Source organism: Cynocephalus volans, chromosome 10 (assembly GCF_027409185.1).
Source record: "Cynocephalus volans isolate mCynVol1 chromosome 10, mCynVol1.pri, whole genome shotgun sequence".
Lineage (NCBI taxonomy): Eukaryota > Metazoa > Chordata > Mammalia > Dermoptera > Cynocephalidae > Cynocephalus > Cynocephalus volans.
In genome coordinates this window covers 392767-462616 of record NC_084469.1, presented here as the reverse complement: position 1 = coordinate 462616, position 69850 = coordinate 392767, and the positions used below count along the sequence as shown (strand labels likewise).

Genomic DNA, 69850 nt, shown 5'->3' with positions numbered 1-69850 from the left:
GCTGCTGCAAAAGTGGCTCAACACAACAGTAGCCAGAGCCACCATGCAGGCAGCCCACCAGACACTCAACTGCAGTGACACAAGGAGAGTCACCAGCAAAGACCAGAAAAAGAGGAGGACATTTCTCTCCTCAAAGCCCACTCCAGCATAATAGAAGCAACTGCTCTACCACGCCTCTGCTTTTCTTTCTTTCTTTCTTTTTTTTTTTTAAGATGACCGGTAAGGGGATCTTAACCCTTGACTTGGTGTTGTCAGCACCACGCTCAGCCCATGAGCGAACCGGCCATCCCTACATATAGGATCCGAACCCATGGCCTTGGTGTTATCAGCACCGCACTCTCCAGAGTGAGCCACGGGCCAGCCCCTTGCTTTTATTTCTGATCTTAGTAATTTCTGTCTTCTCTCTTTTTTTCTTGGTCAGTCTAGATAAAGGTTTGCAAACTTTGTTATTCTTTTCAAAGAATCATAAATAAATAAACAAACAAACAAACATACATTATATGGAAACAATAAAATAAAAGAATAAATTTGTCCTCTTGACTTGATGTTCCTAGACTCCAGCTGCCTGAAACTAGTGGATCTCCTGGACTGTCTTTCCAGCACCACCCTGTTTGCAAGAAGCTTAAAGGTAGCTGGTCTGATTCCATTGCTTGCCCAGGGCCTAGTGGTAGGCGTGGTGGCCTCAGGCCCACAGTTTTTGTAATCAACAGGACTCTCTGATGTGGGAACATGAAACGGGTGGAATGTTCACCTAATATAGTGACTTTTGACAGGCAACTGGGATCCAAAGGGGGCCAGACAGAGAACAAGGTAATATCTGTGGGCATATTCACCCTGGAAAGGAATTTCAGGTAGGTCAAACCCCACCTGTGTTCTCCAAAATTAGGCAGAAGGAAAATCTGGGGGAGACCGTTTGCTCAGAGTTGAAGATGCTAGAAATGGGGAGGGACTCCATCAGAGTGATGGTAAAAGAACAGGCATCCCCTTGCCCGGTTTCTAAAGCCTTCAAAGAGACCAGTGACTTCATTTATGTCCACTGCTTTATTAAAGATAGTCTCATAAGAGGAGAAGGAAACATGTCCCCAGGCCAACAGAGAATGTGTGTACGTGTGTGTATGAGAAAGAGACGTGTGAGGTCCCTGATCTGTGCTCTGAGGGGGAGGTCAGTCAGATGGGGCCTGGCCCAACCAATAAGGCAGATGAGGGTCCTTGTCCTGGGGGACTCACTGCTCCTGGGTGCCCCAGGAGATGTAGTCTGGCCGTGTGGCTGCATGGTACTCATCAATGAGTTGCTGCACAATCTCCCTGGACGTGTCCATCTCATTAAAGTTGTCCTTGAACATGTCCTCCTTGCGGAAGTGCTCCAGGAATGCCTCCCGCTTCCTCAGCTTGTCGTACTGACGACAGGTCCTTTCAAAGAGCTTGGGGTAAACAGAAAGCAAGGGCGACAAAGAATTTTGAGAAACAATGTGGCCCAGAGAGCCAGGAAATCAAGGCTGGGCTGTACTACAGCAAAAAAGCTGGAAGCAGGGGCAACTGGGATGGAGAGAGGTGAGTCACAATCAGGAATCCAATTAGGGGAAAAGACGTGCAAACTACAAGACTCACCGAGGAGATGCTGGTGTGGTTGGCCATCATCAGACCGCTAACACGGTGGGCTGAGGGCAGGTAGGGAGACTTCCTGGACAGGGCCACCTGGATGCTGGCTGGGCCCCAGGGGATGAAATTGGCCAACTTCCGTTCCCGGATCCACTGCAGGCTCTTGTGGACCTGGGGTGGGCACAGGAGTGGTGATGGTAGCCTCTCCTCTAGCCCTGCAGGTTAAGGGGGTAGAACTGAGGGGCCTCACCCACCTGGGTGGGGTCCACCTCTCCCTGGATGATGTTGAGGTTGGCAATGTAGCAGTGGTTGGTCTGGCGGTCCCGGCCTGTGGACACCATCACGTTCTTGGGCTGTAGCAGCCGCCTCATGACATCTAGGACCGTGGTCTTCCTTACGCTAGCCACCTGATGGGACAGTGGGTCACAGGGACCAGGCCAGCACTCAGGGCACAGTCCATTGATTCATGGACAGAGAACAGCGGTCAACACATGTTCCCGTCAGACTCGGGGTAGGAGGGTCTCTGTGGGGAATGTCTTTAGATTCAGGTCTGTACTGAGTCTCTGCCACAGGATTACGGTCTTCGCCCTCCTCCGCTCAGCAAACTCGTGCCCTTGTGCAGTAGCAAAACCCAACTCCATACAACCCAAGCCCTGCAGGAGCCAAAGGCAGAGGGAAGACAGGAAGATGGGAAGACAGAGAGCATGTCAGCAAGAAAGCTGTAGATCTGTGCCTGAGCGCAGAGCCTCTGGGAGCTGCAGAGGGCAGCTCCTGGGGTAGTGGGGGGAAGAGAGAGACTAGGTTGGGGCCTGCCAGGTCCAGGGCCAGCCTGGCCTGGGCCACTGAGGGTTGCTCTTACTGACTGGTCCGTGGTGAGGGGGGTGTAGCCGGTCATGAGGAAGTGGAGCCGGGGTGTGGGAATGAGCGAGGCAATGAGGCCGATGAGGTCGTTGTTCATGTATCCAGGGTAGCGCAGGGTGGTCGTGCTGGCCGACATGATGGTGGACACCTGGGGGCCGGGGTGTCACTTCATAGGCTTTGGCCTGGATGAGCCTCCCTTCCCCAGATGGCCCTCCAGCAAGGAGGGTGTCCAGTCCAAAGGAGTCCAGGAGTGGGTAGTGGGTGCTCACCAGCTGGTTGATCTGGGAGAAGGACGGGTTCTGGATGTGCAGGCGGTCTGTGGCGATCCGGTTCAGGGCTGTGTTGTCCAGCACCACCTGGGGGGACAAAAGAGGGTGGCAGATTTATGGGAACAGTGAAAATAGGAAACCCGCCTGAACTTAGGCTCTGAAGCTTAATTTCCTTTGAGCCTCATGGCCAGAGAGTCCCATCTAAAAGGGACTTGCACAGGCCTCTGGCAAAGGAGGGCTCAGAATGGGCTTTTTAAATGCATGAAGATGAATAAGTCGACAGGGACACTGGGAGTGGGGAAAGGTAGCATCCAGGACTCACCACACAGTCTGCGTTCTGGGTCAGCCTCTTGAGCGTGAGGAGTGAGTTGTAAGGTTGTACCACCACGTCGCTCATCTCATCCTGGTTGGGAAACACTGAGTACGTCTGCACCAGCTTCTTGGGGTACCTGGTGGGGGTTGGGAGAAAAAGATCAGGGCAACAGACTGGAGCTTGGTGAACATGAGGTTCCCCAACACCTGTCTGGAAAGCAGCTAAATCTGGAAGGGGAAATTGGGTGGGTCACAGGATCAGTAGAGAAGGGAAACTTGACTTTTGGAACTCTGTAACCCCCAAGGGAGAAGGGCAGAGAGACATCTTAGGATCTAGAGTTCCAGCTCCTAATCTGGCCACACTCCCTGGACCTTCGTACCTGGCCCAGATCCTAGGCTCCAATTCCCACCACTAGGAGTGTGATTGGGTTCTCAGTTGTTGTAACTTCACTTTCTTCACTATAGGAGAGACTAGAAGGGCTCTTTCCTACTCCAGCACATAGGGATGTTTATCTGCAGGGCCTCCCAGTCACTTGGGAAACCAAGTTGGAGGACATGTCTCCTCCTAGTCCCCCAAACACAGACTTACCTGTCATTCAGCCGTTCTAAGAGATAGGAGCCCAGGCCAGAGCCTGTCCCCCCAGCGATGGAGTGACACAGCACAAAGCCCTGCATGGAGAATGGGCAACAGTGTCCAGGTATCTAGTAGCAGAATTTCAAACTGGACTCACCCCCCACAATTTCTTTTTTTTTAAAAGATGACTGGTAAGGGGATCTTAACCCTTGACTTGGTGTTGTCAACACCATGCTCTCCCAAGTGAGCTAACCAACCATCCCTATTAGGGATCGGAACCCGCAGCCTTGGTGTTATCAGCGCCACACTCTACCAAGTGAGCCAAAGGCTGGCCCTTCACCCCACAATTTCTTGGACTCCTATCTTACTGAGCCCTTCCTTCCCCTGCGGTCCTTTTACATGTACAGCTTAGGAGACTCTGCCTTGTCTCCAGCAAGGCCCAGTAGCTTCTGTACAGTGCAAAGGGTACATGGGTGGGTCTTGTGCTGAATAGATAGCTTCTAACGGGTGTTGCCAAGACTTCCCTATGTCAGCTCCCACCAGCATTCCTGGGACACTTACCTCTAGACTGTCACTACCATCTGCCTCCCGATCTATGATGTCAAAAATGTCTTCGTGGATCTTCTCTCCCTGTACAGACAGACATGGGGGGTGGTCAGAGTGGGATAGGACCATGTGATGAGGGTCCTGACCTCAGAATAGCCACCCTTGATTCTCCTTATAGCACCTGAAAGTACTTTTTTGTAGCATAGGTGCCCTGCCTTTTATTTTTAAAAGATGACCGGTAAGGGGATTTTAACCCTTGACTTGGTGTTGTCAGCACCACACTCTCCCAGTGAGCTAACCGGCCATCCCTATACAGGGATCCGAACCCTTGGCCTTGGTGTCGTCAGCACCACTCTCTCCCGAGTGAGCCATGGGCCGGCCCCTGCCCTGCTTTTAATCTACATTGAGAGGCAGTACAGCACAGTGGTTAAAAGCAAGCACTCTATACCCAGACTACCTGGGTTCATACATTAGCTGCAGCCCATTTAGCTGAGTGCCTCTGGGCACGTTACTTGATTTCTCTATGCCTGTTTCCGCTTCTGTACAATGAAGGTAATAATAGAGGTCCACAGACCCTTATCTAAAATCCTTGGAGCCAGTTATGTTTTGTAATTCAAAATATTTCAGATTTTAGAAAGATAATATGGTACATATATGTATATTAAATAAAACCCCAGAGGAGATCTGAGGTGCATTAATCAAATACATTAATATTTCTGTAATGAAAGGTATGAGTAATAACAATAAAATGGACAGAAACTCTAAAATAGTCTGTCTCCATTGAGATTTGGTTTTGCTGCTCTTTTGGCTTCAGAGCTTTTTGGATTCTGGAAAGGCAGATAAGAGGCTGTGAACCTGTAGTACCTCCGAGGTTTAAATAAGTTAACACATGTAAAGCACTTAGAATAGCCTGGCACACAGCACCAGCTAGTGCAGGTTCTTAATATTATGTAGTTAACTCCCTGCAGCCATGTCTCTCTCCTTCCAGCTCTCATACATCCTGATCTGGTTTCATCTCTCTGAGAAGTCACAGGGCCTGCGGCCACACAGGGACTTGTGGGCCCTGCCAGGGAATAGCAAATGACCTGGGAGAATCCACTGGCCCAGTTGTTGCCAGCTCCTCCTCCATGCTCAGACAGGTAGATGTTCTCTGGGTTGTACAGCTTGGCATATGGGGAGTTGAGGATGGAGTGGATCACCCGGGGCTCCAGGTCCAGCAACACGGCCCGGGGGATGTAGTGCTCATCGTCCGCCTATCAAGGGGAGTCCGGGAAGGGGCCCAATCGGCTAGGACCTGCCCAGTCCTCAGTCCTCCCAACACTGGCTCCTGCCGGCCCTCCCTCCTCAAGCCAGCCGCCTGGCCCTTTTGCCCAGCGGATTTCCCAGTACCAGGCCGCTGCCCTTCCCTTCAGGGACCCCGGGCCACGGCCGGCCCTGGACAAGTCGCTGGGGGCACCTGGTAGAAAAAGACGTCCTTGCGGTCAGTGCCCTCGGTGGCGAATTCCTCCACGATGCCCTCGGGGCTGATACCATGTTCGGCGCACAGTTGTTTCCAGAACTCGAACCCAACTGGGAGAGAGGGGGAGACACCTGAGTCTACTTGAGTCCTAAGGCCTGAGGAGCCCAGCTGTAGGCTCAGAGGCTGTCACACTCAAGGGTGGACCCAAGACACCTGGGTCTCTGAGCCATCACAGCCCAGGGCTGAGGCACAGCTCTCGGTCTGGGTCATCATACGCAGTAGGGCAGGAGACTCATGGAAGGGAAAGAGGGACTAGTGGATGCCGAGCTCTTGGGTAGGACCGGGAAGAGGCAGACCCAGAGACCGGAGGGGCTCAGGGCTCGCTTGCTCACTCTGGTTGCCGCACTGGCCCAGCTGCAGCGTGATGATCTCCCCGGGCATTGCTCTTCAGACGTGGGCACGCCAGCCCCGGCCCTGCGGGAGTCACGACTGAGACGGAGGCCTGGCAGCCGGGCGCGCAGGACGTGGGGAGCGCGCGCTCTCTCCGTCATTTGACGCGCGTGCTCGGTTTGCGCGTGTGCTGTGTCGGCCTCCACTAGGCCAACAGGCCAGGGAGCCCAACCTGGGAATCATTTTATCCCACAGCAGTGGCGGCTGGAATTCAGCACAGGCGCAGAATGAGGCCACGCCCCATCCTGGCCACCGCTCAGCGCCTGCGTGGTGAGACGGCGGGGGCCGCAGGGTCGCAACCTGTGGGGGCGGGGAGGGGCGGGGCTAGGGAGGGAGAGAGGGGCGGGGCTGGGGAGGGAGGGGCGGGGCTGGGGAGGGAGGGGCGGGGCGGGGGAGGGAGGGGCGGGGCTGGGGAGGGAGGTGCGGGGGCGAGGTCGATGAGCTGGACCAGGTGTACGGGGTCACCTGAGCGGCTCTGCTAGGTTGAGGGCCTGGATTTAAGCCAACTTTATTCTTTTAAATTTCTATTTTTGTTTATTGCGTTACAATATGAGTATACATAAAATTTACGGCTTTAACCATTTGTTGTAAGTATACAGTTGCATGATTTTACATGCGGTGGCATTGTTCTGTACCATCTCCACCATCCATCTCCAGAACTGTTTCACCTTTCCAAAGTGAAACTCTGTGCCCATTAAACAGTGACTTCCCATTCCCTCCTCCCCCAGCCCCTGGCAATGAGCATTCTATTTTCTGTCTCTATGAATCTGACTGCTCTAGATCCCTTACATAGGCAGCATCATCATAAAGTATTTGTCCTTTTGTGTCTGGCTTCTTTCACTTAGCATACTGTCTTCAGGATTCCTCCATTTTGTTTATCAATTCATCCCTTAATGGACACGGGTTGCTTCCACCTTCTGGCTATTGTGGATGATGCTGCTTTGAACATGGGTGTGCAATTATCTGTTTGAGTCCCTGCTTTCAATTCTTTTGGATAGATACCCAGAAGTAGTAGACATGGTAATTCTGTTTTGTTTTGGTTTGGTTTTTTTCCCTGGCAGGCTGGTGTGGGGATGCAAATCCTTAAACCCTTGAGGTTGGGATTATTAGCACCACACTCTAACCAAGTGAGCTAACTGGCCAGCCCGGGTTGTTTGTTTGTTTTTTTTTTTCCAGCTGACAGGTTTGGTGATCTGAACCCTTGACCTTGGTATTATAACACCATGCTCTAACCAACTGAGCTAACTGGCCAGCCCTCTAATTTTCTGAGGAATCTCCATACTGTTTAACACAGCAGCTGCACCATTTTACATTCCCACCAGCAATGGACAAGGGTTCTGTTCCATAAAATTTATAGGTTTGGACTGAGCTCCTGCACTAGGCCCAACAGACCAAACTAAAATGGAGTCACTCATGCTAAAACCAAATTGTTTATCTGACTTTCTCAGGAATCAGGAGAGTTAGTAGCCAGATCTCTAAATATACCAGTTTTAGCCATCAAGGTAAGGAAATTCCCTCTGCTTTAGCCTTTTCAAGAAAAGTAACTTTGAAACAACCAATCTGTCTTTTGTCTTCTGTTTCTACTTCTTCCATCCCTTTTCTGTCTATAAATTCAACCTCCTGTGCTCAGCTCATTGGAACACTCATTCTACTTTATAGAACGAGGTGTTGCCCAGTTCTAGAATAACAAATACAGTAAAAGCCAATTAAGAACTCTAAACTTGGGCTAGCTGGTTAACTCAGTTGGTTAGAGTGTGGTGCTGATAACACTACATTCCAGGCTTCGATCCCTGTACCAACTAGTCACACACACACACACACACACACACACACACACACACACACACACACACACACAATCTTTAATCTGAATTTGTTGTTCTGATTTCATCTCCACCAACACTTGTTACTTTCTGGTGTTTTGCTTTTTGTTTTTAAACAGATGACCAGTAAGGAGATCTTAACCCTTGGCTTGGTGTTATCAGCACCACACTCTCCCAAGTGAGCCACAGGCTGGCCCCCCAGATGTTCATTTTTAACATTTCTGTGGATGCTGAATGGGGCTTTGCAGTTGAAATTTCCAGTTATGATCACAACTGAAATTGATTGACTTTTCTTTTGTTACTGACCTTTTTTGGGATTCTTTCTCTGTGAATTGCTTGTTCATACTCTTTGCCCATATATTTATTTATATATATATATGTATATATATTTTGTTGTTGTTGTTGTGTATAGGGATCCGAACCTTTGACTTTAGTGTTATCAGCACCATGCTCTCCCAAGTTAGCTAACCAGCCAGATCCCTTTGCCCATTTTTCTATTGGGTTCTCTTAGACATTTGAAGATACTCTACAGATTTATTCTTTGTTATATGGGTTGCAAATTTCCTCTCAGTCTATGGCTTGTCTTTACACTCTGTATATGATGTCTTTTGTCATAGAGAAGATTTTAATTTTAATGTAAAGTTTACCGTCTTTTCCTTTATGTTTTGCACGTTTTGTACCTTGTTAAACCTTTCCCTAGCCCAGTGTCATACAGCTATCATTCTGTGTTTTCTTCCAAAAGCTCCATATTAATTTTGCTTAAAGACCCCGTAGGTCTTTAGTTCATCTGGAATTTATTTGGAGACCTGCTGAGAGATAGGGATCTATTACAGATTTTCCATAGGATGGCCAATTGTCTCCGAACCAATTATTTAAGAGTCGGTGCAGCCTTCCCCACCCCCTGGAACATTGCAAGCCGGCTCTGGCCTCTCTTCCGCTCCACTGGTCTGTCCCTCTGTCCCTGTCTGGCAGGCTTTCCCTGGGAACCGCTGCAGAGGCGCTGGCAAAAGCACCACCGCCAAGAGTCAAGCTCAGACGAGATTTTTGGTTTTCTTCTCTCTTTCATTTTCTCTCTCCCCCCCACCCCGCGCCTTATTTTTATTTATTTATTTTTTAAGAGAACTCGGCCACCATCCAGCTCCCGCAGCCCAGTCCTCCGGGCTTCCTTGGAAGGCTCTGGCTCGCCCCACACCCGCCCCCGCCGCGGCCCCCGCAGCCCCTCTCCCCTCACCCCACCGGACCTCCCAATTCACTTCCCCCGCCTCTGGCCAGGACAAGCTCGAGCGTCCCCCAAGAGGACCCCGCAGGCTCGCCCTTTCAGGGAGGGTCTGGCTGCACCTCTTGAGGTTTAAGGGTGGGGGCAGCTCCTTCGTTAGGCTTGAGCCTCCCTTCCCCCAGCACAACCGTTCCTCAAGAGCTGGCTGTGTTCAGAGGCTTTGCCAGAACCTTCTCAGAGTCTGCCCAGGTGAAGAGAAGGCTTCAGGGATCAGAGTAAACTTGCCTCCCCGCCATGTTTTACTCGCCGCTCCGTTTACTTCCTTTCAAATAAGCTTTAAGCAGTTTATGAGCACTTGGGAAACAGGTGATGTTTCATCTTTTCTTGTGATTAATAACAGTGCTTTGCTCCAACTTCTGGTGTCCCAGAAGTGGGAAAACTTTCTTCAAATCCCAGTTTATAGGCAAGCAGGTTAGGACATGTGAATTTATCAGAGTTGGAGAAGTTGCACTGTAAGTTTCCTCTAAAGAAGCCATCTCTGACCAGCTGCAGGCTCCTCTCTGCCCTCCTAGTCTTGTAGAAATGGGTTGGAGACTGAGATGCTTATGTACATTTGCAGAGCTGACTGTAAATCCTCCCAGGTATTAGCACGCTGTGCTTTCCATGTCTGCTGAGAATGGACCAACTGACATTAGTTAAATGAGGTGATGCATGAGCACCTTAGCACAGTGCCTGCCTCATAGAAAGCACTCGACACATGTTAGCCAGTGTTACTATCATCACTAGATGCAATCGGAACTGAAGTATTCCTTGGCTGCTGCTGCAGATGAAATATTTTATTCAGGGTAAAAGCAAAATGAGTTGTTGCTTTAAATTATTATTATTATTATTTTTAAAGAGGCTAGCCAGTTAGCTCAATTGGTTGGAACTTGGTGCTGATAATGCCAAGGGCCAGGGTTTGATCCCTGTACCATCCAGCTGCCAAAAAACAAAACAAAACAAAGAAAACCAAGTGCTTATCCCACAGATTCGGTTTCAGATCTAACTATCATTGAGGTTGAACAGAAGGCCCAGGTTTGTGGATTTCAGATACAAGGTCTTAAGGTCATTTACCCATAGCTTGATTGTTGAATGTTGACTTTAATTTGCTTGGCTCCAAGATCCTTGATCCAGGTTATGATAATGTAGTGGGATGTGTGTTCTTTTGTCTGAGGCCTTGCTCTGCCTCTCATAATAAATGCAGCATTTGTAAACTAACAAGTTTGTTAAATGTCCAGAGCCTTTATTAGACATCCCAGGTTGAATAAAACATATTTCTGGATGCACCTTCATTTCTGGCCTTTCCTGAATGCTTGGTGCAGTATGTCAGGAGCACAGGTATCTTGTGGAGGTGAGCAGGCAGAGGTGTGAGATAGGGAAATGAGGCTATGCCTCGATGCATGTCATGCAAAAGCAGCTAGTTTGGGTCCAGCCATGGCTCATTTCGGAGAGCGTGGTGCTGACAACACCAAGTCAAGGGTTAAGATTCCCTTACCGGTCATCTTTAAAAAAAAAAAAAAAAAGGCAGCTAATCAGAGCTGCTTCTAGTCATGAGACTGGGATCCTATGACCCCAAGGAATTTAACTTCAAAATAAAGGGAAGGAAAAATTAAAACAATGAAGTCATAGTACTGAAGCTCTTTATGTGAAGGGAGTTGTGCTAAATTCACATTTTGGTTATGAAATAGAGCAAAACAGGCTGTTTCATTCCGTATTGTTTTCTCAGGGAATAGGAAAAAGGAAATAAAGCTCAAAGTAATCCTGTTTGTGGATCATTTTCTCATTCTTTCATTCTTTCATTATGCGCCTATGTTATACACTGCACACTGCTTTGAGCTGGGGTAGTAGAGACAGCTAACCAAAACCTCATGCTCCTGTGCAGGCCTCGTGGTCATGCGGAAAGGTTAGCGCTGAGTGCAGAATAGGGGGCTTAGCTTTTGGTGGTGGGGGTCGATGGGGGGAGTTGTTCAGGGAGCGGCCAGAGAATTTGGGAAGACTCTTTGGAGGAGGTAGCACCTGGCGCAAGTCTGGAAGGTCTGGTAGGAATTGGTCAGGTGGAGAAAATGGAAGGAGGTACAAATCAGTAAAAAGAAAACACTCAGAAAAAAATGAGTAGGGGGAATAAACAGTTGATGATACATAAAAAAATATGAAAAAGATGCTTAGTCTCACTAGTAATCAGAAAAATACAAATTAAGGCAAAAAACTGGATGAGCACAGATTTAAACGATTGATAATATCTAGTATTGATGAGGATGTTGAGAAATGGTTGCTTTTTATATACTTTTTTTGAGGTGGCTGGCCAGTATGGAGATCTGAACCCTCGACCTTGGTGTTATCAGTATATACTATTTTTATGCACTGTTAGTGGTAGTGTAAACGGATACCTTCTTGAGGATAAACTGGCAGTTCTCTTGATATGTAAAATAGACAAAACCTTTGACCCAGCAATTCCACTTTGAGGAATCTATCCTACACAAATGCTAGGATAGGTGTGCAAAGATATATGTACAGAAGTGTTTGCTGCAGCAGTGTTTATAATGGTGAAAAACAACCTAGATGTCCATGTGTCCATCAATAGAGGTATGGTTAAATAAATGACGTAAATCCCTATGAAGGAATACAAAGGAGCCATTTGTGAGAAAAATAAGGTAGCACTGTCATTGGCATAGAAAGGTGGCCAACACATGACAAGTGGCAAAAACAAGTTACAGAGCATTATGCATGCTTTCATGGCTTATGACAAAACCAAAACTAAAATACTTTTGAGTGCATATGGAAGAGAAAAAGTGTGTGTTTGTGTGTGTGTGTGTGTGTGTGTTGGGAGAGGTAATGGTGTGTAAGAAGCAGCATGTGCACAGGCCAAGATGTTGGAGATAGCATGTTGAGTTTAGAGTGAACACGGAAAGTTTCACGTAGTGAACTGAAGAAGGTGGCAGGGACCAGACCCGGATATGCCCTTTGGAGTAAGAAGCCACAGAAGGATCCTGAGCAGGGCTGGGACAGAATCAGATTTGCATTTTGGAAAGATCTGGCATCAGTGAGACAGGCATGCTGGAATGGAGCAAGAGGACAAGACAAGAGGTAAGGTTACCAACCAGGTCCTTACATGAATCCAGGCATGACATGAGGAGGGCCCTTCCCAAGGACAGAGAAGAGGGTACAGATTCTAGAGATACTGAGTGGAGAGACTCTGCAATGTTCAAGATGATGGAACACATCATGGGGGTGAGGGAGAGGGAAGAGTCTGAGCTGACACATTTCAGTCTTGGGGCATTGAATGAAGGAAGGGCCATTTACCGAGACAGAAGGAATTCAGGAGGAGCACATTGGCACAGGTGGAGTTGGAGAGGCCCAAGGGATATCCAGACGGAGCGAGGGGTCCTAGAGCTACCCCTATCTTGAGGAGAAGTAAGGTCTAGGTGGAGAGCCTGCTGTACCTGGGTGGTGGTAAAAATCACAGGCATTGTTTTGGTGGCTGACTAGTACAGGGAACTGAACCCTTAGACCTTAGTGTTACAAGGCCGTGCTCTAACCAATTGAGCTAACCAGCCAGTCCCCACAGGCATTGCTAAAATACAAAAGTACATTCCCTTACCACCCAGGTGCCAAAAAAAAGAAAAAGAAAGAAAAAAAGAAAAATAACAATAAATTTAGGTTAAAAAATCTGAATTGGCTTTTATTTGCGATTCTAGAATTGGGCAATACCTCATTCTATAAAATAGAATGAGTGTTCTGATAAGCTGAGCAGGGGAGGTTGGTTTTATAGGCAGAAAAGGGCCAAGGAAAGCAGAAGCAGAGAACAAAAAGCAAATTGGTTGTTTCAAAGTTACTTTCCTTACAGGGTTAAAAGGGAGGGGACTTCTGTATCATGCCGGGTCAGGTAAATTGGGCCCCTTTCGATTGGTTGCTGTGAATATCCAGTTTTTTGTTTTGTTTGTTTGTTTGTCTTTTTAAACTGGCCTGTTTTAGAATTCACTTTGCTTATGTGGCACCCAGCATCAGTGACTCCATTCTGGTTTGGTCTGGTCTGCTGGTGCCTAGTGCAGGAGGCTAGTCCAAAAGAGTGGCCTCCTATAAATTTTATTTAACAGCATGAATAGGGTCTCCCAGGGAGAATGCATGGTGTGGGATTGTTCTAGATTGGAAAAAACCTGGAATAAAACCTGATATGATAGAACACTTAAGAAGTAGGAACAAAAGTTGTACGGCAAAGAAAAACAAAGGAGCAAGCAATAAAGTAGAAGAAAAACTAGTGTGTACCAGTAAGATCTGATCGCCTGCCCTCTTCATTTTGGGCAGAGCCCTGATTTTGTTCTGCGTTCCACCCTCCCTCCAAGTGGTTCAACAGTAAATCCTGATTAATACAAGCCAATAGTGCTTATCAACAATTTCCTTGCCAGGGACTGATTTAGGAAGGGACATATGATGCAATTCAGGCCAATGAGATGTGAGGAAAGACTTCTGGGGGCTTCTGGGGATGGTGTCGCTGGTTAAAAATAAAGAGACTATATGGGAAGAGACACTCTTCTTCATCTACATGTTGTCATGTTTGGATATGGCGCTGGAATTGCTTGTATTGGGGTTCTCCAGAAAAACGGAACCAATAGGATATAGATATATGCAGATACATATACATATATACATATATATATACACATATATACATATATGTATACATGTATATACATATATATGTATATATGAGGAGATTTATAGGGCCGAGCCCGTGGCACACTCGGGAGAGTGCGGCGCTGGGAGTGCAGTGACGCTCCTGCCGCGGGTTCCTATCCTATATAGGAATGGCCGGTGTGCTCACTGGCTGAGTGCCAGTCACGAAAAAACAAAATAACAAAAACAAAAAAACAAAAAAACAAAAAAAGAGGAGATTTATAACCTGGTTATGGAAGCCAAGAAATCCCATGATATGGTGCTGACAACACCAAGTCAAGGGTTAAGATCCCCTTACTGGTCATCTTTTAAAAAGTAAAAAAGGGGGAAAAAAAAAGGTCCCTGGGTGCCTGGTGACACTACTGAGCCTTCAGATTAATCAGGCTTGGAGTTGCTCCATATCTCTTAAGATGTGAGATGTATTTTAACCTTTGGTTTAAGCTATTTGACCTGTTTTGTTTTTTTTTTTACTCCCAGCTGAAGTCATAGCCATAGGGAAGGATACGGCCAGAGCCTAAGAAAGAGAAAATTCCAAGGAGAATATGCTTTGGCATCTGAGGCTGCAGGGAGATGAGTAATATGGAGATGGAAAAAGGTACTACTTCAAATTTGGGGACCATTGGTGTCTTTGGTGAGAATAGTGGCCCTGGGCCATGGAGTAAAAACCAGGTTGCAAAAGGTTACTTACCCATATACACAGTTGACACTAACAAATATTTGAGGAATCATAAAAGTGAGAAATTAGTGGAAGATACGGATGTAGTCAGGAAGTACAGACTCTTAAAAAATAATTTAATTTAATTTAATATATTTTGGCAGCTGGCTGGTACAGGGACCCAAACCCTTGACCTTGGTTTTACAAAGCGGTACTTTAACCAACTGAGCTAACTGGCCAGCCCCTATTTTTATTATTATTATTATTATTGATTGATTTTTTTTTCTTTTTCTTTTTTAAAGATGACTGGTAAGGGAATCTAAACCCTTGACTTGGTGTTATCAGCACTAGGCTCTCCCAAGTGAGCTGACCAGCTAGTCCTGAGATTGTCCCGCGCTACCGTCTCGCCAGCAAGAACGACGCAGCACACAAAGGATCCTTCTGCAGATCAGCTTTAATGCATCTTGAGAGGGAGAGCATAAGCTTGCCAAAAATGGAGACCCCGAGCGAGGGAACCCGCGCCCTTTATATAGAGACTGCTCCTCGCCTAGGACGTGCTCCTACCTTATTGGTGGCTGCCTAATCGGCCCAGGCGTGTTACCGCCCTCCACCGGAAATCAGCGCCATCTTGTAATGGCGATTTCGGGCCGCTCCTCACATCTCCCCCTTTTTTATCATTTAAAGCGGCTGGTACAAGCTCGGCGGTCGCGGACAAATTAGCCAGTGTTCCTGTCCTAGGTCGTCCCTCCACAGACTTTGACCTTACCCGTCATAGGTTGACCCTATCGCCACCGGGCACCATGTCTTAGGTTGGTTCAAGTCTGGGGGAAGTTGCCCGTCTCTGGACACACTGGAGCCTGTTGTTACACATAGACCTGTTTGAGCAAGGGCGAACTCCTCTGAACAAGCTTCAGGGAGGCCAGCCAACAGGAAGGGGGAAAGGGAGTCAGAGCAGGCTAATCCTTAAGCATGGACAGCCAAACGTCAGGGTTGGCCCCCTGTTCCAGGGCTAGAAATGCCTGGGCGATGACTACCCTTTCTCTCTGGGTCTGGGCTTTTAATCTGCAGACCAACCATAGTAGGAGCACAATTCCCCCACATAAGAACATGCCAACCCCAATCACTCCTGCCCACTCCTTGAAGTGGGACACGGCCGTTTTAATCCATGAGGACAGTCCGGCTGCGAAGGAGACATCCACTCTTGTTGAATTCACGGACACAATGGCCATGCGCAGCTGGTTTATCAGGTTGTCAAATTCTCTCGTCCAACCTGTTGAAAGATGCTGGGATAATTGTTTAGACAAATTTGCAGCTTTGGTATAATTTTCATATTGGATACTGGTAACACATAACCCTGAATATTTCCATTGACACCCCAATTGAGCAATTTGCCATAAAACGTCCATTTGTTCTTCCACAAGATCCACCCGCTGGTTAACCACCATTAATCCTCCCTTCAGCTGAGCGTTTAGCGCAGTCTGTGTTTCTAGGGCCTGTGTTACCGCAGAGGACAAATTATTTAACGTGGTGGCAGTCTGCACCGTGGTAGTCAAGGAGACGGCAGCAGCTGTGGCTGCACCCGCCGCCAGGGATACGGCGGCGACTATTGCCGCAGTGAGACCAAAATCCCTCCTCTGCCTGAACAAGACCATAGTATTGGGAGCTTCTACTGGGACAGGAATCCATCTAGGCATTCGAGCAACTATGGCCAAATTGAACAGCGTAGCATTCCAGCACTGTGCATAAAAGCAAGTATAGTTATCACAAGCAATCTGACTCCTCTCATCACTAATATTAGTTAAAATAAACATGAAAGGAGGATAAAGGCAAACTGGGAAGGCAGCTTGAACCTTTTTCCTCACTTTATCAGAGAGGAATGAGAAGGGATTAGAAGACTGCACGTAAGGAGGAGGCGCCAAAGGCGCAGGCCGTGCAGGGGCCACTGGGGGCGGCCGGCATTTCCACTCCCCGAGTGGTCTCCGCCGCCTGTCGGGATGATATCTCTCCTCCTCGTACCTGGCAGCTTCCTCCTCCAAATCGGATTCCTCACTAGGGCTGAGGGGATCGGAGTCGGACTCATCCAGATTTAAATCTTCTAATTCTTGTTTTAAGGCCCCCAACTCTTGCATAGGGTAGAGGCCTCCTTCTTTCCCTTCCAACTTTTGTCTGGGTTTTGAAATCCCTCCTTTACCGGCAGATGTGCCGGGAGTGTCACTTTGTTGTTTTAGAATCTCTCCCTCGTCCGTAGACTTACCGGGACGGCCCTTTTTCTTATGGGAGACGTCTCTCCTCCTGCGGGTACCCATCCTCTCACTCCGTTCAGTTTCTGACATGCTGTCTTGGACCTCCTCTAATGTATTTTGCCCTACTATCACTACCGGTTTACAGCCCTCATCTTCTAAGCAATTTTTAATAAACTTCCAAATGGTCTTGGTGCCCTGACGGAGGTCTCCCTCCGCGTACTTGCGGTCAAGGTCTCTGCCTAGTTTGTTCCAAGAGCTCAAAGTCAAGGAGCCGGAACAAGCAAACCACGGCGCTACACGATCTACCTCTTTTAGCTCACAAAGGTCTCTGGTGCAGCTGCTTATCTACGTCAGTCTGACCACACCAACGGGCGATTTCAAAACCTTTTAAACCAACCGGATTAACCCCAGACCAAGAACAGGCATACCTCTCCGAACTTACCCTCCTGCAGTTCTGAATCCTCCCTGTCTCCAGGGGGTCTCCGAAGGTGCTGACGATGACACAAGTTTCCCGGGTTTCGGCACCAAATGTCCCGCGCTACCGTCTCGCCAGCAAGAACGACGCGGCACACAAAGGATCCTTCTGCAGATCAGCTTTAATGCATCTTGAGAGGGAGAGCATAAGCTTGCCAAAAATGGAGACCCCGAGCGAGGGAACCCGCGCCCTTTATATAGAGACTGCTCCTCGCCTAGGACGTGCTCCTACCTTATTGGTGGCTGCCTAATCGGCCCAGGCGTGTTACCGCCCTCCACCGGAAATCAGCGCCATCTTGTAATGGCGATTTCGGGCCGCTCCTCACATGAGATGTCTTTTTAACACTAAAATTTTTGATGATGACTAAACGTATATACAGATATATATGATGAAGAATTGAAAATGGAATGGCGAAACCTAGTATTCTACCTGGACTTATACTTCAAGATAAAATAGAAATCTAAGCAGTGAGTTATGCATGTGATTGACTTCCCAACCAGTCTGGATGTGGCAGTATCAGATTCCTCACACTACCTTGGGAAGATAAGAAAAAACTAATAAATATTTTAACAGAGGAGGACACAGTTTATTCTTTGTAAAATAATAACCCCTACCAGGTTTTAAACATTACAGCATCAAAATATATTTATTGTAGTAAATATAGAAAATACAGATAAGCAGAAAAATAAAATAACAACTTGCAAAGATTGATATTGACCTTTTAGGAATTCATAACCCTGTTTCTTTCAGTACTTAAAGACTTAGATAGTGTTAGCTGGTGCTTGAGTTAATTGTAAGCCACAATGAGCAGACTGTGGTTTAATAGCATCTTAGGGTGACTATTGAGTTCCTGGCAATACAATCAATAAGGTTTTATTTCTGGTTTTATTTGAAAGAAAATCTTACGATGGATTCATTTTAGGTGTGTCTGGGTTTGGTCTTTTTCCTTCCTAAGTGATGTGTCTGCTACATCAGTTGGTTAACTATGTGTATGGCATAAGAATATGCTGTAATGTGTTTCTGCCCTTCAAATTGGAAGAGCCTTGATATTATCAAATGTTAGAATTGGATAATATAAAGTCTGATAATGAGAATCTGGCTTCTATTCAATTTGAAAGAGTGGTGTTGGTGACAAATGGTGAGCCGCCAATGGTGAACTCCTTCTTAACTGCACCTGTGGAGGACCTGCGTTATGTACATTTCTCTGAAGCAGAATGTCAAATGGCCTCTGTGTCCTTCTGGAATGCGTTACAATCTTAGAGTAACAGACTTGTCCAGAAGTCGAGTCCTTTATTTTTCAGACCCTAATGTCCCAGACACAGGTGCTCTCCTCCCAGTACCTTGTCTGACTTTCATTAGAGCCCTAATCACACAGTGACCTGATGAGTTATTTACATTAACACATAAACAATACAGTGAGAAATTCTTCAACTGGATCATATCTTGCATATCTCTGTTGTCTGCAGCACTTAGCACAGTACCTGGAACTTACTAGCTTCTCAATAAATATTTGTTGAGTGAATGAATGAGGAAACTGAGGCTCAGGGACTGGAAATGACCTGCCCAAGATCACAGATCTAGTTAGTAACAACATTCTGGGAGGTAGGTTATGATAACTTTTAATTACATTGCATTGCTTGAAAACATAATCAGAGGCCAAAATTGCGCTGAATGTTGGAATAAAACATTGGTGACAGGTTACTCACAGAATTAGAAACTCAGATGACAGTCCACAGCATCAAAAATTGGCTCTGAGGTCTTTCTTAAGAGTTTTGGGGCTAGCTAGTTAGCTCAGTTGGTTAGAGTACAGCCTTATAACGTCACAGGTTCAGATCCCCGTACTGGCCAGCTGCCAAAAAAAAAAAAAAAAAAAAAGCAGCAGCTCTGGACGAGTTTTAGTTTTTTGGTACCCTAGAATTTTGTTTTTCTTGCTAATGCTCTACCTGTAGGAATGGTTGGTTCATATTTGGGGTGAGAGGAAGCCACCTTGGTTGGCTCTCCCATGGTTGGGAAAGGCTAGAGTGGAAGAAATCCCTCTTCTGTGGAAAGGCAGGGAGATCTTTCCCTATATCCAGAGTCCATATGTCCTTGATTGTGTTCATGGTGAGTCTTTGTGAGAAATACACACTCATTTTTGACATAGGTTGGAGAAGCCTGGTGCATGTGATGAGCACTTAGCCTTGATTTTGGTTTATTTGTTGTTTTATGTTTGTTTGTTTGTTTTCTTAAAGATGACCAGTAAGGGGATCTTAACCCTTGACTTGGTAATGTCAGCACCACACTCTCCCAATTGAGCTAACCAGCCATCCCCATATAGGGATCCGAACCTGTGGCCTTGGGGTTATCAGTACCACACTCTCTCAAGTGAGCCATGGGCCGGCCCTACTTAGCTTTGATTTTGGCACAAGCCTGTTTTTGTTTTGTTGAGGTAGAGAGGGTTAGAGTAGGGTGTCAGCTCATTGGTCACTATGGCCTTTGAGAAGGTCAAAGTGACCCAGGAAATGTAATCTGGTCAGTGGCTGGGTGGCAATTGTCACTGAGCTCAGCAGAGTCTTCCCTAAAGATGTGCTCCAGAAAATCTTCTCCAGAGAAGCCTCAAAATGCTGATGCTGGCTCTTCTGCTGACACCTGGTGCATGCGCGCGCACGTGTGTGTGTGTGTGTGTGTGTGTGTGTGTGTGTGTGTGTGTGTGTGTGTGTGTGTGTGAGAGAGAGAGAGAGAGAGAGAGAGAGAGACAGACAGACAGACAGACAGACAGTCAAGAAAGGAAAAGCAGGCAACAGAGAAGGTGTGGCCTAGCAGACCTAGTAGAAGTCCTTTTCATCCACTGTTTCAAGTTGACAAAGTCACCTGGCTGGCCTGGATGGCCATAGGGGAAGGTGTATAAGGTCTGGGCTAGACCCCGTAGGTGGGAGTTAGCAAGGGGAGGGACCTGTGTCACTGTCAGGGAGGAGTGGTTGCCTGGCTTGGTCATGATGAGCCTGCTGCCTGAGCTAGGTAGACAGGTGACAATAGAACCTGGCTGGTTGACCAGCTTTTGTTCCTAAATCCTATGCAATCTTTTGTGTGTATGGAGAACAAGTAGGGAAGAATTAAACTTGGGTTTTCAATCTTCTGACTGCCTGTCTGTTAAGAAGTATCTTCATTTCTTACCATCGGGAGTTGTTAGCATTGGGTTGGGATCCCAAGGACGGGCTTTATGAATCAAGAACATCTTGAAACAGTTTGCAAATTGATAGACCGGCAGGTTAGCTCAGTTGGTTAGAGCGTGGTGCCGATAATACCAAGGTCCAGGGTTCGATATCTGTACCGGCAGCCACCGAAAAAAGAAAAAAAGGGAAACTATTTGTTAATTAATATCTGTATTCTTTTTCTGGGGAAAGGTCTATAGCAGATTTTCAGACAGATTCATTAATCGGCAAAGGTTAAGAAATATTGGTGTGGAGCAAAGCAGAAGGAACACATGCATTTACAGGGGCCTGTTGTTCACGTGGCAGGGAAATAAATGAATGCACTATGGCAGTGTGGTAATACTCAATTTGTTAGCCCAGGGCCTACGGATCAACAGCTGCTACATCATCTGATAACAGTCGTTACCTGAGGCATGCACACACATATGGGTTGGAGGTAGTATTCAGGAACTTGCTGAGTGAGCCAGTGACAACCACGGTGCATGCAGACAAATAGCTGCTAGGAATAGAACGGTCACTGTGGGGAGGTCACTGAACATAGCTGCCAGAGTGGACAGAGTATCAGATTATTCTCAGTCCTGATTCAATTTACAGTTTGTGAGGGGGCCAGGTCACAAGGATTTCCAGGGACTACACTAGACTTCAGTTGAAGATTGTCCCCTGGCTCTGGGTAGGGAACCCTCTTGAGCTGTTTTGCTATGGTTGTGTCTTAGAAGCAGAAGTAGTAGTCTGGCCTTCTTGAGCCCCTTGACCCTATTCTGTTAATCTCTACATCACCTTTTTCATGAACCTTGCAGGCCTGGTATTTTCTGATACCATCCCTGTGGCCAGTGCTCTTGTGATTCATTTCCATCCGTGGGGTCCAGGGTGTAGGTTGGTGATCCCTCAAGGATCTTCCTCTACTCCTCACCACCTGTTTCTGGTCATCTCTTGACCGTGGCTGTGCTCCTTTGTTATTGCAAAGTTGTCTTAGAGGAACACATCCAGTTGGCAACTCTGTTTTGTCCTGTGGGTGACCTTCCAGCTGTGCCAGTTCTGACCACCCCTGACTCGGCGGGTTGGGCCTTGGAACTGCCATATCTTCTGCTGATAATCTGTTTTGTGCAACTGTCTACAGATCCAGTTCATGATTCATGACTATTTTTTGATCTTGTAGGAAATAAAATCCTCATAGTCACTAGTTTGTTTCCATTCAGGTGCTAATGGCACCTTGTATAATGTATCCATTAGGAAAACTTCCAAAGGATCAAATATCAGAAATTCAGCTACATCAAGCCATTTGGTTCTTAATACCATAAGCTACTCGGTGTAAGAATGTTGGAATACCTTTACTTATATCATACATTAAAGGAATTTTTAAAAAAATTTATTTCTGGTGGCAGAAATTACATCTCACCCCCCACTTTTCCAAGTCCTCTCTGAAAACCATCTAGTATTAAAGTCTCAATATCCCTGACCTGTAGGCAAATGTGGTGAACACATGAATTTGTCCTGGCATACAGTATTATTTGATTACGTGGCAAGTTTTTTAATGGCGAGTAGAAGCTACAGCTTTGACATCACTCTTTCATCTGTTCAACAAATGTTGAACAGCTACAATGTGCAGGACTTGCAGTAAATATCAGAGAAACAGAGATAAAAGACACTGTCCCAGCTCATAAGAAATGCATAGGCCAGCAGGGAAGGCGGGGAAGTGAATCATCATTATTACAATATGGAGGGGGAATTGCCAGGAAAACAGTGAACAGAGTTTCAGTAGCCCTGAGGAAGGTTGCTGCCTCTTGCAGTGGAAAAGCAGTGGATTCTCATTGTTTTACCCTTTCATTTTTATCAGGAAAAAAAAAAAAAAAAAGATGTCCCATGTAGATAAGAAACTTAAAACATTTTCCAGATAACCAGGCTTATCTGTCTAGGTCCCATAACTCAAAACATTTAAAAATTCTTTTCTTTTCTTCTTTATTGAAGCATAATTGATTGTACATATTTTGGGGGTACAGCATTAACTACCATTACCTGTGTGCAACGTGTGATGATCGAGTCAATATTATTAGCATATTCGTTATTACAAATTGTAATTATTCTTTATGCCCCTTACCTGATGCCTCCTCAACCCTCCTCTCCCTCCCCCACTCCCACCTCTAGTAACCATAGATTTGTTCTTTCCTTCTGAAAGTTCAATGTATTAGTGTGTGGTCTCCTTCCTCCCTTCCTCCCTCCTTCCCCTCATTCCTTCCTTCTTTCCTTCCTTCCTTCCTTCCTTCCTTTTTCTTTTTTTCCTTTGAAAAATGTGTATTCAGCTCCTTTGCCCATTTTTTAATTGGATTGTTTGAAAAATATGGAACACTTCACGAATTTGCATGTCATCCTTGCACAGGGGCCATGCTAATCTTCTCTGTATCATTCCAATTTTAGTTCATGTGCTGCCAAACCTAGCACTAACAACTATTTTCAATGGAAATATTTGTAAAATATATTATTTATGTCTCCTTTCTTAAATGGATTATACTGAACAAAATTTAATCTTTCCTATCGACTCAAGGCATGTGCCATGAGCACCAACATTTCTATTTTGCTGCACTGCCCCAGACTCCTTTGAAGGTATGTTTGCCCCTAAGCCAAATGGCTGCTTATTGCTTTTGCTTTTCGTAATATCTCTCCTTATCAGGATGATAGCTCTGTTCCTAACTGATTTTACTTTAGAGTCCCTACTAGCCCTTCCTTTCTCCTTCAAATTTGTGTTGGTCTAGGAATTTACACACCTAAGCAGTTTAGAATTTTGTCCCAAGTAAGAGTAAGTAGACTGTGAATCAAAACTTGACAGGCTCACCTGTGAGTCATGTACATAACTGTACGTGAACTTGGCTCTCCAGAGTGCCCTTTCCTTTTCTCGGGATAAATAAATGGATCTGTCTATTGCAGGCAAGCCCTCATGCAGAACTTGCTGAGTTCAGTGGAGGGGGATTCATAGTCCTCAGAGCCACTCATCTGCCCGGGGACAGTATTGCTCATGTGGAAATTCTTTCTGCTGGGGAGCTGTAATCTGCCCCAATGTAGTTCTCTCCAGTGGTCCTTGTTCTGCTCCTAGAGTGTCACAGAATACGTCCCCCCACCTCTTGCAATTGACAGCCCATCAATATTTGGCAGTTATCGTGACTCCTCCTAAGTTTTCTCTTTCTAGGAAAGCTGAGAAACCTCCCTCGACCACTGACTCTCTGTGTGACCCTGAGTCTCACTTTCCTCTCAGTGTCAGTTTCCTCTTTGTCAAAACTGGGATATAGCAGCGCCTGTCCGTACGGTGGTTGTGGAAATTAATTGAGCTCTACTGGTATATGCAGAGTGCTTAGAACAGTGCTTGATGTACAGGCAATGCTCAGCAAGATTTTCAATATGGCTTTGTATTTTCAATATTGTTTTGTATACATATAGCACTTAAAATTGAACAACTTTGAGACATTTTATTTAATTTGAAAAACCACAAGAATAAAACATGATGACATGCAAAAATTATATACTTTCAGCAATCCCTCTCTAGCTTTTTAAGTATTTAACTATCCATCACTTTAATAGTTTTGTTAAAATTTTTCATATCCGTTTATATTGTATATTAATATATAGATATTGTATATTAATTGTAAATATTATAAACATTATAAATACAGTCATGTGCCTCACAATGACGTTTTGGCCCACAATAGACCACATACTCAATGATAGTGCCATAGATTATCATGGAGCTGAAACATTCCTATCGCCTAGTGACATCGGAACCTTCACAGTAGTACAAAGCATTACCTTGTTCATGTTTAGGTATGTTTAGATAGACAAATACTTACCATTGTGTTACAATTGCCTACAGTATTTGATACAGTAACATGCTGCATAGGTGTGTAGCCTGGGAGCAGTAGGTTATTCCACATGGCCTAGGTGTGAATTAGGCTATACCTTCTAGGTTTGTGTAAATACACTCCATGATGTCCATACAGTGACAAAATTGCCTAATGACACATCTCTCAGAATTGATCTTTCGTTAAGCAGTGCAGGGCTGTATATATATTGTATGTTAATTGTATACTAATGCAATATATTATAAAAAGTTAATTTAGGATGTTAACTTTTTTCTTGTCCATAATATGAAAAATAGTGAGCTTCTTTCCTTGCTTGCTATTCTTATGGAATTCTAAACTTGAATCAAATATATCCACTTGATTTTGAAATAATCCTAAACTCTCATGTCTCCCATAGTTTTCAGATAGAGGGTAAGAATCCGTGAGAAATAAGATGTATCCACCCCCAAGCAATTAGGTTGCTTCTTCTTCTGTTTTTTTGGTGGCTGGCTGGCACGGGGATCCGAACCCTTGATCTTGGTGGGATAACACCATAGGTTTCTTCTTCTGTTCTGTTATTGGCATCTGTTTTTCATATCTATTTTATTGGCATTATCCATGTGTGGGCTCTTTACCTCTGGTTGCTCTTCCTGTTTACACTTCTACTCATTTACGCTTAAAACTTATTTTTTCTGGTTATCAAAGTAAAATATATCCATCACAGACCATTTGGAAAATATAGAAAAACATACATATAATACCACTGGCCAAATGTAACTCCTATTAATATTTTATTATACTTGTTTTCAGTCTTCTTTCCATCTCTCTATATATATCGATCTTTATCTCTTTCTATATAGTCGGCCCTCCATATTTGTGGGTTCCACATCTGGAGATTCAACCAACCACAGATCAAAAATATTTGAAAAAAACTTTCGTCTGTACCGAAAGTATACAGACTTTTTTCTTGTCTTTATCCCCTAATCAATACCGTATAACAACTATTTACATAGCATTTACTTTTTTTTTTTTTTTTAAGATGACCGGTAAGGGGATCTTAACCCTTGACTTGGTGTCGTCAGCACCACGCTCTCCCAAGTGAGCGAACCGGCCATCCCTATATAGGGATCCGAACCCGCGGCCTTGGTGCCATCAGCACCACACTCTCCCGAGTGAGCCACAGGCTGGCCCTCCATAGCATTTCCGTTGTATTAGGTATTATAAGTTATCTAAAGATGACTTAAAGTTCACAGAAGGATATGCATTGGTAATATGCAGATACTACCCCATTTTATATCAGGGGCTTGAGCATCCATGAATTTTGGTGTCTAAGGGAGATCCTAGAACCAATCTCCCACATACTGAAGGATAACTCTATATCCATATTTTTTAAACAAAAATGAAATACCACTGAATGCTTTTTCACTTCACACTAAATGGTACCAATTTACTCTTCAAGCCAGTTCCAAACTAACCATCCTAAAATACAGATTTCATCACATTCCTTCTCAGCTCAAGAATTTGCAACTGCCATTCAGGCCACAGGAAACCTCTGAGCACTTCTTAGACACTGGGTGTGGCAGAAAGAATTGATTTGGAGCCAGAGGACCTGAGGTCAAGTGTGTCTTTCACTTAACAGCTGTGTGGTCTTGGACAAGTTACTTAACCTTCCTGAGCCCATTTCCCTATGATGATAAATGACAAAAATCCTCCCTCTAAGGGCCCAGATGATTCATGCTTGAGAAAGTGCATCATGCAGGGTAAAATGCTGTACAGATGGCAACAATGCTACTTCCCCTCTCCAATAAAATTGGGAGCCTCTTTAAGTTGGGTTCATTAGGAAGCTTAGTGATGGGCAACTCGGTCTCTGTTTTTAATAAAAGCTTGCTTAATTTATGAACAAATGTCTACCAGGCCTTAATTCAGCCCTAATCCCTCATACATACTGCTTCAAGATTTTCCAGTCATTCTCTGTGGTGTTCTTTAATTTGGGGTGACCAACTGTCCTAATTTTCCTATGACTGAGGGAATGTGGGCATTTCATTTTTAAAACCAAATCTGAGGGGTTTCTCAGGAGTCAAAGTTTCAGTGCTAAAACCAGAATGAGTTGGTCCCCTATTAATAACTCAGTAATGGATTTGAGGGTTGGAGGGAAGAATTGCTACCTCCAGCTTCCATGGCCAGCATCACTAAGATAATAATGCCAGTGAGATATGAGGAGGACATTTCCAACTGGGTCTCATGGGTTGTTGGACTCTAACTGCCGGGGCCTGTAGCTTTGCAAGAAACTTGATTCTACCTCTTACACTGTGGTTATTTGGCCCTGTGGAATTTAATTAAAACTTGTAAATGATGAGTTGGTTAACCAGAATGTCGATTGAAAATGTTTCGTTACTTTTCTAGGGCAGCCCCTTCCCTGCTTAAGATGCCTGAGAGGGAATGGAAAGGGAGCAAGTGTTGGAGATGGGCATTGCTGGACAGTGTACTGTATGTTGGATTGTAACTGACTCTCCACTGAGTGCCCAATTCTAGGGAGATCTAGAATGTTTGCAAACTGGCAGAGACCATGGATAAGGCTTACTAGACTGACCCACCAAACACTTTGTCCAGTGTGTGTGCCCACTGTGCTTGTCACCTCTTTACCTCATCTCAATATGCTTCCCAAAGTTGCGATCCGTAAGTTTCAGATTCCTTCACACAACTCTGTTTTTGGTTATGTGCTTCCTGCTACAGATTTGTCTCATGCATGTTCGAGAGTCCCTGGGGTCACATGACAATGGAGTGTTCTGGGAACATTACCTTTAAATGGCTAATTTCCTCTTATTCCTTTAGTCAAGAAGAAGTTCCTGTTCCAGGCTTGAGCATTCTGCTTTCTCTCCAACTTTTCCACAGCAACGCTTGTCTCTCAGCAGGGACAGTTATCTCTGTGGCTTGTAGTTTCTCAGACCACAGGGACTTTTCAATACCAGCACCACCTGCTGCCCTGATTCCCAGAGGCTTCCTTCCCTTTCCACCTGGCCTTCCACTGCCCTCTAGTTGACACACTTTGGGTTTTGCTGCTGGCCAAGAACAGGGAGGGGCTGCACTGGTGTGGGGTGATGGTTGATCTGGAAATAGCCTTGTGGGAGGGACCTGGTTCTGAAGTTGGCATTGAAGTGTGAGTCTGTTCTTACAATGCCTGGTGCTCAGCAGTCAGAAAAAGGAGACATCTTTGCGGATCCATTTCTCCCTCCCAGGGTATTTATTCACCCCTCTGGGTTGGTGACTGTAGTACTATCTAGACATGGCTTTTACTCTGGACTACCTGGGTATTTCTTCCTGCCTGGGACTCTACATTCTGCCTAACAGAATCTTGCAAAGGAGGACCTGCTTGTGGCCTGGAAGTGGGCCAGCTGGCCATTAATATGTACCAGCCTCTCTACATTTGCCAGCTCATGACCCCCCACTCATCACTAGCTATTCCTGCACATGCCCCAAGTGAAGAAAGGTTGGTCATCAGGGGCGGGGGCAGTTAAGGGAGAGAACTGAGACCAGGTACCCAGTGGTGCAGAAGGAGGAAGTGAAGCTGAGAAGGGACCAGGTGTACACTGGTTTTTGCTGAAGTCATCTTCCTCCCTACTGAGAGAACAGGCAGCTGGTTGATACCAACCAGGCTGGCTCTCCCTGAGTCAGCCCCCTGCAGACACTGGCAACTGATAGTGACAGCCTGGCTGCTTTGACTGCAATGGTGACAGGCTTGTGGCCTCCCTGCCATCCCTCAGGCAACCCAGGGCCTGGCTTCTGACTGCCTGTCTGTGCATCAGTCCTACAAGGATCCCCTCTGTTCATAGGGGTCTGACCTGTATAGTGCTCACTCTGTTCACATGCAGAGCTTTATTAAAGATAAATGGTTCATGGGAGGAAAAGTATATCCCCAGGCCAATAGTGAGCAAGTATGCTCTAATGTAAAAAGGGGGGGGGGATCTCAATTTGCCCAAAGTTCCTCAGTACTCTTCAGCCCCAGTAAGAGTGGCAGAAACTTTCTTGGGCTGGTGTTTCACCCTTGTGCTGAGCTCTGCCAGCCCCAATCCTTCTGATCCACTCAGCCTGACCCTCTGGTTTTGACCCCAGACATCCTGAGGGCAGGCAGAAGTTGCCAATTACCCTGACTTGGGTGATGGGGACACTTTGTAAGTATATTTAGGCCAGTTGAGGCAGGCAGAAGTTGCCAATTACCCTGACTTGGGTGATGGGGACACTTTGTAAGTATATTTAGGCCAGTTGAGGCTGACACCCCTTACCCCCACTCCAAGGATACAATCTACCCTCTCTACACAGGTATTCAACGTGCCACAAACTCTGACAATCATGAGCTCATCCAGGGACTCCAAAAGTCCTCAGAAATAGGATGATTCTACACCAGCCTATAAACTATCACAAAAGGCAGGACAGTGCAATGGTTAGGAACACAGATACCAGTCAGTCAAACCAGGGTTTGAATCTAAGTCTGTTGGCCTCAGTTTCCTCATTTATAAAATGAGATTAATAATAATGTCTACCACTTCGTAAGGTTGTCATGAGGATTAAACAAAAGAATGTACTTATCACAGTGTATGCATGCATATTAGCCATCACTATAATCCTCACCTTTAGGGTATATAAGACCCTAATGGGGCCCGGACAATCCACCACAGACTAAGAAGAAGCTGCTTTGCCCTTTCGATCCTGAAGATTTAGGCTCCTAAATCAAGTACTTCCCTACAGTCTTTGACCAGAAGTGGAAGTCGCTGTCCTTTAAATAACTGGAGACCATCTGAGAACAGAAATATGGTGCCTTAGCTGTGGAAAAACTTTTGACCCTGCTTGCAGTCCAGGTTTTCAATTTGGCCTCTTGAAGAAACAGAGCACACCCGGGACACTAGGCAGGAACAGAGGGCAGCATTCCACGCCTGGAAGCAGGCAAGGAGCATGCCAAAAACACCACTTCCACATGGACGGCCCACCACAGCCACGGCTGCTGCAAAAGTGGCTCAACACAACAGTAGCCAGAGCCACCATGCAGGCAGCCCACCAGACACTCAACTGCAGTGACACAAGGAGAGTCACCAGCAAAGACCAGAAAAAGAGGAGGACATTTCTCTCCTCAAAGCCCACTCCAGCATAATAGAAGCAACTGCTCTACCACGCCTCTGCTTTTCTTTCTTTCTTTCTTTTTTTTTTTTAAGATGACCGGTAAGGGGATCTTAACCCTTGACTTGGTGTTGTCAGCACCACGCTCAGCCCATGAGCGAACCGGCCATCCCTACATATAGGATCCGAACCCATGGCCTTGGTGTTATCAGCACCGCACTCTCCAGAGTGAGCCACGGGCCAGCCCCTTGCTTTTATTTCTGATCTTAGTAATTTCTGTCTTCTCTCTTTTTTTCTTGGTCAGTCTAGATAAAGGTTTGCAAACTTTGTTATTCTTTTCAAAGAATCATAAATAAATAAACAAACAAACAAACATACATTATATGGAAACAATAAAATAAAAGAATAAATTTGTCCTCTTGACTTGATGTTCCTAGACTCCAGCTGCCTGAAACTAGTGGATCTCCTGGACTGTCTTTCCAGCACCACCCTGTTTGCAAGAAGCTTAAAGGTAGCTGGTCTGATTCCATTGCTTGCCCAGGGCCTAGTGGTAGGCGTGGTGGCCTCAGGCCCACAGTTTTTGTAATCAACAGGACTCTCTGATGTGGGAACATGAAACGGGTGGAATGTTCACCTAATATAGTGACTTTTGACAGGCAACTGGGATCCAAAGGGGGCCAGACAGAGAACAAGGTAATATCTGTGGGCATATTCACCCTGGAAAGGAATTTCAGGTAGGTCAAACCCCACCTGTGTTCTCCAAAATTAGGCAGAAGGAAAATCTGGGGGAGACCGTTTGCTCAGAGTTGAAGATGCTAGAAATGGGGAGGGACTCCATCAGAGTGATGGTAAAAGAACAGGCATCCCCTTGCCCGGTTTCTAAAGCCTTCAAAGAGACCAGTGACTTCATTTATGTCCACTGCTTTATTAAAGATAGTCTCATAAGAGGAGAAGGAAACATGTCCCCAGGCCAACAGAGAATGTGTGTACGTGTGTGTATGAGAAAGAGACGTGTGAGGTCCCTGATCTGTGCTCTGAGGGGGAGGTCAGTCAGATGGGGCCTGGCCCAACCAATAAGGCAGATGAGGGTCCTTGTCCTGGGGGACTCACTGCTCCTGGGTGCCCCAGGAGATGTAGTCTGGCCGTGTGGCTGCATGGTACTCATCAATGAGTTGCTGCACAATCTCCCTGGACGTGTCCATCTCATTAAAGTTGTCCTTGAACATGTCCTCCTTGCGGAAGTGCTCCAGGAATGCCTCCCGCTTCCTCAGCTTGTCGTACTGACGACAGGTCCTTTCAAAGAGCTTGGGGTAAACAGAAAGCAAGGGCGACAAAGAATTTTGAGAAACAATGTGGCCCAGAGAGCCAGGAAATCAAGGCTGGGCTGTACTACAGCAAAAAAGCTGGAAGCAGGGGCAACTGGGATGGAGAGAGGTGAGTCACAATCAGGAATCCAATTAGGGGAAAAGACGTGCAAACTACAAGACTCACCGAGGAGATGCTGGTGTGGTTGGCCATCATCAGACCGCTAACACGGTGGGCTGAGGGCAGGTAGGGAGACTTCCTGGACAGGGCCACCTGGATGCTGGCTGGGCCCCAGGGGATGAAATTGGCCAACTTCCGTTCCCGGATCCACTGCAGGCTCTTGTGGACCTGGGGTGGGCACAGGAGTGGTGATGGTAGCCTCTCCTCTAGCCCTGCAGGTTAAGGGGGTAGAACTGAGGGGCCTCACCCACCTGGGTGGGGTCCACCTCTCCCTGGATGATGTTGAGGTTGGCAATGTAGCAGTGGTTGGTCTGGCGGTCCCGGCCTGTGGACACCATCACGTTCTTGGGCTGTAGCAGCCGCCTCATGACATCTAGGACCGTGGTCTTCCTTACGCTAGCCACCTGATGGGACAGTGGGTCACAGGGACCAGGCCAGCACTCAGGGCACAGTCCATTGATTCATGGACAGAGAACAGCGGTCAACACATGTTCCCGTCAGACTCGGGGTAGGAGGGTCTCTGTGGGGAATGTCTTTAGATTCAGGTCTGTACTGAGTCTCTGCCACAGGATTACGGTCTTCGCCCTCCTCCGCTCAGCAAACTCGTGCCCTTGTGCAGTAGCAAAACCCAACTCCATACAACCCAAGCCCTGCAGGAGCCAAAGGCAGAGGGAAGACAGGAAGATGGGAAGACAGAGAGCATGTCAGCAAGAAAGCTGTAGATCTGTGCCTGAGCGCAGAGCCTCTGGGAGCTGCAGAGGGCAGCTCCTGGGGTAGTGGGGGGAAGAGAGAGACTAGGTTGGGGCCTGCCAGGTCCAGGGCCAGCCTGGCCTGGGCCACTGAGGGTTGCTCTTACTGACTGGTCCGTGGTGAGGGGGGTGTAGCCGGTCATGAGGAAGTGGAGCCGGGGTGTGGGAATGAGCGAGGCAATGAGGCCGATGAGGTCGTTGTTCATGTATCCAGGGTAGCGCAGGGTGGTCGTGCTGGCCGACATGATGGTGGACACCTGGGGGCCGGGGTGTCACTTCATAGGCTTTGGCCTGGATGAGCCTCCCTTCCCCAGATGGCCCTCCAGCAAGGAGGGTGTCCAGTCCAAAGGAGTCCAGGAGTGGGTAGTGGGTGCTCACCAGCTGGTTGATCTGGGAGAAGGACGGGTTCTGGATGTGCAGGCGGTCTGTGGCGATCCGGTTCAGGGCTGTGTTGTCCAGCACCACCTGGGGGGACAAAAGAGGGTGGCAGATTTATGGGAACAGTGAAAATAGGAAACCCGCCTGAACTTAGGCTCTGAAGCTTAATTTCCTTTGAGCCTCATGGCCAGAGAGTCCCATCTAAAAGGGACTTGCACAGGCCTCTGGCAAAGGAGGGCTCAGAATGGGCTTTTTAAATGCATGAAGATGAATAAGTCGACAGGGACACTGGGAGTGGGGAAAGGTAGCATCCAGGACTCACCACACAGTCTGCGTTCTGGGTCAGCCTCTTGAGCGTGAGGAGTGAGTTGTAAGGTTGTACCACCACGTCGCTCATCTCATCCTGGTTGGGAAACACTGAGTACGTCTGCACCAGCTTCTTGGGGTACCTGGTGGGGGTTGGGAGAAAAAGATCAGGGCAACAGACTGGAGCTTGGTGAACATGAGGTTCCCCAACACCTGTCTGGAAAGCAGCTAAATCTGGAAGGGGAAATTGGGTGGGTCACAGGATCAGTAGAGAAGGGAAACTTGACTTTTGGAACTCTGTAACCCCCAAGGGAGAAGGGCAGAGAGACATCTTAGGATCTAGAGTTCCAGCTCCTAATCTGGCCACACTCCCTGGACCTTCGTACCTGGCCCAGATCCTAGGCTCCAATTCCCACCACTAGGAGTGTGATTGGGTTCTCAGTTGTTGTAACTTCACTTTCTTCACTATAGGAGAGACTAGAAGGGCTCTTTCCTACTCCAGCACATAGGGATGTTTATCTGCAGGGCCTCCCAGTCACTTGGGAAACCAAGTTGGAGGACATGTCTCCTCCTAGTCCCCCAAACACAGACTTACCTGTCATTCAGCCGTTCTAAGAGATAGGAGCCCAGGCCAGAGCCTGTCCCCCCAGCGATGGAGTGACACAGCACAAAGCCCTGCATGGAGAATGGGCAACAGTGTCCAGGTATCTAGTAGCAGAATTTCAAACTGGACTCACCCCCCACAATTTCTTTTTTTTTAAAAGATGACTGGTAAGGGGATCTTAACCCTTGACTTGGTGTTGTCAACACCATGCTCTCCCAAGTGAGCTAACCAACCATCCCTATTAGGGATCGGAACCCGCAGCCTTGGTGTTATCAGCGCCACACTCTACCAAGTGAGCCAAAGGCTGGCCCTTCACCCCACAATTTCTTGGACTCCTATCTTACTGAGCCCTTCCTTCCCCTGCGGTCCTTTTACATGTACAGCTTAGGAGACTCTGCCTTGTCTCCAGCAAGGCCCAGTAGCTTCTGTACAGTGCAAAGGGTACATGGGTGGGTCTTGTGCTGAATAGATAGCTTCTAACGGGTGTTGCCAAGACTTCCCTATGTCAGCTCCCACCAGCATTCCTGGGACACTTACCTCTAGACTGTCACTACCATCTGCCTCCCGATCTATGATGTCAAAAATGTCTTCGTGGATCTTCTCTCCCTGTACAGACAGACATGGGGGGTGGTCAGAGTGGGATAGGACCATGTGATGAGGGTCCTGACCTCAGAATAGCCACCCTTGATTCTCCTTATAGCACCTGAAAGTACTTTTTTGTAGCATAGGTGCCCTGCCTTTTATTTTTAAAAGATGACCGGTAAGGGGATTTTAACCCTTGACTTGGTGTTGTCAGCACCACACTCTCCCAGTGAGCTAACCGGCCATCCCTATACAGGGATCCGAACCCTTGGCCTTGGTGTCGTCAGCACCACTCTCTCCCGAGTGAGCCATGGGCCGGCCCCTGCCCTGCTTTTAATCTACATTGAGAGGCAGTACAGCACAGTGGTTAAAAGCAAGCACTCTATACCCAGACTACCTGGGTTCATACATTAGCTGCAGCCCATTTAGCTGAGTGCCTCTGGGCACGTTACTTGATTTCTCTATGCCTGTTTCCGCTTCTGTACAATGAAGGTAATAATAGAGGTCCACAGACCCTTATCTAAAATCCTTGGAGCCAGTTATGTTTTGTAATTCAAAATATTTCAGATTTTAGAAAGATAATATGGTACATATATGTATATTAAATAAAACCCCAGAGGAGATCTGAGGTGCATTAATCAAATACATTAATATTTCTGTAATGAAAGGTATGAGTAATAACAATAAAATGGACAGAAACTCTAAAATAGTCTGTCTCCATTGAGATTTGGTTTTGCTGCTCTTTTGGCTTCAGAGCTTTTTGGATTCTGGAAAGGCAGATAAGAGGCTGTGAACCTGTAGTACCTCCGAGGTTTAAATAAGTTAACACATGTAAAGCACTTAGAATAGCCTGGCACACAGCACCAGCTAGTGCAGGTTCTTAATATTATGTAGTTAACTCCCTGCAGCCATGTCTCTCTCCTTCCAGCTCTCATACATCCTGATCTGGTTTCATCTCTCTGAGAAGTCACAGGGCCTGCGGCCACACAGGGACTTGTGGGCCCTGCCAGGGAATAGCAAATGACCTGGGAGAATCCACTGGCCCAGTTGTTGCCAGCTCCTCCTCCATGCTCAGACAGGTAGATGTTCTCTGGGTTGTACAGCTTGGCATATGGGGAGTTGAGGATGGAGTGGATCACCCGGGGCTCCAGGTCCAGCAACACGGCCCGGGGGATGTAGTGCTCATCGTCCGCCTATCAAGGGGAGTCCGGGAAGGGGCCCAATCGGCTAGGACCTGCCCAGTCCTCAGTCCTCCCAACACTGGCTCCTGCCGGCCCTCCCTCCTCAAGCCAGCCGCCTGGCCCTTTTGCCCAGCGGATTTCCCAGTACCAGGCCGCTGCCCTTCCCTTCAGGGACCCCGGGCCACGGCCGGCCCTGGACAAGTCGCTGGGGGCACCTGGTAGAAAAAGACGTCCTTGCGGTCAGTGCCCTCGGTGGCGAATTCCTCCACGATGCCCTCGGGGCTGATACCATGTTCGGCGCACAGTTGTTTCCAGAACTCGAACCCAACTGGGAGAGAGGGGGAGACACCTGAGTCTACTTGAGTCCTAAGGCCTGAGGAGCCCAGCTGTAGGCTCAGAGGCTGTCACACTCAAGGGTGGACCCAAGACACCTGGGTCTCTGAGCCATCACAGCCCAGGGCTGAGGCACAGCTCTCGGTCTGGGTCATCATACGCAGTAGGGCAGGAGACTCATGGAAGGGAAAGAGGGACTAGTGGATGCCGAGCTCTTGGGTAGGACCGGGAAGAGGCAGACCCAGAGACCGGAGGGGCTCAGGGCTCGCTTGCTCACTCTGGTTGCCGCACTGGCCCAGCTGCAGCGTGATGATCTCCCCGGGCATTGCTCTTCAGACGTGGGCACGCCAGCCCCGGCCCTGCGGGAGTCACGACTGAGACGGAGGCCTGGCAGCCGGGCGCGCAGGACGTGGGGAGCGCGCGCTCTCTCCGTCATTTGACGCGCGTGCTCGGTTTGCGCGTGTGCTGTGTCGGCCTCCACTAGGCCAACAGGCCAGGGAGCCCAACCTGGGAATCATTTTATCCCACAGCAGTGGCGGCTGGAATTCAGCACAGGCGCAGAATGAGGCCACGCCCCATCCTGGCCACCGCTCAGCGCCTGCGTGGTGAGACGGCGGGGGCCGCAGGGTCGCAACCTGTGGGGGCGGGGAGGGGCGGGGCTAGGGAGGGAGAGAGGGGCGGGGCTGGGGAGGGAGGGGCGGGGCTGGGGAGGGAGGGGCGGGGCGGGGGAGGGAGGGGCGGGGCTGGGGAGGGAGGTGCGGGGGCGAGGTCGATGAGCTGGACCAGGTGTACGGGGTCACCTGAGCGGCTCTGCTAGGTTGAGGGCCTGGATTTAAGCCAACTTTATTCTTTTAAATTTCTATTTTTGTTTATTGCGTTACAATATGAGTATACATAAAATTTACGGCTTTAACCATTTGTTGTAAGTATACAGTTGCATGATTTTACATGCGGTGGCATTGTTCTGTACCATCTCCACCATCCATCTCCAGAACTGTTTCACCTTTCCAAAGTGAAACTCTGTGCCCATTAAACAGTGACTTCCCATTCCCTCCTCCCCCAGCCCCTGGCAATGAGCATTCTATTTTCTGTCTCTATGAATCTGACTGCTCTAGATCCCTTACATAGGCAGCATCATCATAAAGTATTTGTCCTTTTGTGTCTGGCTTCTTTCACTTAGCATACTGTCTTCAGGATTCCTCCATTTTGTTTATCAATTCATCCCTTAATGGACACGGGTTGCTTCCACCTTCTGGCTATTGTGGATGATGCTGCTTTGAACATGGGTGTGCAATTATCTGTTTGAGTCCCTGCTTTCAATTCTTTTGGATAGATACCCAGAAGTAGTAGACATGGTAATTCTGTTTTGTTTTGGTTTGGTTTTTTTCCCTGGCAGGCTGGTGTGGGGATGCAAATCCTTAAACCCTTGAGGTTGGGATTATTAGCACCACACTCTAACCAAGTGAGCTAACTGGCCAGCCCGGGTTGTTTGTTTGTTTTTTTTTTTCCAGCTGACAGGTTTGGTGATCTGAACCCTTGACCTTGGTATTATAACACCATGCTCTAACCAACTGAGCTAACTGGCCAGCCCTCTAATTTTCTGAGGAATCTCCATACTGTTTAACACAGCAGCTGCACCATTTTACATTCCCACCAGCAATGGACAAGGGTTCTGTTCCATAAAATTTATAGGTTTGGACTGAGCTCCTGCACTAGGCCCAACAGACCAAACTAAAATGGAGTCACTCATGCTAAAACCAAATTGTTTATCTGACTTTCTCAGGAATCAGGAGAGTTAGTAGCCAGATCTCTAAATATACCAGTTTTAGCCATCAAGGTAAGGAAATTCCCTCTGCTTTAGCCTTTTCAAGAAAAGTAACTTTGAAACAACCAATCTGTCTTTTGTCTTCTGTTTCTACTTCTTCCATCCCTTTTCTGTCTATAAATTCAACCTCCTGTGCTCAGCTCATTGGAACACTCATTCTACTTTATAGAACGAGGTGTTGCCCAGTTCTAGAATAACAAATACAGTAAAAGCCAATTAAGAACTCTAAACTTGGGCTAGCTGGTTAACTCAGTTGGTTAGAGTGTGGTGCTGATAACACTACATTCCAGGCTTCGATCCCTGTACCAACTAGTCACACACACACACACACACACACACACACACACACACACACACACACACACACAATCTTTAATCTGAATTTGTTGTTCTGATTTCATCTCCACCAACACTTGTTACTTTCTGGTGTTTTGCTTTTTGTTTTTAAACAGATGACCAGTAAGGAGATCTTAACCCTTGGCTTGGTGTTATCAGCACCACACTCTCCCAAGTGAGCCACAGGCTGGCCCCCCAGATGTTCATTTTTAACATTTCTGTGGATGCTGAATGGGGCTTTGCAGTTGAAATTTCCAGTTATGATCACAACTGAAATTGATTGACTTTTCTTTTGTTACTGACCTTTTTTGGGATTCTTTCTCTGTGAATTGCTTGTTCATACTCTTTGCCCATATATTTATTTATATATATATATGTATATATATTTTGTTGTTGTTGTTGTGTATAGGGATCCGAACCTTTGACTTTAGTGTTATCAGCACCATGCTCTCCCAAGTTAGCTAACCAGCCAGATCCCTTTGCCCATTTTTCTATTGGGTTCTCTTAGACATTTGAAGATACTCTACAGATTTATTCTTTGTTATATGGGTTGCAAATTTCCTCTCAGTCTATGGCTTGTCTTTACACTCTGTATATGATGTCTTTTGTCATAGAGAAGATTTTAATTTTAATGTAAAGTTTACCGTCTTTTCCTTTATGTTTTGCACGTTTTGTACCTTGTTAAACCTTTCCCTAGCCCAGTGTCATACAGCTATCATTCTGTGTTTTCTTCCAAAAGCTCCATATTAATTTTGCTTAAAGACCCCGTAGGTCTTTAGTTCATCTGGAATTTATTTGGAGACCTGCTGAGAGATAGGGATCTATTACAGATTTTCCATAGGATGGCCAATTGTCTCCGAACCAATTATTTAAGAGTCGGTGCAGCCTTCCCCACCCCCTGGAACATTGCAAGCCGGCTCTGGCCTCTCTTCCGCTCCACTGGTCTGTCCCTCTGTCCCTGTCTGGCAGGCTTTCCCTGGGAACCGCTGCAGAGGCGCTGGCAAAAGCACCACCGCCAAGAGTCAAGCTCAGACGAGATTTTTGGTTTTCTTCTCTCTTTCATTTTCTCTCTCCCCCCCACCCCGCGCCTTATTTTTATTTATTTATTTTTTAAGAGAACTCGGCCACCATCCAGCTCCCGCAGCCCAGTCCTCCGGGCTTCCTTGGAAGGCTCTGGCTCGCCCCACACCCGCCCCCGCCGCGGCCCCCGCAGCCCCTCTCCCCTCACCCCACCGGACCTCCCAATTCACTTCCCCCGCCTCTGGCCAGGACAAGCTCGAGCGTCCCCCAAGAGGACCCCGCAGGCTCGCCCTTTCAGGGAGGGTCTGGCTGCACCTCTTGAGGTTTAAGGGTGGGGGCAGCTCCTTCGTTAGGCTTGAGCCTCCCTTCCCCCAGCACAACCGTTCCTCAAGAGCTGGCTGTGTTCAGAGGCTTTGCCAGAACCTTCTCAGAGTCTGCCCAGGTGAAGAGAAGGCTTCAGGGATCAGAGTAAACTTGCCTCCCCGCCATGTTTTACTCGCCGCTCCGTTTACTTCCTTTCAAATAAGCTTTAAGCAGTTTATGAGCACTTGGGAAACAGGTGATGTTTCATCTTTTCTTGTGATTAATAACAGTGCTTTGCTCCAACTTCTGGTGTCCCAGAAGTGGGAAAACTTTCTTCAAATCCCAGTTTATAGGCAAGCAGGTTAGGACATGTGAATTTATCAGAGTTGGAGAAGTTGCACTGTAAGTTTCCTCTAAAGAAGCCATCTCTGACCAGCTGCAGGCTCCTCTCTGCCCTCCTAGTCTTGTAGAAATGGGTTGGAGACTGAGATGCTTATGTACATTTGCAGAGCTGACTGTAAATCCTCCCAGGTATTAGCACGCTGTGCTTTCCATGTCTGCTGAGAATGGACCAACTGACATTAGTTAAATGAGGTGATGCATGAGCACCTTAGCACAGTGCCTGCCTCATAGAAAGCACTCGACACATGTTAGCCAGTGTTACTATCATCACTAGATGCAATCGGAACTGAAGTATTCCTTGGCTGCTGCTGCAGATGAAATATTTTATTCAGGGTAAAAGCAAAATGAGTTGTTGCTTTAAATTATTATTATTATTATTTTTAAAGAGGCTAGCCAGTTAGCTCAATTGGTTGGAACTTGGTGCTGATAATGCCAAGGGCCAGGGTTTGATCCCTGTACCATCCAGCTGCCAAAAAACAAAACAAAACAAAGAAAACCAAGTGCTTATCCCACAGATTCGGTTTCAGATCTAACTATCATTGAGGTTGAACAGAAGGCCCAGGTTTGTGGATTTCAGATACAAGGTCTTAAGGTCATTTACCCATAGCTTGATTGTTGAATGTTGACTTTAATTTGCTTGGCTCCAAGATCCTTGATCCAGGTTATGATAATGTAGTGGGATGTGTGTTCTTTTGTCTGAGGCCTTGCTCTGCCTCTCATAATAAATGCAGCATTTGTAAACTAACAAGTTTGTTAAATGTCCAGAGCCTTTATTAGACATCCCAGGTTGAATAAAACATATTTCTGGATGCACCTTCATTTCTGGCCTTTCCTGAATGCTTGGTGCAGTATGTCAGGAGCACAGGTATCTTGTGGAGGTGAGCAGGCAGAGGTGTGAGATAGGGAAATGAGGCTATGCCTCGATGCATGTCATGCAAAAGCAGCTAGTTTGGGTCCAGCCATGGCTCATTTCGGAGAGCGTGGTGCTGACAACACCAAGTCAAGGGTTAAGATTCCCTTACCGGTCATCTTTAAAAAAAAAAAAAAAAAGGCAGCTAATCAGAGCTGCTTCTAGTCATGAGACTGGGATCCTATGACCCCAAGGAATTTAACTTCAAAATAAAGGGAAGGAAAAATTAAAACAATGAAGTCATAGTACTGAAGCTCTTTATGTGAAGGGAGTTGTGCTAAATTCACATTTTGGTTATGAAATAGAGCAAAACAGGCTGTTTCATTCCGTATTGTTTTCTCAGGGAATAGGAAAAAGGAAATAAAGCTCAAAGTAATCCTGTTTGTGGATCATTTTCTCATTCTTTCATTCTTTCATTATGCGCCTATGTTATACACTGCACACTGCTTTGAGCTGGGGTAGTAGAGACAGCTAACCAAAACCTCATGCTCCTGTGCAGGCCTCGTGGTCATGCGGAAAGGTTAGCGCTGAGTGCAGAATAGGGGGCTTAGCTTTTGGTGGTGGGGGTCGATGGGGGGAGTTGTTCAGGGAGCGGCCAGAGAATTTGGGAAGACTCTTTGGAGGAGGTAGCACCTGGCGCAAGTCTGGAAGGTCTGGTAGGAATTGGTCAGGTGGAGAAAATGGAAGGAGGTACAAATCAGTAAAAAGAAAACACTCAGAAAAAAATGAGTAGGGGGAATAAACAGTTGATGATACATAAAAAAATATGAAAAAGATGCTTAGTCTCACTAGTAATCAGAAAAATACAAATTAAGGCAAAAAACTGGATGAGCACAGATTTAAACGATTGATAATATCTAGTATTGATGAGGATGTTGAGAAATGGTTGCTTTTTATATACTTTTTTTGAGGTGGCTGGCCAGTATGGAGATCTGAACCCTCGACCTTGGTGTTATCAGTATATACTATTTTTATGCACTGTTAGTGGTAGTGTAAACGGATACCTTCTTGAGGATAAACTGGCAGTTCTCTTGATATGTAAAATAGACAAAACCTTTGACCCAGCAATTCCACTTTGAGGAATCTATCCTACACAAATGCTAGGATAGGTGTGCAAAGATATATGTACAGAAGTGTTTGCTGCAGCAGTGTTTATAATGGTGAAAAACAACCTAGATGTCCATGTGTCCATCAATAGAGGTATGGTTAAATAAATGACGTAAATCCCTATGAAGGAATACAAAGGAGCCATTTGTGAGAAAAATAAGGTAGCACTGTCATTGGCATAGAAAGGTGGCCAACACATGACAAGTGGCAAAAACAAGTTACAGAGCATTATGCATGCTTTCATGGCTTATGACAAAACCAAAACTAAAATACTTTTGAGTGCATATGGAAGAGAAAAAGTGTGTGTTTGTGTGTGTGTGTGTGTGTGTGTTGGGAGAGGTAATGGTGTGTAAGAAGCAGCATGTGCACAGGCCAAGATGTTGGAGATAGCATGTTGAGTTTAGAGTGAACACGGAAAGTTTCACGTAGTGAACTGAAGAAGGTGGCAGGGACCAGACCCGGATATGCCCTTTGGAGTAAGAAGCCACAGAAGGATCCTGAGCAGGGCTGGGACAGAATCAGATTTGCATTTTGGAAAGATCTGGCATCAGTGAGACAGGCATGCTGGAATGGAGCAAGAGGACAAGACAAGAGGTAAGGTTACCAACCAGGTCCTTACATGAATCCAGGCATGACATGAGGAGGGCCCTTCCCAAGGACAGAGAAGAGGGTACAGATTCTAGAGATACTGAGTGGAGAGACTCTGCAATGTTCAAGATGATGGAACACATCATGGGGGTGAGGGAGAGGGAAGAGTCTGAGCTGACACATTTCAGTCTTGGGGCATTGAATGAAGGAAGGGCCATTTACCGAGACAGAAGGAATTCAGGAGGAGCACATTGGCACAGGTGGAGTTGGAGAGGCCCAAGGGATATCCAGACGGAGCGAGGGGTCCTAGAGCTACCCCTATCTTGAGGAGAAGTAAGGTCTAGGTGGAGAGCCTGCTGTACCTGGGTGGTGGTAAAAATCACAGGCATTGTTTTGGTGGCTGACTAGTACAGGGAACTGAACCCTTAGACCTTAGTGTTACAAGGCCGTGCTCTAACCAATTGAGCTAACCAGCCAGTCCCCACAGGCATTGCTAAAATACAAAAGTACATTCCCTTACCACCCAGGTGCCAAAAAAAAGAAAAAGAAAGAAAAAAAGAAAAATAACAATAAATTTAGGTTAAAAAATCTGAATTGGCTTTTATTTGCGATTCTAGAATTGGGCAATACCTCATTCTATAAAATAGAATGAGTGTTCTGATAAGCTGAGCAGGGGAGGTTGGTTTTATAGGCAGAAAAGGGCCAAGGAAAGCAGAAGCAGAGAACAAAAAGCAAATTGGTTGTTTCAAAGTTACTTTCCTTACAGGGTTAAAAGGGAGGGGACTTCTGTATCATGCCGGGTCAGGTAAATTGGGCCCCTTTCGATTGGTTGCTGTGAATATCCAGTTTTTTGTTTTGTTTGTTTGTTTGTCTTTTTAAACTGGCCTGTTTTAGAATTCACTTTGCTTATGTGGCACCCAGCATCAGTGACTCCATTCTGGTTTGGTCTGGTCTGCTGGTGCCTAGTGCAGGAGGCTAGTCCAAAAGAGTGGCCTCCTATAAATTTTATTTAACAGCATGAATAGGGTCTCCCAGGGAGAATGCATGGTGTGGGATTGTTCTAGATTGGAAAAAACCTGGAATAAAACCTGATATGATAGAACACTTAAGAAGTAGGAACAAAAGTTGTACGGCAAAGAAAAACAAAGGAGCAAGCAATAAAGTAGAAGAAAAACTAGTGTGTACCAGTAAGATCTGATCGCCTGCCCTCTTCATTTTGGGCAGAGCCCTGATTTTGTTCTGCGTTCCACCCTCCCTCCAAGTGGTTCAACAGTAAATCCTGATTAATACAAGCCAATAGTGCTTATCAACAATTTCCTTGCCAGGGACTGATTTAGGAAGGGACATATGATGCAATTCAGGCCAATGAGATGTGAGGAAAGACTTCTGGGGGCTTCTGGGGATGGTGTCGCTGGTTAAAAATAAAGAGACTATATGGGAAGAGACACTCTTCTTCATCTACATGTTGTCATGTTTGGATATGGCGCTGGAATTGCTTGTATTGGGGTTCTCCAGAAAAACGGAACCAATAGGATATAGATATATGCAGATACATATACATATATACATATATATATACACATATATACATATATGTATACATGTATATACATATATATGTATATATGAGGAGATTTATAGGGCCGAGCCCGTGGCACACTCGGGAGAGTGCGGCGCTGGGAGTGCAGTGACGCTCCTGCCGCGGGTTCCTATCCTATATAGGAATGGCCGGTGTGCTCACTGGCTGAGTGCCAGTCACGAAAAAACAAAATAACAAAAACAAAAAAACAAAAAAACAAAAAAAGAGGAGATTTATAACCTGGTTATGGAAGCCAAGAAATCCCATGATATGGTGCTGACAACACCAAGTCAAGGGTTAAGATCCCCTTACTGGTCATCTTTTAAAAAGTAAAAAAGGGGGAAAAAAAAAGGTCCCTGGGTGCCTGGTGACACTACTGAGCCTTCAGATTAATCAGGCTTGGAGTTGCTCCATATCTCTTAAGATGTGAGATGTATTTTAACCTTTGGTTTAAGCTATTTGACCTGTTTTGTTTTTTTTTTTACTCCCAGCTGAAGTCATAGCCATAGGGAAGGATACGGCCAGAGCCTAAGAAAGAGAAAATTCCAAGGAGAATATGCTTTGGCATCTGAGGCTGCAGGGAGATGAGTAATATGGAGATGGAAAAAGGTACTACTTCAAATTTGGGGACCATTGGTGTCTTTGGTGAGAATAGTGGCCCTGGGCCATGGAGTAAAAACCAGGTTGCAAAAGGTTACTTACCCATATACACAGTTGACACTAACAAATATTTGAGGAATCATAAAAGTGAGAAATTAGTGGAAGATACGGATGTAGTCAGGAAGTACAGACTCTTAAAAAATAATTTAATTTAATTTAATATATTTTGGCAGCTGGCTGGTACAGGGACCCAAACCCTTGACCTTGGTTTTACAAAGCGGTACTTTAACCAACTGAGCTAACTGGCCAGCCCCTATTTTTATTATTATTATTATTATTGATTGATTTTTTTTTCTTTTTCTTTTTTAAAGATGACTGGTAAGGGAATCTAAACCCTTGACTTGGTGTTATCAGCACTAGGCTCTCCCAAGTGAGCTGACCAGCTAGTCCTGAGATTGTCCCGCGCTACCGTCTCGCCAGCAAGAACGACGCAGCACACAAAGGATCCTTCTGCAGATCAGCTTTAATGCATCTTGAGAGGGAGAGCATAAGCTTGCCAAAAATGGAGACCCCGAGCGAGGGAACCCGCGCCCTTTATATAGAGACTGCTCCTCGCCTAGGACGTGCTCCTACCTTATTGGTGGCTGCCTAATCGGCCCAGGCGTGTTACCGCCCTCCACCGGAAATCAGCGCCATCTTGTAATGGCGATTTCGGGCCGCTCCTCACATCTCCCCCTTTTTTATCATTTAAAGCGGCTGGTACAAGCTCGGCGGTCGCGGACAAATTAGCCAGTGTTCCTGTCCTAGGTCGTCCCTCCACAGACTTTGACCTTACCCGTCATAGGTTGACCCTATCGCCACCGGGCACCATGTCTTAGGTTGGTTCAAGTCTGGGGGAAGTTGCCCGTCTCTGGACACACTGGAGCCTGTTGTTACACATAGACCTGTTTGAGCAAGGGCGAACTCCTCTGAACAAGCTTCAGGGAGGCCAGCCAACAGGAAGGGGGAAAGGGAGTCAGAGCAGGCTAATCCTTAAGCATGGACAGCCAAACGTCAGGGTTGGCCCCCTGTTCCAGGGCTAGAAATGCCTGGGCGATGACTACCCTTTCTCTCTGGGTCTGGGCTTTTAATCTGCAGACCAACCATAGTAGGAGCACAATTCCCCCACATAAGAACATGCCAACCCCAATCACTCCTGCCCACTCCTTGAAGTGGGACACGGCCGTTTTAATCCATGAGGACAGTCCGGCTGCGAAGGAGACATCCACTCTTGTTGAATTCACGGACACAATGGCCATGCGCAGCTGGTTTATCAGGTTGTCAAATTCTCTCGTCCAACCTGTTGAAAGATGCTGGGATAATTGTTTAGACAAATTTGCAGCTTTGGTATAATTTTCATATTGGATACTGGTAACACATAACCCTGAATATTTCCATTGACACCCCAATTGAGCAATTTGCCATAAAACGTCCATTTGTTCTTCCACAAGATCCACCCGCTGGTTAACCACCATTAATCCTCCCTTCAGCTGAGCGTTTAGCGCAGTCTGTGTTTCTAGGGCCTGTGTTACCGCAGAGGACAAATTATTTAACGTGGTGGCAGTCTGCACCGTGGTAGTCAAGGAGACGGCAGCAGCTGTGGCTGCACCCGCCGCCAGGGATACGGCGGCGACTATTGCCGCAGTGAGACCAAAATCCCTCCTCTGCCTGAACAAGACCATAGTATTGGGAGCTTCTACTGGGACAGGAATCCATCTAGGCATTCGAGCAACTATGGCCAAATTGAACAGCGTAGCATTCCAGCACTGTGCATAAAAGCAAGTATAGTTATCACAAGCAATCTGACTCCTCTCATCACTAATATTAGTTAAAATAAACATGAAAGGAGGATAAAGGCAAACTGGGAAGGCAGCTTGAACCTTTTTCCTCACTTTATCAGAGAGGAATGAGAAGGGATTAGAAGACTGCACGTAAGGAGGAGGCGCCAAAGGCGCAGGCCGTGCAGGGGCCACTGGGGGCGGCCGGCATTTCCACTCCCCGAGTGGTCTCCGCCGCCTGTCGGGATGATATCTCTCCTCCTCGTACCTGGCAGCTTCCTCCTCCAAATCGGATTCCTCACTAGGGCTGAGGGGATCGGAGTCGGACTCATCCAGATTTAAATCTTCTAATTCTTGTTTTAAGGCCCCCAACTCTTGCATAGGGTAGAGGCCTCCTTCTTTCCCTTCCAACTTTTGTCTGGGTTTTGAAATCCCTCCTTTACCGGCAGATGTGCCGGGAGTGTCACTTTGTTGTTTTAGAATCTCTCCCTCGTCCGTAGACTTACCGGGAGGGCCCTTTTTCTTATGGGAGACGTCTCTCCTCCTGCGGGTACCCATCCTCTCACTCCGTTCAGTTTCTGACATGCTGTCTTGGACCTCCTCTAATGTATTTTGCCCTACTATCACTACCGGTTTACAGCCCTCATCTTCTAAGCAATTTTTAATAAACTTCCAAATGGTCTTGGTGCCCTGACGGAGGTCTCCCTCCGCGTACTTGCGGTCAAGGTCTCTGCCTAGTTTGTTCCAAGAGCTCAAAGTCAAGGAGCCGGAACAAGCAAACCACGGCGCTACACGATCTACCTCTTTTAGCTCACACAGGTCTCTGGTGCAGCTGCTTATCTACGTCAGTCTGACCACACCAACGGGCGATTTCAAAACCTTTTAAACCAACCGGATTAACCCCAGACCAAGAACAGGCATACCTCTCCGAACTTACCCTCCTGCAGTTCTGAATCCTCCCTGTCTCCAGGGGGTCTCCGAAGGTGCTGACGATGACACAAGTTTCCCGGGTTTCGGCACCAAATGTCCCGCGCTACCGTCTCGCCAGCAAGAACGACGCGGCACACAAAGGATCCTTCTGCAGATCAGCTTTAATGCATCTTGAGAGGGAGAGCATAAGCTTGCCAAAAATGGAGACCCCGAGCGAGGGAACCCGCGCCCTTTATATAGAGACTGCTCCTCGCCTAGGACGTGCTCCTACCTTATTGGTGGCTGCCTAATCGGCCCAGGCGTGTTACCGCCCTCCACCGGAAATCAGCGCCATCTTGTAATGGCGATTTCGGGCCGCTCCTCACATGAGATGTCTTTTTAACACTAAAATTTTTGATGATGACTAAACGTATATACAGATATATATGATGAAGAATTGAAAATGGAATGGCGAAACCTAGTATTCTACCTGGACTTATACTTCAAGATAAAATAGAAATCTAAGCAGTGAGTTATGCATGTGATTGACTTCCCAACCAGTCTGGATGTGGCAGTATCAGATTCCTCACACTACCTTGGGAAGATAAGAAAAAACTAATAAATATTTTAACAGAGGAGGACACAGTTTATTCTTTGTAAAATAATAACCCCTACCAGGTTTTAAACATTACAGCATCAAAATATATTTATTGTAGTAAATATAGAAAATACAGATAAGCAGAAAAATAAAATAACAACTTGCAAAGATTGATATTGACCTTTTAGGAATTCATAACCCTGTTTCTTTCAGTACTTAAAGACTTAGATAGTGTTAGCTGGTGCTTGAGTTAATTGTAAGCCACAATGAGCAGACTGTGGTTTAATAGCATCTTAGGGTGACTATTGAGTTCCTGGCAATACAATCAATAAGGTTTTATTTCTGGTTTTATTTGAAAGAAAATCTTACGATGGATTCATTTTAGGTGTGTCTGGGTTTGGTCTTTTTCCTTCCTAAGTGATGTGTCTGCTACATCAGTTGGTTAACTATGTGTATGGCATAAGAATATGCTGTAATGTGTTTCTGCCCTTCAAATTGGAAGAGCCTTGATATTATCAAATGTTAGAATTGGATAATATAAAGTCTGATAATGAGAATCTGGCTTCTATTCAATTTGAAAGAGTGGTGTTGGTGACAAATGGTGAGCCGCCAATGGTGAACTCCTTCTTAACTGCACCTGTGGAGGACCTGCGTTATGTACATTTCTCTGAAGCAGAATGTCAAATGGCCTCTGTGTCCTTCTGGAATGCGTTACAATCTTAGAGTAACAGACTTGTCTAGAAGTCGAGTCCTTTATTTTTCAGACCCTAATGTCCCAGACACAGGTGCTCTCCTCCCAGTACCTTGTCTGACTTTCATTAGAGCCCTAATCACACAGTGACCTGATGAGTTATTTACATTAACACATAAACAATACAGTGAGAAATTCTTCAACTGGATCATATCTTGCATATCTCTGTTGTCTGCAGCACTTAGCACAGTACCTGGAACTTACTAGCTTCTCAATAAATATTTGTTGAGTGAATGAATGAGGAAACTGAGGCTCAGGGACTGGAAATGACCTGCCCAAGATCACAGATCTAGTTAGTAACAACATTCTGGGAGGTAGGTTATGATAACTTTTAATTACATTGCATTGCTTGAAAACATAATCAGAGGCCAAAATTGCGCTGAATGTTGGAATAAAACATTGGTGACAGGTTACTCACAGAATTAGAAACTCAGATGACAGTCCACAGCATCAAAAATTGGCTCTGAGGTCTTTCTTAAGAGTTTTGGGGCTAGCTAGTTAGCTCAGTTGGTTAGAGTACAGCCTTATAACGTCACAGGTTCAGATCCCCGTACTGGCCAGCTGCCAAAAAAAAAAAAAAAAAAAAAAGCAGCAGCTCTGGACGAGTTTTAGTTTTTTGGTACCCTAGAATTTTGTTTTTCTTGCTAATGCTCTACCTGTAGGAATGGTTGGTTCATATTTGGGGTGAGAGGAAGCCACCTTGGTTGGCTCTCCCATGGTTGGGAAAGGCTAGAGTGGAAGAAATCCCTCTTCTGTGGAAAGGCAGGGAGATCTTTCCCTATATCCAGAGTCCATATGTCCTTGATTGTGTTCATGGTGAGTCTTTGTGAGAAATACACACTCATTTTTGACATAGGTTGGAGAAGCCTGGTGCATGTGATGAGCACTTAGCCTTGATTTTGGTTTATTTGTTGTTTTATGTTTGTTTGTTTGTTTTCTTAAAGATGACCAGTAAGGGGATCTTAACCCTTGACTTGGTAATGTCAGCACCACACTCTCCCAATTGAGCTAACCAGCCATCCCCATATAGGGATCCGAACCTGTGGCCTTGGGGTTATCAGTACCACACTCTCTCAAGTGAGCCATGGGCCGGCCCTACTTAGCTTTGATTTTGGCACAAGCCTGTTTTTGTTTTGTTGAGGTAGAGAGGGTTAGAGTAGGGTGTCAGCTCATTGGTCACTATGGCCTTTGAGAAGGTCAAAGTGACCCAGGAAATGTAATCTGGTCAGTGGCTGGGTGGCAATTGTCACTGAGCTCAGCAGAGTCTTCCCTAAAGATGTGCTCCAGAAAATCTTCTCCAGAGAAGCCTCAAAATGCTGATGCTGGCTCTTCTGCTGACACCTGGTGCATGCGCGCGCACGTGTGTGTGTGTGTGTGTGTGTGTGTGTGTGTGTGTGTGTGTGTGTGTGTGTGTGTGTGAGAGAGAGAGAGAGAGAGAGAGAGAGACAGACAGACAGACAGACAGACAGTCAAGAAAGGAAAAGCAGGCAACAGAGAAGGTGTGGCCTAGCAGACCTAGTAGAAGTCCTTTTCATCCACTGTTTCAAGTTGACAAAGTCACCTGGCTGGCCTGGATGGCCATAGGGGAAGGTGTATAAGGTCTGGGCTAGACCCCGTAGGTGGGAGTTAGCAAGGGGAGGGACCTGTGTCACTGTCAGGGAGGAGTGGTTGCCTGGCTTGGTCATGATGAGCCTGCTGCCTGAGCTAGGTAGACAGGTGACAATAGAACCTGGCTGGTTGACCAGCTTTTGTTCCTAAATCCTATGCAATCTTTTGTGTGTATGGAGAACAAGTAGGGAAGAATTAAACTTGGGTTTTCAATCTTCTGACTGCCTGTCTGTTAAGAAGTATCTTCATTTCTTACCATCGGGAGTTGTTAGCATTGGGTTGGGATCCCAAGGACGGGCTTTATGAATCAAGAACATCTTGAAACAGTTTGCAAATTGATAGACCGGCAGGTTAGCTCAGTTGGTTAGAGCGTGGTGCCGATAATACCAAGGTCCAGGGTTCGATATCTGTACCGGCAGCCACCGAAAAAAGAAAAAAAGGGAAACTATTTGTTAATTAATATCTGTATTCTTTTTCTGGGGAAAGGTCTATAGCAGATTTTCAGACAGATTCATTAATCGGCAAAGGTTAAGAAATATTGGTGTGGAGCAAAGCAGAAGGAACACATGCATTTACAGGGGCCTGTTGTTCACGTGGCAGGGAAATAAATGAATGCACTATGGCAGTGTGGTAATACTCAATTTGTTAGCCCAGGGCCTACGGATCAACAGCTGCTACATCATCTGATAACAGTCGTTACCTGAGGCATGCACACACATATGGGTTGGAGGTAGTATTCAGGAACTTGCTGAGTGAGCCAGTGACAACCACGGTGCATGCAGACAAATAGCTGCTAGGAATAGAACGGTCACTGTGGGGAGGTCACTGAACATAGCTGCCAGAGTGGACAGAGTATCAGATTATTCTCAGTCCTGATTCAATTTACAGTTTGTGAGGGGGCCAGGTCACAAGGATTTCCAGGGACTACACTAGACTTCAGTTGAAGATTGTCCCCTGGCTCTGGGTAGGGAACCCTCTTGAGCTGTTTTGCTATGGTTGTGTCTTAGAAGCAGAAGTAGTAGTCTGGCCTTCTTGAGCCCCTTGACCCTATTCTGTTAATCTCTACATCACCTTTTTCATGAACCTTGCAGGCCTGGTATTTTCTGATACCATCCCTGTGGCCAGTGCTCTTGTGATTCATTTCCATCCGTGGGGTCCAGGGTGTAGGTTGGTGATCCCTCAAGGATCTTCCTCTACTCCTCACCACCTGTTTCTGGTCATCTCTTGACCGTGGCTGTGCTCCTTTGTTATTGCAAAGTTGTCTTAGAGGAACACATCCAGTTGGCAACTCTGTTTTGTCCTGTGGGTGACCTTCCAGCTGTGCCAGTTCTGACCACCCCTGACTCGGCGGGTTGGGCCTTGGAACTGCCATATCTTCTGCTGATAATCTGTTTTGTGCAACTGTCTACAGATCCAGTTCATGATTCATGACTATTTTTTGATCTTGTAGGAAATAAAATCCTCATAGTCACTAGTTTGTTTCCATTCAGGTGCTAATGGCACCTTGTATAATGTATCCATTAGGAAAACTTCCAAAGGATCAAATATCAGAAATTCAGCTACATCAAGCCATTTGGTTCTTAATACCATAAGCTACTCGGTGTAAGAATGTTGGAATACCTTTACTTATATCATACATTAAAGGAATTTTTAAAAAAATTTATTTCTGGTGGCAGAAATTACATCTCACCCCCCACTTTTCCAAGTCCTCTCTGAAAACCATCTAGTATTAAAGTCTCAATATCCCTGACCTGTAGGCAAATGTGGTGAACACATGAATTTGTCCTGGCATACAGTATTATTTGATTACGTGGCAAGTTTTTTAATGGCGAGTAGAAGCTACAGCTTTGACATCACTCTTTCATCTGTTCAACAAATGTTGAACAGCTACAATGTGCAGGACTTGCAGTAAATATCAGAGAAACAGAGATAAAAGACACTGTCCCAGCTCATAAGAAATGCATAGGCCAGCAGGGAAGGCGGGGAAGTGAATCATCATTATTACAATATGGAGGGGGAATTGCCAGGAAAACAGTGAACAGAGTTTCAGTAGCCCTGAGGAAGGTTGCTGCCTCTTGCAGTGGAAAAGCAGTGGATTCTCATTGTTTTACCCTTTCATTTTTATCAGGAAAAAAAAAAAAAAAAAGATGTCCCATGTAGATAAGAAACTTAAAACATTTTCCAGATAACCAGGCTTATCTGTCTAGGTCCCATAACTCAAAACATTTAAAAATTCTTTTCTTTTCTTCTTTATTGAAGCATAATTGATTGTACATATTTTGGGGGTACAGCATTAACTACCATTACCTGTGTGCAACGTGTGATGATCGAGTCAATATTATTAGCATATTCGTTATTACAAATTGTAATTATTCTTTATGCCCCTTACCTGATGCCTCCTCAACCCTCCTCTCCCTCCCCCACTCCCACCTCTAGTAACCATAGATTTGTTCTTTCCTTCTGAAAGTTCAATGTATTAGTGTGTGGTCTCCTTCCTCCCTTCCTCCCTCCTTCCCCTCATTCCTTCCTTCTTTCCTTCCTTCCTTCCTTCCTTCCTTTTTCTTTTTTTCCTTTGAAAAATGTGTATTCAGCTCCTTTGCCCATTTTTTAATTGGATTGTTTGAAAAATATGGAACACTTCACGAATTTGCATGTCATCCTTGCACAGGGGCCATGCTAATCTTCTCTGTATCATTCCAATTTTAGTTCATGTGCTGCCAAACCTAGCACTAACAACTATTTTCAATGGAAATATTTGTAAAATATATTATTTATGTCTCCTTTCTTAAATGGATTATACTGAACAAAATTTAATCTTTCCTATCGACTCAAGGCATGTGCCATGAGCACCAACATTTCTATTTTGCTGCACTGCCCCAGACTCCTTTGAAGGTATGTTTGCCCCTAAGCCAAATGGCTGCTTATTGCTTTTGCTTTTCGTAATATCTCTCCTTATCAGGATGATAGCTCTGTTCCTAACTGATTTTACTTTAGAGTCCCTACTAGCCCTTCCTTTCTCCTTCAAATTTGTGTTGGTCTAGGAATTTACACACCTAAGCAGTTTAGAATTTTGTCCCAAGTAAGAGTAAGTAGACTGTGAATCAAAACTTGACAGGCTCACCTGTGAGTCATGTACATAACTGTACGTGAACTTGGCTCTCCAGAGTGCCCTTTCCTTTTCTCGGGATAAATAAATGGATCTGTCTATTGCAGGCAAGCCCTCATGCAGAACTTGCTGAGTTCAGTGGAGGGGGATTCATAGTCCTCAGAGCCACTCATCTGCCCGGGGACAGTATTGCTCATGTGGAAATTCTTTCTGCTGGGGAGCTGTAATCTGCCCCAATGTAGTTCTCTCCAGTGGTCCTTGTTCTGCTCCTAGAGTGTCACAGAATACGTCCCCCCACCTCTTGCAATTGACAGCCCATCAATATTTGGCAGTTATCGTGACTCCTCCTAAGTTTTCTCTTTCTAGGAAAGCTGAGAAACCTCCCTCGACCACTGACTCTCTGTGTGACCCTGAGTCTCACTTTCCTCTCAGTGTCAGTTTCCTCTTTGTCAAAACTGGGATATAGCAGCGCCTGTCCGTACGGTGGTTGTGGAAATTAATTGAGCTCTACTGGTATATGCAGAGTGCTTAGAACAGTGCTTGATGTACAGGCAATGCTCAGCAAGATTTTCAATATGGCTTTGTATTTTCAATATTGTTTTGTATACATATAGCACTTAAAATTGAACAACTTTGAGACATTTTATTTAATTTCAAAAACCACAAGAATAAAACATGATGACATGCAAAAATTATATACTTTCAGCAATCCCTCTCTAGCTTTTTAAGTATTTAACTATCCATCACTTTAATAGTTTTGTTAAAATTTTTCATATCCGTTTATATTGTATATTAATATATAGATATTGTATATTAATTGTAAATATTATAAACATTATAAATACAGTCATGTGCCTCACAATGACGTTTTGGCCCACAATAGACCACATACTCAATGATAGTGCCATAGATTATCATGGAGCTGAAACATTCCTATCGCCTAGTGACATCGGAACCTTCACAGTAGTACAAAGCATTACCTTGTTCATGTTTAGGTATGTTTAGATAGACAAATACTTACCATTGTGTTACAATTGCCTACAGTATTTGATACAGTAACATGCTGCATAGGTGTGTAGCCTGGGAGCAGTAGGTTATTCCACATGGCCTAGGTGTGAATTAGGCTATACCTTCTAGGTTTGTGTAAATACACTCCATGATGTCCATACAGTGACAAAATTGCCTAATGACACATCTCTCAGAATTGATCTTTCGTTAAGCAGTGCAGGGCTGTATATATATTGTATGTTAATTGTATACTAATGCAATATATTATAAAAAGTTAATTTAGGATGTTAACTTTTTTCTTGTCCATAATATGAAAAATAGTGAGCTTCTTTCCTTGCTTGCTATTCTTATGGAATTCTAAACTTGAATCAAATATATCCACTTGATTTTGAAATAATCCTAAACTCTCATGTCTCCCATAGTTTTCAGATAGAGGGTAAGAATCCGTGAGAAATAAGATGTATCCACCCCCAAGCAATTAGGTTGCTTCTTCTTCTGTTTTTTTGGTGGCTGGCTGGCACGGGGATCCGAACCCTTGATCTTGGTGGGATAACACCATAGGTTTCTTCTTCTGTTCTGTTATTGGCATCTGTTTTTCATATCTATTTTATTGGCATTATCCATGTGTGGGCTCTTTACCTCTGGTTGCTCTTCCTGTTTACACTTCTACTCATTTACGCTTAAAACTTATTTTTTCTGGTTATCAAAGTAAAATATATCCATCACAGACCATTTGGAAAATATAGAAAAACATACATATAATACCACTGGCCAAATGTAACTCCTATTAATATTTTATTATACTTGTTTTCAGTCTTCTTTCCATCTCTCTATATATATCGATCTTTATCTCTTTCTATATAGTCGGCCCTCCATATTTGTGGGTTCCACATCTGGAGATTCAACCAACCACAGATCAAAAATATTTGAAAAAAACTTTCGTCTGTACCGAAAGTATACAGACTTTTTTCTTGTCTTTATCCCCTAATCAATACCGTATAACAACTATTTACATAGCATTTACTTTTTTTTTTTTTTTTAAGATGACCGGTAAGGGGATCTTAACCCTTGACTTGGTGTCGTCAGCACCACGCTCTCCCAAGTGAGTGAACCGGCCATCCCTATATAGGGATCCGAACCCGCGGCCTTGGTGCCATCAGCACCACACTCTCCCGAGTGAGCCACAGGCTGGCCCTCCATAGCATTTCCGTTGTATTAGGTATTATAAGTTATCTAAAGATGACTTAAAGTTCACAGAAGGATATGCATTGGTAATATGCAGATACTACCCCATTTTATATCAGGGGCTTGAGCATCCATGAATTTTGGTGTCTAAGGGAGATCCTAGAACCAATCTCCCACATACTGAAGGATAACTCTATATCCATATTTTTTAAACAAAAATGAAATACCACTGAATGCTTTTTCACTTCACACTAAATGGTACCAATTTACTCTTCAAGCCAGTTCCAAACTAACCATCCTAAAATACAGATTTCATCACATTCCTTCTCAGCTCAAGAATTTGCAACTGCCATTCAGGCCACAGGAAACCTCTGAGCACTTCTTAGACACTGGGTGTGGCAGAAAGAATTGATTTGGAGCCAGAGGACCTGAGGTCAAGTGTGTCTTTCACTTAACAGCTGTGTGGTCTTGGACAAGTTACTTAACCTTCCTGAGCCCATTTCCCTATGATGATAAATGACAAAAATCCTCCCTCTAAGGGCCCAGATGATTCATGCTTGAGAAAGTGCATCATGCAGGGTAAAATGCTGTACAGATGGCAACAATGCTACTTCCCCTCTCCAATAAAATTGGGAGCCTCTTTAAGTTGGGTTCATTAGGAAGCTTAGTGATGGGCAACTCGGTCTCTGTTTTTAATAAAAGCTTGCTTAATTTATGAACAAATGTCTACCAGGCCTTAATTCAGCCCTAATCCCTCATACATACTGCTTCAAGATTTTCCAGTCATTCTCTGTGGTGTTCTTTAATTTGGGGTGACCAACTGTCCTAATTTTCCTATGACTGAGGGAATGTGGGCATTTCATTTTTAAAACCAAATCTGAGGGGTTTCTCAGGAGTCAAAGTTTCAGTGCTAAAACCAGAATGAGTTGGTCCCCTATTAATAACTCAGTAATGGATTTGAGGGTTGGAGGGAAGAATTGCTACCTCCAGCTTCCATGGCCAGCATCACTAAGATAATAATGCCAGTGAGATATGAGGAGGACATTTCCAACTGGGTCTCATGGGTTGTTGGACTCTAACTGCCGGGGCCTGTAGCTTTGCAAGAAACTTGATTCTACCTCTTACACTGTGGTTATTTGGCCCTGTGGAATTTAATTAAAACTTGTAAATGATGAGTTGGTTAACCAGAATGTCGATTGAAAATGTTTCGTTACTTTTCTAGGGCAGCCCCTTCCCTGCTTAAGATGCCTGAGAGGGAATGGAAAGGGAGCAAGTGTTGGAGATGGGCATTGCTGGACAGTGTACTGTATGTTGGATTGTAACTGACTCTCCACTGAGTGCCCAATTCTAGGGAGATCTAGAATGTTTGCAAACTGGCAGAGACCATGGATAAGGCTTACTAGACTGACCCACCAAACACTTTGTCCAGTGTGTGTGCCCACTGTGCTTGTCACCTCTTTACCTCATCTCAATATGCTTCCCAAAGTTGCGATCCGTAAGTTTCAGATTCCTTCACACAACTCTGTTTTTGGTTATGTGCTTCCTGCTACAGATTTGTCTCATGCATGTTCGAGAGTCCCTGGGGTCACATGACAATGGAGTGTTCTGGGAACATTACCTTTAAATGGCTAATTTCCTCTTATTCCTTTAGTCAAGAAGAAGTTCCTGTTCCAGGCTTGAGCATTCTGCTTTCTCTCCAACTTTTCCACAGCAACGCTTGTCTCTCAGCAGGGACAGTTATCTCTGTGGCTTGTAGTTTCTCAGACCACAGGGACTTTTCAATACCAGCACCACCTGCTGCCCTGATTCCCAGAGGCTTCCTTCCCTTTCCACCTGGCCTTCCACTGCCCTCTAGTTGACACACTTTGGGTTTTGCTGCTGGCCAAGAACAGGGAGGGGCTGCACTGGTGTGGGGTGATGGTTGATCTGGAAATAGCCTTGTGGGAGGGACCTGGTTCTGAAGTTGGCATTGAAGTGTGAGTCTGTTCTTACAATGCCTGGTGCTCAGCAGTCAGAAAAAGGAGACATCTTTGCGGATCCATTTCTCCCTCCCAGGGTATTTATTCACCCCTCTGGGTTGGTGACTGTAGTACTATCTAGACATGGCTTTTACTCTGGACTACCTGGGTATTTCTTCCTGCCTGGGACTCTACATTCTGCCTAACAGAATCTTGCAAAGGAGGACCTGCTTGTGGCCTGGAAGTGGGCCAGCTGGCCATTAATATGTACCAGCCTCTCTACATTTGCCAGCTCATGACCCCCCACTCATCACTAGCTATTCCTGCACATGCCCCAAGTGAAGAAAGGTTGGTCATCAGGGGCGGGGGCAGTTAAGGGAGAGAACTGAGACCAGGTACCCAGTGGTGCAGAAGGAGGAAGTGAAGCTGAGAAGGGACCAGGTGTACACTGGTTTTTGCTGAAGTCATCTTCCTCCCTACTGAGAGAACAGGCAGCTGGTTGATACCAACCAGGCTGGCTCTCCCTGAGTCAGCCCCCTGCAGACACTGGCAACTGATAGTGACAGCCTGGCTGCTTTGACTGCAATGGTGACAGGCTTGTGGCCTCCCTGCCATCCCTCAGGCAACCCAGGGCCTGGCTTCTGACTGCCTGTCTGTGCATCAGTCCTACAAGGATCCCCTCTGTTCATAGGGGTCTGACCTGTATAGTGCTCACTCTGTTCACATGCAGAGCTTTATTAAAGATAAATGGTTCATGGGAGGAAAAGTATATCCCCAGGCCAATAGTGAGCAAGTATGCTCTAATGTAAAAAGGGGGGGGGGATCTCAATTTGCCCAAAGTTCCTCAGTACTCTTCAGCCCCAGTAAGAGTGGCAGAAACTTTCTTGGGCTGGTGTTTCACCCTTGTGCTGAGCTCTGCCAGCCCCAATCCTTCTGATCCACTCAGCCTGACCCTCTGGTTTTGACCCCAGACATCCTGAGGGCAGGCAGAAGTTGCCAATTACCCTGACTTGGGTGATGGGGACACTTTGTAAGTATATTTAGGCCAGTTGAGGCAGGCAGAAGTTGCCAATTACCCTGACTTGGGTGATGGGGACACTTTGTAAGTATATTTAGGCCAGTTGAGGCTGACACCCCTTACCCCCACTCCAAGGATACAATCTACCCTCTCTACACAGGTATTCAACGTGCCACAAACTCTGACAATCATGAGCTCATCCAGGGACTCCAAAAGTCCTCAGAAATAGGATGATTCTACACCAGCCTATAAACTATCACAAAAGGCAGGACAGTGCAATGGTTAGGAACACAGATACCAGTCAGTCAAACCAGGGTTTGAATCTAAGTCTGTTGGCCTCAGTTTCCTCATTTATAAAATGAGATTAATAATAATGTCTACCACTTCGTAAGGTTGTCATGAGGATTAAACAAAAGAATGTACTTATCACAGTGTATGCATGCATATTAGCCATCACTATAATCCTCACCTTTAGGGTATATAAGACCCTAATGGGGCCCGGACAATCCACCACAGACTAAGAAGAAGCTGCTTTGCCCTTTCGATCCTGAAGATTTAGGCTCCTAAATCAAGTACTTCCCTACAGTCTTTGACCAGAAGTGGAAGTCGCTGTCCTTTAAATAACTGGAGACCATCTGAGAACAGAAATATGGTGCCTTAGCTGTGGAAAAACTTTTGACCCTGCTTGCAGTCCAGGTTTTCAATTTGGCCTCTTGAAGAAACAGAGCACACCCGGGACACTAGGCAGGAACAGAGGGCAGCATTCCACGCCTGGAAGCAGGCAAGGAGCATGCCAAAAACACCACTTCCACATGGACGGCCCACCACAGCCACGGCTGCTGCAAAAGTGGCTCAACACAACAGTAGCCAGAGCCACCATGCAGGCAGCCCACCAGACACTCAACTGCAGTGACACAAGGAGAGTCACCAGCAAAGACCAGAAAAAGAGGAGGACATTTCTCTCCTCAAAGCCCACTCCAGCATAATAGAAGCAACTGCTCTACCACGCCTCTGCTTTTCTTTCTTTCTTTCTTTTTTTTTTTTTAAGATGACCGGTAAGGGGATCTTAACCCTTGACTTGGTGTTGTCAGCACCACGCTCAGCCCATGAGCGAACCGGCCATCCCTACATATAGGATCCGAACCCATGGCCTTGGTGTTATCAGCACCGCACTCTCCAGAGTGAGCCACGGGCCAGCCCCTTGCTTTTATTTCTGATCTTAGTAATTTCTGTCTTCTCTCTTTTTTTCTTGGTCAGTCTAGATAAAGGTTTGCAAACTTTGTTATTCTTTTCAAAGAATCATAAATAAATAAACAAACAAACAAACATACATTATATGGAAACAATAAAATAAAAGAATAAATTTGTCCTCTTGACTTGATGTTCCTAGACTCCAGCTGCCTGAAACTAGTGGATCTCCTGGACTGTCTTTCCAGCACCACCCTGTTTGCAAGAAGCTTAAAGGTAGCTGGTCTGATTCCATTGCTTGCCCAGGGCCTAGTGGTAGGCGTGGTGGCCTCAGGCCCACAGTTTTTGTAATCAACAGGACTCTCTGATGTGGGAACATGAAACGGGTGGAATGTTCACCTAATATAGTGACTTTTGACAGGCAACTGGGATCCAAAGGGGGCCAGACAGAGAACAAGGTAATATCTGTGGGCATATTCACCCTGGAAAGGAATTTCAGGTAGGTCAAACCCCACCTGTGTTCTCCAAAATTAGGCAGAAGGAAAATCTGGGGGAGACCGTTTGCTCAGAGTTGAAGATGCTAGAAATGGGGAGGGACTCCATCAGAGTGATGGTAAAAGAACAGGCATCCCCTTGCCCGGTTTCTAAAGCCTTCAAAGAGACCAGTGACTTCATTTATGTCCACTGCTTTATTAAAGATAGTCTCATAAGAGGAGAAGGAAACATGTCCCCAGGCCAACAGAGAATGTGTGTACGTGTGTGTATGAGAAAGAGACGTGTGAGGTCCCTGATCTGTGCTCTGAGGGGGAGGTCAGTCAGATGGGGCCTGGCCCAACCAATAAGGCAGATGAGGGTCCTTGTCCTGGGGGACTCACTGCTCCTGGGTGCCCCAGGAGATGTAGTCTGGCCGTGTGGCTGCATGGTACTCATCAATGAGTTGCTGCACAATCTCCCTGGACGTGTCCATCTCATTAAAGTTGTCCTTGAACATGTCCTCCTTGCGGAAGTGCTCCAGGAATGCCTCCCGCTTCCTCAGCTTGTCGTACTGACGACAGGTCCTTTCAAAGAGCTTGGGGTAAACAGAAAGCAAGGGCGACAAAGAATTTTGAGAAACAATGTGGCCCAGAGAGCCAGGAAATCAAGGCTGGGCTGTACTACAGCAAAAAAGCTGGAAGCAGGGGCAACTGGGATGGAGAGAGGTGAGTCACAATCAGGAATCCAATTAGGGGAAAAGACGTGCAAACTACAAGACTCACCGAGGAGATGCTGGTGTGGTTGGCCATCATCAGACCGCTAACACGGTGGGCTGAGGGCAGGTAGGGAGACTTCCTGGACAGGGCCACCTGGATGCTGGCTGGGCCCCAGGGGATGAAATTGGCCAACTTCCGTTCCCGGATCCACTGCAGGCTCTTGTGGACCTGGGGTGGGCACAGGAGTGGTGATGGTAGCCTCTCCTCTAGCCCTGCAGGTTAAGGGGGTAGAACTGAGGGGCCTCACCCACCTGGGTGGGGTCCACCTCTCCCTGGATGATGTTGAGGTTGGCAATGTAGCAGTGGTTGGTCTGGCGGTCCCGGCCTGTGGACACCATCACGTTCTTGGGCTGTAGCAGCCGCCTCATGACATCTAGGACCGTGGTCTTCCTTACGCTAGCCACCTGATGGGACAGTGGGTCACAGGGACCAGGCCAGCACTCAGGGCACAGTCCATTGATTCATGGACAGAGAACAGCGGTCAACACATGTTCCCGTCAGACTCGGGGTAGGAGGGTCTCTGTGGGGAATGTCTTTAGATTCAGGTCTGTACTGAGTCTCTGCCACAGGATTACGGTCTTCGCCCTCCTCCGCTCAGCAAACTCGTGCCCTTGTGCAGTAGCAAAACCCAACTCCATACAACCCAAGCCCTGCAGGAGCCAAAGGCAGAGGGAAGACAGGAAGATGGGAAGACAGAGAGCATGTCAGCAAGAAAGCTGTAGATCTGTGCCTGAGCGCAGAGCCTCTGGGAGCTGCAGAGGGCAGCTCCTGGGGTAGTGGGGGGAAGAGAGAGACTAGGTTGGGGCCTGCCAGGTCCAGGGCCAGCCTGGCCTGGGCCACTGAGGGTTGCTCTTACTGACTGGTCCGTGGTGAGGGGGGTGTAGCCGGTCATGAGGAAGTGGAGCCGGGGTGTGGGAATGAGCGAGGCAATGAGGCCGATGAGGTCGTTGTTCATGTATCCAGGGTAGCGCAGGGTGGTCGTGCTGGCCGACATGATGGTGGACACCTGGGGGCCGGGGTGTCACTTCATAGGCTTTGGCCTGGATGAGCCTCCCTTCCCCAGATGGCCCTCCAGCAAGGAGGGTGTCCAGTCCAAAGGAGTCCAGGAGTGGGTAGTGGGTGCTCACCAGCTGGTTGATCTGGGAGAAGGACGGGTTCTGGATGTGCAGGCGGTCTGTGGCGATCCGGTTCAGGGCTGTGTTGTCCAGCACCACCTGGGGGGACAAAAGAGGGTGGCAGATTTATGGGAACAGTGAAAATAGGAAACCCGCCTGAACTTAGGCTCTGAAGCTTAATTTCCTTTGAGCCTCATGGCCAGAGAGTCCCATCTAAAAGGGACTTGCACAGGCCTCTGGCAAAGGAGGGCTCAGAATGGGCTTTTTAAATGCATGAAGATGAATAAGTCGACAGGGACACTGGGAGTGGGGAAAGGTAGCATCCAGGACTCACCACACAGTCTGCGTTCTGGGTCAGCCTCTTGAGCGTGAGGAGTGAGTTGTAAGGTTGTACCACCACGTCGCTCATCTCATCCTGGTTGGGAAACACTGAGTACGTCTGCACCAGCTTCTTGGGGTACCTGGTGGGGGTTGGGAGAAAAAGATCAGGGCAACAGACTGGAGCTTGGTGAACATGAGGTTCCCCAACACCTGTCTGGAAAGCAGCTAAATCTGGAAGGGGAAATTGGGTGGGTCACAGGATCAGTAGAGAAGGGAAACTTGACTTTTGGAACTCTGTAACCCCCAAGGGAGAAGGGCAGAGAGACATCTTAGGATCTAGAGTTCCAGCTCCTAATCTGGCCACACTCCCTGGACCTTCGTACCTGGCCCAGATCCTAGGCTCCAATTCCCACCACTAGGAGTGTGATTGGGTTCTCAGTTGTTGTAACTTCACTTTCTTCACTATAGGAGAGACTAGAAGGGCTCTTTCCTACTCCAGCACATAGGGATGTTTATCTGCAGGGCCTCCCAGTCACTTGGGAAACCAAGTTGGAGGACATGTCTCCTCCTAGTCCCCCAAACACAGACTTACCTGTCATTCAGCCGTTCTAAGAGATAGGAGCCCAGGCCAGAGCCTGTCCCCCCAGCGATGGAGTGACACAGCACAAAGCCCTGCATGGAGAATGGGCAACAGTGTCCAGGTATCTAGTAGCAGAATTTCAAACTGGACTCACCCCCCACAATTTCTTTTTTTTTAAAAGATGACTGGTAAGGGGATCTTAACCCTTGACTTGGTGTTGTCAACACCATGCTCTCCCAAGTGAGCTAACCAACCATCCCTATTAGGGATCGGAACCCGCAGCCTTGGTGTTATCAGCGCCACACTCTACCAAGTGAGCCAAAGGCTGGCCCTTCACCCCACAATTTCTTGGACTCCTATCTTACTGAGCCCTTCCTTCCCCTGCGGTCCTTTTACATGTACAGCTTAGGAGACTCTGCCTTGTCTCCAGCAAGGCCCAGTAGCTTCTGTACAGTGCAAAGGGTACATGGGTGGGTCTTGTGCTGAATAGATAGCTTCTAACGGGTGTTGCCAAGACTTCCCTATGTCAGCTCCCACCAGCATTCCTGGGACACTTACCTCTAGACTGTCACTACCATCTGCCTCCCGATCTATGATGTCAAAAATGTCTTCGTGGATCTTCTCTCCCTGTACAGACAGACATGGGGGGTGGTCAGAGTGGGATAGGACCATGTGATGAGGGTCCTGACCTCAGAATAGCCACCCTTGATTCTCCTTATAGCACCTGAAAGTACTTTTTTGTAGCATAGGTGCCCTGCCTTTTATTTTTAAAAGATGACCGGTAAGGGGATTTTAACCCTTGACTTGGTGTTGTCAGCACCACACTCTCCCAGTGAGCTAACCGGCCATCCCTATACAGGGATCCGAACCCTTGGCCTTGGTGTCGTCAGCACCACTCTCTCCCGAGTGAGCCATGGGCCGGCCCCTGCCCTGCTTTTAATCTACATTGAGAGGCAGTACAGCACAGTGGTTAAAAGCAAGCACTCTATACCCAGACTACCTGGGTTCATACATTAGCTGCAGCCCATTTAGCTGAGTGCCTCTGGGCACGTTACTTGATTTCTCTATGCCTGTTTCCGCTTCTGTACAATGAAGGTAATAATAGAGGTCCACAGACCCTTATCTAAAATCCTTGGAGCCAGTTATGTTTTGTAATTCAAAATATTTCAGATTTTAGAAAGATAATATGGTACATATATGTATATTAAATAAAACCCCAGAGGAGATCTGAGGTGCATTAATCAAATACATTAATATTTCTGTAATGAAAGGTATGAGTAATAACAATAAAATGGACAGAAACTCTAAAATAGTCTGTCTCCATTGAGATTTGGTTTTGCTGCTCTTTTGGCCTCAGAGCTTTTTGGATTCTGGAAAGGCAGATAAGAGGCTGTGAACCTGTAGTACCTCCGAGGTTTAAATAAGTTAACACATGTAAAGCACTTAGAATAGCCTGGCACACAGCACCAGCTAGTGCAGGTTCTTAATATTATGTAGTTAACTCCCTGCAGCCATGTCTCTCTCCTTCCAGCTCTCATACATCCTGATCTGGTTTCATCTCTCTGAGAAGTCACAGGGCCTGCGGCCACACAGGGACTTGTGGGCCCTGCCAGGGAAGAGCAAATGACCTGGGAGAATCCACTGGCCCAGTTGTTGCCAGCTCCTCCTCCATGCTCAGACAGGTAGATGTTCTCTGGGTTGTACAGCTTGGCATATGGGGAGTTGAGGATGGAGTGGATCACCCGGGGCTCCAGGTCCAGCAACACGGCCCGGGGGATGTAGTGCTCATCGTCCGCCTATCAAGGGGAGTCCGGGAAGGGGCCCAATCGGCTAGGACCTGCCCAGTCCTCAGTCCTCCCAACACTGGCTCCTGCCGGCCCTCCCTCCTCAAGCCAGCCGCCTGGCCCTTTTGCCCAGCGGATTTCCCAGTACCAGGCCGCTGCCCTTCCCTTCAGGGACCCCGGGCCACGGCCGGCCCTGGACAAGTCGCTGGGGGCACCTGGTAGAAAAAGACGTCCTTGCGGTCAGTGCCCTCGGTGGCGAATTCCTCCACGATGCCCTCGGGGCTGATACCATGTTCGGCGCACAGTTGTTTCCAGAACTCGAACCCAACTGGGAGAGAGGGGGAGACACCTGAGTCTACTTGAGTCCTAAGGCCTGAGGAGCCCAGCTGTAGGCTCAGAGGCTGTCACACTCAAGGGTGGACCCAAGACACCTGGGTCTCTGAGCCATCACAGCCCAGGGCTGAGGCACAGCTCTCGGTCTGGGTCATCATACGCAGTAGGGCAGGAGACTCATGGAAGGGAAAGAGGGACTAGTGGATGCCGAGCTCTTGGGTAGGACCGGGAAGAGGCAGACCCAGAGACCGGAGGGGCTCAGGGCTCGCTTGCTCACTCTGGTTGCCGCACTGGCCCAGCTGCAGCGTGATGATCTCCCCGGGCATTGCTCTTCAGACGTGGGCACGCCAGCCCCGGCCCTGCGGGAGTCACGACTGAGACGGAGGCCTGGCAGCCGGGCGCGCAGGACGTGGGGAGCGCGCGCTCTCTCCGTCATTTGACGCGCGTGCTCGGTTTGCGCGTGTGCTGTGTCGGCCTCCACTAGGCCAACAGGCCAGGGAGCCCAACCTGGGAATCATTTTATCCCACAGCAGTGGCGGCTGGAATTCAGCACAGGCGCAGAATGAGGCCACGCCCCATCCTGGCCACCGCTCAGCGCCTGCGTGGTGAGACGGCGGGGGCCGCAGGGTCGCAACCTGTGGGGGCGGGGAGGGGCGGGGCTAGGGAGGGAGAGAGGGGCGGGGCTGGGGAGGGAGGGGCGGGGCGGGGGAGGGAGGGGCGGGGCTGGGGAGGGAGGTGCGGGGGCGAGGTCGATGAGCTGGACCAGGTGTACGGGGTCACCTGAGCGGCTCTGCTAGGTTGAGGGCCTGGATTTAAGCCAACTTTATTCTTTTAAATTTCTATTTTTGTTTATTGCGTTACAATATGAGTATACATAAAATTTACGGCTTTAACCATTTGTTGTAAGTATACAGTTGCATGATTTTACATGCGGTGGCATTGTTCTGTACCATCTCCACCATCCATCTCCAGAACTGTTTCACCTTTCCAAAGTGAAACTCTGTGCCCATTAAACAGTGACTTCCCATTCCCTCCTCCCCCAGCCCCTGGCAATGAGCATTCTATTTTCTGTCTCTATGAATCTGACTGCTCTAGATCCCTTACATAGGCAGCATCATCATAAAGTATTTGTCCTTTTGTGTCTGGCTTCTTTCACTTAGCATACTGTCTTCAGGATTCCTCCATTTTGTTTATCAATTCATCCCTTAATGGACACGGGTTGCTTCCACCTTCTGGCTATTGTGGATGATGCTGCTTTGAACATGGGTGTGCAATTATCTGTTTGAGTCCCTGCTTTCAATTCTTTTGGATAGATACCCAGAAGTAGTAGACATGGTAATTCTGTTTTGTTTTGGTTTGGTTTTTTTCCCTGGCAGGCTGGTGTGGGGATGCAAATCCTTAAACCCTTGAGGTTGGGATTATTAGCACCACACTCTAACCAAGTGAGCTAACTGGCCAGCCCGGGTTGTTTGTTTGTTTTTTTTTTTCCAGCTGACAGGTTTGGTGATCTGAACCCTTGACCTTGGTATTATAACACCATGCTCTAACCAACTGAGCTAACTGGCCAGCCCTCTAATTTTCTGAGGAATCTCCATACTGTTTAACACAGCAGCTGCACCATTTTACATTCCCACCAGCAATGGACAAGGGTTCTGTTCCATAAAATTTATAGGTTTGGACTGAGCTCCTGCACTAGGCCCAACAGACCAAACTAAAATGGAGTCACTCATGCTAAAACCAAATTGTTTATCTGACTTTCTCAGGAATCAGGAGAGTTAGTAGCCAGATCTCTAAATATACCAGTTTTAGCCATCAAGGTAAGGAAATTCCCTCTGCTTTAGCCTTTTCAAGAAAAGTAACTTTGAAACAACCAATCTGTCTTTTGTCTTCTGTTTCTACTTCTTCCATCCCTTTTCTGTCTATAAATTCAACCTCCTGTGCTCAGCTCATTGGAACACTCATTCTACTTTATAGAACGAGGTGTTGCCCAGTTCTAGAATAACAAATACAGTAAAAGCCAATTAAGAACTCTAAACTTGGGCTAGCTGGTTAACTCAGTTGGTTAGAGTGTGGTGCTGATAACACTACATTCCAGGCTTCGATCCCTGTACCAACTAGTCACACACACACACACACACACACACACACACACACACACACACACACACACACAATCTTTAATCTGAATTTGTTGTTCTGATTTCATCTCCACCAACACTTGTTACTTTCTGGTGTTTTGCTTTTTGTTTTTAAACAGATGACCAGTAAGGAGATCTTAACCCTTGGCTTGGTGTTATCAGCACCACACTCTCCCAAGTGAGCCACAGGCTGGCCCCCCAGATGTTCATTTTTAACATTTCTGTGGATGCTGAATGGGGCTTTGCAGTTGAAATTTCCAGTTATGATCACAACTGAAATTGATTGACTTTTCTTTTGTTACTGACCTTTTTTGGGATTCTTTCTCTGTGAATTGCTTGTTCATACTCTTTGCCCATATATTTATTTATATATATATATGTATATATATTTTGTTGTTGTTGTTGTGTATAGGGATCCGAACCTTTGACTTTAGTGTTATCAGCACCATGCTCTCCCAAGTTAGCTAACCAGCCAGATCCCTTTGCCCATTTTTCTATTGGGTTCTCTTAGACATTTGAAGATACTCTACAGATTTATTCTTTGTTATATGGGTTGCAAATTTCCTCTCAGTCTATGGCTTGTCTTTACACTCTGTATATGATGTCTTTTGTCATAGAGAAGATTTTAATTTTAATGTAAAGTTTACCGTCTTTTCCTTTATGTTTTGCACGTTTTGTACCTTGTTAAACCTTTCCCTAGCCCAGTGTCATACAGCTATCATTCTGTGTTTTCTTCCAAAAGCTCCATATTAATTTTGCTTAAAGACCCCGTAGGTCTTTAGTTCATCTGGAATTTATTTGGAGACCTGCTGAGAGATAGGGATCTATTACAGATTTTCCATAGGATGGCCAATTGTCTCCGAACCAATTATTTAAGAGTCGGTGCAGCCTTCCCCACCCCCTGGAACATTGCAAGCCGGCTCTGGCCTCTCTTCCGCTCCACTGGTCTGTCCCTCTGTCCCTGTCTGGCAGGCTTTCCCTGGGAACCGCTGCAGAGGCGCTGGCAAAAGCACCACCGCCAAGAGTCAAGCTCAGACGAGATTTTTGGTTTTCTTCTCTCTTTCATTTTCTCTCTCCCCCCCACCCCGCGCCTTATTTTTATTTATTTATTTTTTAAGAGAACTCGGCCACCATCCAGCTCCCGCAGCCCAGTCCTCCGGGCTTCCTTGGAAGGCTCTGGCTCGCCCCACACCCGCCCCCGCCGCGGCCCCCGCAGCCCCTCTCCCCTCACCCCACCGGACCTCCCAATTCACTTCCCCCGCCTCTGGCCAGGACAAGCTCGAGCGTCCCCCAAGAGGACCCCGCAGGCTCGCCCTTTCAGGGAGGGTCTGGCTGCACCTCTTGAGGTTTAAGGGTGGGGGCAGCTCCTTCGTTAGGCTTGAGCCTCCCTTCCCCCAGCACAACCGTTCCTCAAGAGCTGGCTGTGTTCAGAGGCTTTGCCAGAACCTTCTCAGAGTCTGCCCAGGTGAAGAGAAGGCTTCAGGGATCAGAGTAAACTTGCCTCCCCGCCATGTTTTACTCGCCGCTCCGTTTACTTCCTTTCAAATAAGCTTTAAGCAGTTTATGAGCACTTGGGAAACAGGTGATGTTTCATCTTTTCTTGTGATTAATAACAGTGCTTTGCTCCAACTTCTGGTGTCCCAGAAGTGGGAAAACTTTCTTCAAATCCCAGTTTATAGGCAAGCAGGTTAGGACATGTGAATTTATCAGAGTTGGAGAAGTTGCACTGTAAGTTTCCTCTAAAGAAGCCATCTCTGACCAGCTGCAGGCTCCTCTCTGCCCTCCTAGTCTTGTAGAAATGGGTTGGAGACTGAGATGCTTATGTACATTTGCAGAGCTGACTGTAAATCCTCCCAGGTATTAGCACGCTGTGCTTTCCATGTCTGCTGAGAATGGACCAACTGACATTAGTTAAATGAGGTGATGCATGAGCACCTTAGCACAGTGCCTGCCTCATAGAAAGCACTCGACACATGTTAGCCAGTGTTACTATCATCACTAGATGCAATCGGAACTGAAGTATTCCTTGGCTGCTGCTGCAGATGAAATATTTTATTCAGGGTAAAAGCAAAATGAGTTGTTGCTTTAAATTATTATTATTATTATTTTTAAAGAGGCTAGCCAGTTAGCTCAATTGGTTGGAACTTGGTGCTGATAATGCCAAGGGCCAGGGTTTGATCCCTGTACCATCCAGCTGCCAAAAAACAAAACAAAACAAAGAAAACCAAGTGCTTATCCCACAGATTCGGTTTCAGATCTAACTATCATTGAGGTTGAACAGAAGGCCCAGGTTTGTGGATTTCAGATACAAGGTCTTAAGGTCATTTACCCATAGCTTGATTGTTGAATGTTGACTTTAATTTGCTTGGCTCCAAGATCCTTGATCCAGGTTATGATAATGTAGTGGGATGTGTGTTCTTTTGTCTGAGGCCTTGCTCTGCCTCTCATAATAAATGCAGCATTTGTAAACTAACAAGTTTGTTAAATGTCCAGAGCCTTTATTAGACATCCCAGGTTGAATAAAACATATTTCTGGATGCACCTTCATTTCTGGCCTTTCCTGAATGCTTGGTGCAGTAAGTCAGGAGCACAGGTATCTTGTGGAGGTGAGCAGGCAGAGGTGTGAGATAGGGAAATGAGGCTATGCCTCGATGCATGTCATGCAAAAGCAGCTAGTTTGGGTCCAGCCATGGCTCATTTCGGAGAGCGTGGTGCTGACAACACCAAGTCAAGGGTTAAGATTCCCTTACCGGTCATCTTTAAAAAAAAAAAAAAAAGGCAGCTAATCAGAGCTGCTTCTAGTCATGAGACTGGGATCCTATGACCCCAAGGAATTTAACTTCAAAATAAAGGGAAGGAAAAATTAAAACAATGAAGTCATAGTACTGAAGCTCTTTATGTGAAGGGAGTTGTGCTAAATTCACATTTTGGTTATGAAATAGAGCAAAACAGGCTGTTTCATTCCGTATTGTTTTCTCAGGGAATAGGAAAAAGGAAATAAAGCTCAAAGTAATCCTGTTTGTGGATCATTTTCTCATTCTTTCATTCTTTCATTATGCGCCTATGTTATACACTGCACACTGCTTTGAGCTGGGGTAGTAGAGACAGCTAACCAAAACCTCATGCTCCTGTGCAGGCCTCGTGGTCATGCGGAAAGGTTAGCGCTGAGTGCAGAATAGGGGGCTTAGCTTTTGGTGGTGGGGGTCGATGGGGGGAGTTGTTCAGGGAGCGGCCAGAGAATTTGGGAAGACTCTTTGGAGGAGGTAGCACCTGGCGCAAGTCTGGAAGGTCTGGTAGGAATTGGTCAGGTGGAGAAAATGGAAGGAGGTACAAATCAGTAAAAAGAAAACACTCAGAAAAAAATGAGTAGGGGGAATAAACAGTTGATGATACATAAAAAAATATGAAAAAGATGCTTAGTCTCACTAGTAATCAGAAAAATACAAATTAAGGCAAAAAACTGGATGAGCACAGATTTAAACGATTGATAATATCTAGTATTGATGAGGATGTTGAGAAATGGTTGCTTTTTATATACTTTTTTTGAGGTGGCTGGCCAGTATGGAGATCTGAACCCTC

At 46.4% G+C, this 69850-nt stretch overlaps 3 protein-coding genes and 2 non-coding genes across 8 annotated transcripts; all 5 read right to left on the bottom strand.

The window, feature by feature from the left end:
- Positions 1-1166: 1166 nt before the first annotated feature.
- LOC134388493 (tubulin gamma-1 chain-like) lies at positions 1167-6061 on the bottom strand. 2 transcript variants are annotated; one of them, XM_063111566.1, is made up of 11 exons: positions 6013-6061; positions 5618-5730; positions 5247-5414; positions 4150-4245; positions 3631-3710; positions 3052-3178; positions 2730-2816; positions 2459-2608; positions 1854-2006; positions 1609-1770; positions 1167-1421 (listed from the first exon to the last, which is right to left on the bottom strand). In XM_063111566.1, exons 1-11 carry the CDS (start codon positions 6059-6061, stop codon positions 1224-1226), a joined length of 1383 nt encoding a protein of 460 aa, XP_062967636.1. In that variant the 3' UTR covers positions 1167-1223. The 2 variants fall into 2 exon arrangements, with proteins under 2 accessions (XP_062967636.1, XP_062967637.1); XM_063111567.1 differs by having other exon boundaries at positions 4177-4245.
- A 16651-nt stretch (positions 6062-22712) lies between these two features.
- Positions 22713-22819, bottom strand: LOC134389748 (U6 spliceosomal RNA). The gene has a single exon (XR_010024725.1). It is a non-coding gene; the product is annotated as a U6 spliceosomal RNA (small nuclear RNA).
- A 7546-nt stretch (positions 22820-30365) lies between these two features.
- LOC134388494 (tubulin gamma-1 chain-like) lies at positions 30366-35260 on the bottom strand. 2 transcript variants are annotated; one of them, XM_063111568.1, is made up of 11 exons: positions 35212-35260; positions 34817-34929; positions 34446-34613; positions 33349-33444; positions 32830-32909; positions 32251-32377; positions 31929-32015; positions 31658-31807; positions 31053-31205; positions 30808-30969; positions 30366-30620 (listed from the first exon to the last, which is right to left on the bottom strand). In XM_063111568.1, exons 1-11 carry the CDS (start codon positions 35258-35260, stop codon positions 30423-30425), a joined length of 1383 nt encoding a protein of 460 aa, XP_062967638.1. In that variant the 3' UTR covers positions 30366-30422. The 2 variants fall into 2 exon arrangements, with proteins under 2 accessions (XP_062967638.1, XP_062967640.1); XM_063111570.1 differs by having other exon boundaries at positions 33376-33444.
- A 16650-nt stretch (positions 35261-51910) lies between these two features.
- LOC134389747 (U6 spliceosomal RNA) lies at positions 51911-52017 on the bottom strand. The gene has a single exon (XR_010024724.1). It is a non-coding gene; the product is annotated as a U6 spliceosomal RNA (small nuclear RNA).
- Positions 52018-59564: 7547 nt separating this feature from the next.
- LOC134388409 (tubulin gamma-1 chain-like) lies at positions 59565-64459 on the bottom strand. 2 transcript variants are annotated; one of them, XM_063111427.1, is made up of 11 exons: positions 64411-64459; positions 64016-64128; positions 63645-63812; positions 62548-62643; positions 62029-62108; positions 61450-61576; positions 61128-61214; positions 60857-61006; positions 60252-60404; positions 60007-60168; positions 59565-59819 (listed from the first exon to the last, which is right to left on the bottom strand). In XM_063111427.1, the coding sequence occupies exons 1-11, from the start codon at positions 64457-64459 to the stop codon at positions 59622-59624; spliced, it is 1383 nt and encodes a 460-aa protein (XP_062967497.1). In that variant the 3' UTR covers positions 59565-59621. The 2 variants fall into 2 exon arrangements, with proteins under 2 accessions (XP_062967497.1, XP_062967498.1); XM_063111428.1 differs by having other exon boundaries at positions 62575-62643.
- Between the last annotated feature and the right edge of the window lie 5391 nt (positions 64460-69850).

Coding starts and splice junctions, on each gene's coding strand:
- LOC134388493 (XM_063111566.1), bottom strand. CDS start 6,061: ATGCCCGGGGAGATCATCACGCTGCAGCTGGGCCAGTGCGGCAACCAG. Junction 4,246..5,246: donor GGGCCAGTGGATTCTCCCAG/GTCATTTGCTAT, acceptor CTGTCTGTACAG/GGAGAGAAGATCCACGAAGA. Junction 2,817..3,051: donor CCCAGAACGCAGACTGTGTG/GTGAGTCCTGGA, acceptor TTGTCCCCCCAG/GTGGTGCTGGACAACACAGC.
- LOC134388494 (XM_063111568.1), bottom strand. CDS start 35,260: ATGCCCGGGGAGATCATCACGCTGCAGCTGGGCCAGTGCGGCAACCAG. Junction 32,378..32,829: donor TTAGAACGGCTGAATGACAG/GTAAGTCTGTGT, acceptor AACCCCCACCAG/GTACCCCAAGAAGCTGGTGC. Junction 31,206..31,657: donor CCCTCACCACGGACCAGTCA/GTAAGAGCAACC, acceptor CTGTCCCATCAG/GTGGCTAGCGTAAGGAAGAC.
- LOC134388409 (XM_063111427.1), bottom strand. CDS start 64,459: ATGCCCGGGGAGATCATCACGCTGCAGCTGGGCCAGTGCGGCAACCAG. Junction 61,577..62,028: donor TTAGAACGGCTGAATGACAG/GTAAGTCTGTGT, acceptor AACCCCCACCAG/GTACCCCAAGAAGCTGGTGC. Junction 59,820..60,006: donor ACCACACCAGCATCTCCTCG/GTGAGTCTTGTA, acceptor GTTTACCCCAAG/CTCTTTGAAAGGACCTGTCG.